This window comes from Vanellus vanellus (assembly GCF_965231255.1).
Source record: "Vanellus vanellus genome assembly, contig: HAP1_SCAFFOLD_59, whole genome shotgun sequence".
NCBI lineage: Eukaryota > Metazoa > Chordata > Aves > Charadriiformes > Charadriidae > Vanellus > Vanellus vanellus.
Genome location: NW_028127359.1, coordinates 64484 through 135691, shown reverse-complemented (window position 1 = coordinate 135691; position 71208 = coordinate 64484). Strand labels below are relative to the sequence as shown.

General features: G+C 51.2%; 1 protein-coding gene across 1 annotated transcript; it reads right to left on the bottom strand.

Moving 5' to 3' along the window:
- Positions 1–21116: 21116 nt before the first annotated feature.
- Positions 21117–25822, bottom strand: LOC309685325 (E3 ubiquitin-protein ligase TRIM36-like; the record flags this gene model as incomplete). Its single annotated transcript, XM_082501106.1, has 6 exons — positions 21117–21418; positions 21704–21997; positions 22539–22663; positions 23315–23568; positions 24501–24596; positions 25676–25822. Coding segments are annotated over 6 exons (1218 nt in total), but the record flags the coding sequence as incomplete, so codon positions are not given.
- Positions 25823–71208: the final 45386 nt, after the last annotated feature.

Below are 71208 nucleotides of genomic sequence, written 5' to 3'. Positions count from 1 at the left end.
GTGTAAAAGTGGAGATTTTTGGAACTAAGGTGTGAGCGCTCCCGTTTTGGGACAAGCACCCATTTCTGTGCATTAATGGCATAAACTTAGAAATACCTCTGCTCTGTGTGTTATTGGCTTGCCCAGCAGGTAAAGAAACCAGATTTGGGAGGACAGTGGGGTGTCCGTAAGGGGTCCTGGGCTGCCCTTATGGGGTCCTGGGAGGGACTCTTGCAGGCCAGAGGGTGTCTGGGGCAGCCCTTCAAGGATCTGGGGGTCCCCTCTGGTGCCTCTGGGGAGGGTTTTGTGTCTGGAGAGGGCCGAGCTGGTTTCAAGAGGTGCTTCCTCCCTTTCTCCAGCCCACCCAGCTCCCCCGACACCCCCACCCCCCAGGTTGGTGGGTGCCAGCAGTGCCAGCCTGTCCCACTGGGTCGGGCACTGAGGGGGGCACAGCCCCAGCCGCGGGATGGGAGGAGGAACCACAGCACCAGGGATAGAGACCAACATTTTATTTCTTTAACATTTCCCATGAGGGGCACCCCAGGGTTGCGCGGCTGCACCACAGCTGGTGCCAGGAGGGACTCCAACATCTCCCCCTGTGGAAAGATTACTGAAAATGATCAATAATACAGCATTGGTCACACGTTAAGGAAAGGGATACAATCAAAAGGCTTCTGTGTGAGCCGATTCGGGCAGGACGCAGGAACGACCACAAGACCACAGAAGACAAAGAACAAATGTGATCTCAATACCTCGCGAATTGGGGGGTCTCCCCAGCAACGCCCGGGCAGAGGGACACACGCAGGGGATGCAGGTGCCACAGGGCGGGAGAAAGTCCTTGTTAGCAGCAGCGTGAGCTCCAACTCGCTGTTCTCGCCTGCTTTTCAAGGGTTCAAGCAGGCGTAGTTGTTACTAGTTTTTACGTAGTTTTTACAGGCCTGTGTCTTTGTAGATACTTGATGTCTTTTATTCCTACTTTATTTAAAAGTAAGAAATTTACAAGCAAACAACCCCCCCACACACACACCCCTTCTACCTGTTTGTCACAGTAATGGAAAAAATTAATTACAAGTGAACACTTGTCTTGACGCCAGATGCTCTCTAGGCTGTATTCTGAAGATACTGAGCCCCTCTTCTATCGTTGAGGCAGTGTGCATGAGTTTGGTTTATTCACATTGCTTTCCTCTGCTTCTGTTTACTGCTGTTCTAAGGGAGTACTGAAGAAACCGCCCCTGCGTATGTTAGCGTGGGATGCTGTCTGAGGGAGAGCTTTTGGCAGCATCCGTGGGATTGAATTAAACAGCACCAGTGAGTATTCCCGTGACCTGGACTTTGATCATCGGTACTGCTAAACCATTGGGAGGTTTAAAGGTGTTCGTTGAAGGGGCAAAATAGTTTTGGCAGAAAATAACCCCCCTTGCGTTCTAACACTCCTCACCGAGGTGGGAGGCGAGGTGCGGCTAGGGTTAAATTCTGAGTGATGCCCCATTCAGCACTATCAGCCCAGGCACCTTTAGGATATTTTAAACTGTTACGGTTCTGAATACACTAACGGCAGACTGTACCTTCAGCCCAGTCATGCTCCTGAACTGGCACGGCCACTCTTTGGTCGCGTTCCATGAGAAACCCAAACGACGAGCTGCCTACACAGTGCAGTTTATTTCAACAACAGAGACACGAGTTCTTTTGGATTGCCGGTGACAGTGACTGCCTGCAAAGCCCGTGCGAATGCTAAAGATGCTAGCAATATAGCTCGGTTACAAAAGCGCTAAGTTATAAAACCACTCCATATAGAGATTTCTAGTTTCCCGGGGAAGCACTTGGCATAACCAAGTGTTCGAATCTTACACACAAGCGTCCTTATGGGGGCAAAGAGAAGCTCAGCCCGTCGACTGATCCCAGAAGTGCACGATGGTGTCTTCCCTCACATCATCCCTTTCCTGGGCCATTTTTATGCTATTTTTTATGTTCAAGGTGGAGTTTGATTGACTCTTGTCATAAATACTTTCATTACGCTTGGCGTAAAATTTTCTCGCCTCACATTTAAAGGTACAGTTTACAAAAGATTCAGGGCGCAGACTCAAGGAGGAGTGGTCACACCTTGAAGGCAGATAGCCTTTGGGATGGAGGTGTGTTTTGGTATTATAATGACATTATAACGAGCAAAGTTCACCAAAGGATAACATTTCATCAAAAAAATGACAGATCGTTGGCTCAGGGTAAGAAGTAGGCAGTTTATCAGTTCTATAAGACCTTCGAGGGCTCCGTTTGGCCCTCAAGTTCCCAGTTTATCACAGGGGTTTAGCTGCAGTGTCTCCACTCTGCTCCATCCTTCGCACTGTTTTTCTTCCCTGGTGCCATCTCTTTCCCATGTTTGCTGGATTATCACAGGGTTTGGCCTTGGAGTCTCCACCCCACTCCACTCCCCGTGTTGCTCTGCAAGCAATATTGTACAGGGAATCGCAGATGTAGCGGATTCTTCACACACCGGCTGCGGCTGCGTTCTACCCTAGAAACCTTTTGATTTTATACCTTTCCTTAATGTGTGACCAGTGCTGTATTAACGATCATTTTTAGTAATCATTCCACAGGCTCCTTTTCCATTCTGCTCTTCCTTTTATGCTTTACTCCTAAGTTCCCAGGTTTTGGTCTAACAGTGCTCTGAAGTGTTCCTCTCCAAGTCAGTGATGTCACTCAGTGTTGTAAATGTGACCCCATGTCCTGGGCATAACAGTATGCCTTACCATTTTCCAGGATTGAAACTTCATTTCCCCCCCAAATATTTTTTGTTCAGGGCAGCCTGGGACCTGAATGGGAACAAAGGTTAGGGACACGAGTGTACGCTGTTCTTGCTGCTTGAGCTGTGGCAGTGGACATCATGGAGGCCCGAGAAAGCAATGAACCCCAGCAGTGTGAACAGGTAACGGCTAACAGTGTACTAACAGGAAGCAGCAAGTTTCTCCATCCAAAGAACAGTAAGAAACACAACGAGCACAAAGATTTTGGTTAAAAAACAGTCAAAGAATGAGGTTTGTCTTAGATTTTTTTCTAAAAGACCTCAGTTCCTGCAGCAAGAAGCTGGGTACGATTTAAGCCCCGCCAAATGGGTTTGTTCCTTTTTACGTTAAGCTGAACGGGAGACTTTTTGAAACTGTCCAATTTTCCGTACTTTACTCTGAAGCAATGGAGATAAAGGAAGATGTTCAAGCTGGACAGGTCCCATAGCACCATCTTGATGATCTCACAAGCTGGAGGAGCGTCTGGCAACCGTGGAACCTTGGAAATGTAACATTCTATACCGGCTGGCAACTGCCATCTTGTTTCAGCAAGCCTGGAGCAGGTACCACCTCCTTCATTTGAGCGTATTTCTGTCCGTTGGAGTTTTGTTTCAAAAAAGAAGCAGAGCTAAGGTTCTGAAGGTATAGTTTTTGAAAGAAAAGTACTGCTTTCAGGATGAGAATACGGTTTGCCTGACTGTTGATAGCTTTAATGTTTTCGTGTATGTTCTGGCAGTATTAAGAGAGTGGAGGAGAAGCACAAAAGGGGAAAATGGCCACAGCTGGGAATGACTGCTATTTCCATTTTTATTCCCGCTATGCACAGGTAAATGCTGTAGATTTTAGAGTGGTTTGTATCCTTGATTTTCTTGACATGTCATGTTGAAGGGGAGGTTTATTGTGTAAAGTTGGAAGTTGATATGTCACTCTGCCTGGGTTATGGCAGCATCTGTAGATCAAACATCTGATCTTTAGAAGTGGTGAGAAGAGCTAATGATCATCTAAACTATGGGCAATTTCTCCTGGGAACTCTGCTCACATACCCAAAGAACACACAAGTTAAAAACCGCACATGAGGATAACTCATCACTTTCTTATTGAACCAACATTATATTGATTCTGAATAAATAGTCCATGTTTGTAATTTCTGCTTATAGCAACTACCTGAATTTCTGCAAAATACGTTATTTAACACAAAGTCCTTCAAAACAGGTTTGTTCTTCAAAGAAACATTTATATTGCACCTGGTGAAAATCCGGGGGTGGGTGTAGGGCTCTCTGTCATTGCATCCATTTCAGCACTGGGGATTTAGGTGTTGATACCTGGGTGATGGCCTTTGGCTCCAGACCCCATCATGTCTCAGGGGATGGCCCAGTCGTACTGACTAGAGACCAAAAGCGGCGTGGTTTTGAGATGCTGCTCCTAGAGCCAGCTGTTAATGTCTGGAACTGGGTGAAACTGACCTTCAAATATTCAAATATTTTCAAATGTGACTTTGTTTTCCTCTAAAATATTACGCAGAAACCCGTTAAGAAATAACCGGCAACTTGGCACTTACAGATGTCAGCTGGGATGTTGTTCATACCCAGGATACAAACCCACGTGTCTATTTGTCACCATAATACTGTTATATCTGGACTACTGAATCACCTCCCCCGTTAATTAAAACCAAGAATTTTTAAAAGAGGACGTTCACATTTCAGGCAACGACTAGAGCATGGGAATCTAGCGTGACTTACCCACAAAGTCGTTTTCCTCATGGGGGTTCCAGGTGCAGATTCTGTCGCTGTGAAAAAACTCTTGGCTGTGTTCACAGCAGCACATCCCGTATTAATCCGTTTAGTCATTTTTTATTGTTGTATTTACAATACCTGAAAACTGTTTTCTCCTGCAGCAGCAGAAAAGCAACATCTCCTGTTTCTGGGAAAGACAACCCTCAGGCTGTCTGAGGATCACTTGTGCATTCCATCATAGCAAACCTCGTTATATAAATGGACTTTTTTTGCCACCTAGCAACAGTGAGTAAAACCATATTCTCAACAATTTGTTCGTGAGAGTAAGTAGATGCAGGAGAATGTCCTCCTAGTGCTTACTTCCTGTGCTTATGTCGTATATGTTAAGGTCAAGATGTGCACCATGGCAAAGAAATCAGGTATGATCTGCTATCCCAGCAAGTTGAAGGCAAAGAAAGGAAATTGGTATTTGAATAGGGTTGCGTATGATTTTTTTTAGCTGTCATTTTAGGGATCTTCCTAAGTGTCAGTGACATGAAAGATGAACTCGCAAACAGCAATTTAGGTTGCCAAGGTCCACAGAGTAAAAGTGTTGCTTTACTTGGGTATTTGCTAGATCAAATCTTTCTAGTAGTAAAAGTGGTGAGTAGGCAGGTGATGATGTAAGAGAAACGAAAAGTAGTGTGTGTGGTGGTGGGAGGAGGTTGGTAGGGCCACGAGTAGCAATATCTGTTGACAGAGCACAACATGTGAGATGGATGAGACCCCCCTCAGACAGATAACATCAGATTACAATGCTGTGTGTGCAGGTGTACTTCCAGTTCATCGTTTCGAATAAATTTTTCAGGCTTGAACACTGGATGCAGGCTATTGAAGTACAGTACTAGTGTACAAGGCAGTATAATATCTGAAAATCAGAGTATTTATGGAAAAAAAGAATTATAAGTTGGGATTTTTCCCTCAGTCCATTCTAAGAAGAGCTCTTGTCTACCAGGAGTCCTAGTAGACAGCCGGAACCTGGAACGGGGTAAGACTCCAGGGCAGGGAACCAAGACAGATGTCAGAAATCGGGGGAAGCCAAAGTGAGAGCAAGTCATCGAACCATAGAATAATATAATAGTTTAGGTTGGAAAGGACCTTAAAGATAATCCTGTTCCAACTCCCCTGCCATGGGCAGGGACACCTCCCACTAGACCAGGTTGCTCAAAGCTCCATGCACCCTGGCCTTGAACACCTCCAGGGATGAGGCATCCACAACTTCTCTGGGCAACCTGGGCCAGTGCTCAGCAACCTCAGAGTGACAAATTTCTTCCTCATGTCTAATCTAAATCTCCCCTCTTCCAGTTTGAAGCCATTACCCCTCATCCTATCACTACATGCCCTTGTAAAAGTCCCTCTCCAGCCTTCTTGTAGGCCCCCTTCAGATGCTGGAAAGCTGCTATAAGGTCTCCCCCGAGCCTTCTCTTCTCCAGGCTGAACACCCCCAACTCTCTCAGCCTGTCCTCCCAGCAGAGGTGCTCTGATCATCTTCGTGGCCCTCCTCTGGACCCGCTCCAACAGGTCCATGTCCTTCTTATGTAGAGGCATCCAGAGCTGGACACAATAGTCCAGGTGGGGTCTCAGAAGAATGGAGTAGAGGGGCAGAATCCCCTCCCTCGCCCTGCTGGCCACGCTTCTTTTGATGCAGCCCAGGATATGGTTGGCCTTCTGGGCTGTGAGCACACGTTGCCGGCTCATGTTGAGCTTCTCGTCAGTCAGCAACCCCAAGTCCTTCTCCTCAGGGCTGCTCTCCATCCATTCTCTGCCCAGCCTGCATTTGTGCTTGGGATTGCCCCGACCCAGGTGCAGGACCCTGCACTTGGCCTTGTTGAACTGCATGAGGTTGGCGTGGGCCCACCTCTCCAGCCTGTCCAGGTTCCTCTGGATGGCATCCCTTCCTTCCAGCGTGTCAACCACTCCAGGGAGCTTGGTGTCAATGAGAAACTTGCTGAAGGTGCACTCAATCCCACTATCCTTGTCACCGACAAAGATTGGTTCCCTTTAATCCTGACTCATAAATTCTCTGTCGGCTCCTCATCTATCCCTAGGTGGAGCTCCATGCACTCATTCCAGGTGGTCATTGGCATAGAGGGCAACACCCCCTGCTTGTTTCCCCTGCCTGTCCTTCCTAAAGGGCCCGTATCCCTCTATTCCAACACTCCAGTCATAGGCGCCATCCCACCACGTCTCTGTGATGCCAATGAGATCATGGACCTGGAGGTGTGCACACGTCTCTAACTCCTCTTGTTTACTCCCCATAGTATGTCCGTTTGCATAGAGGCACTTAAGCTGGGTCCCCGTTGAAGGTGACTTAGTGGCTGGAGTGGCTGCAGTTCCTTTGTGCTGTTCTCCAGGTGGCCTTCCTTTGAGGTGTTTACCTGTGTTTCCCCATTGGCTCCTCTTGCCTCAGGAGCCCCTGGCTCCTCTTCATAAGACTACGAGTGTGCTGCAGTATACCCAGCACATCTTGGAGCAAGAGGCTGAGGGCCCTCGCTCGCACCCCATCCCTCATACCTTGGAGTGTCGTCCCTTGGCCTGTCAAAGCCAAGCCTGATAACACCCCGCGAGTGTCCCTGCACTGGCCCAGCCTTTCCTGCCCCAGAAAAGCTCCAGAAAGGCCCGGTTTGCAGCCAAAAAGGGGTTCCGCTGCGGCCCTGCCTGTACCAGCACTGCTCATTTCAGCGAGTCGGCATGGCGTGTCATAGATGGATGAAGAAGTGGACTAAACCAGAGTTGTTCCTGAGCCTTATCTCCAGAGCTGTGGACAGGTGTCACCAGAGAACTCCAGAGAGACCTCTAGTCAGAAGCAAACACCTTGAGTTCCTGAAATTCCCTCAGGAAAGGGTAGCCTGTCATATCTGGGCATGTTGAGCCTAACTAACCCCATGGCAAGGGGTCGTGTGCTCTTTCTGTGAGTGCCCATACTGCTTCCAGTGCAGTTTCCACTTCCCCCGTGTCGGCGCCAGGCAGCTGGTGCTGCCGTGCCCACCACATAGGCATGACGTTGGGTCTGGTGTGAGTCAGAGACTGTGCCTAAGAGGCACTGCGGACAAGGGCATCCTGTAGAAGAGCAACGTCCAACAATCAGAAAGAGAAAATGGACGCAGGCCTTTTCCTTTTTACTGCAATATGGATGAATTCAAAGTTCGTGTGCTGCACAATAACATTGCAAATACGAAAAGTGCATTGATTCTTTTTAATACTTAGAAATCTTGTTAAACGAATTCAAGTTTGATTTGGCTTACACTACCCAGGGCTAATAATATCCTATTCTGGACACTGACAAAGGCTCTATCAAGGTAAAGTGTTGTATCTTACATTCTCTGGCATGAAATACAACAAATCTGATCTGCAGGAGTGTTATTGAAATGGGTTTGCTAGGATACACATGCTGCTCCTAGGCAAGCAAGAGATGCGGAAGAATAACAGCAAGTGGAATAACAGAAAATGCCCACGCTTCATCTTATTTCTTTGATATTTTTAATATAATGCACAGAATCCTGATTGTATATAGAGCTGTAAATTGGTCAGCTTGAACAACACAAATAGACTTACCATTTTTCATCATTTTTATTTTCAGTCCGTTGCATTTCCTGGCTCTCAGAAAATGCTATCCCTGTACTGGAATGGTTTTGCTGCAAATATTACGGGTAGATATAAATTCCTAAGGAAAAGAATATCTTTTCTGATTTTCTTCTAATTAAGTGCAAATTATTTTTGTGAACTTGATATTCTTTCTCAAAATCTACATTTTGTACTTAGTAAAGAGAATTCTGATTCAGAAAATTGATAGCAAAAGAACGTCTACAAGCCAAAAATTGCTAAATCCTCCAAAACTGATGCCATGAGGAGCGATACAGGCCTGCCTATTATTCAGCATGTTTAACGAGTTTCACAGGTGGGGTCCTGAACTCACTCACTTCAGCCCAGGTATTACTGATTGTGTGTTTCCCTCAGCTGTAAATATCTTAAAAGGTATTGGAAGAAAGAAGGTTTCTGCCTCAAATTAATCTATCCACCAGCTGGAAGAGACAGCCAGCCTTTTTAAAATAGCGTAGAATGGTCAAAGTGTTCCTCTTTTCAAAAGGCCTTATTCAGCACTGCCTCATCTGTCCAGTCAGAGGAGTGAGTGCCTGTGATTCTTCCTACTCTCTGTAGTTGGAAGATGCTCTCGGAAGAGAGCGTCTTTCCTACTTTCTTGTAGTTGGAAGACGTCAACCTCCGCAGAAGATTTTTCCTAAAAGGCACAATCTGTCTATTTAATGATTCCTTCAATATAATGATTTAAAAACTGTACCTGCTGGTCTGAACCTGGACTTGATATTCTAGTTCCCTCCTAATAAAATAATGTTCTTGTCTGCAGATGCCCCATTGCCACAGGGTGTACAAGAAGGGATTCTGCCTCCGGCCCATCATCAAGAATCACTCAGAAATCAAAAGAATATTTTACTACCCGTTCACCCTCCACTGATTATAATCCTCAATGACGAGGAGGATGAAGAGGATGACGAAGAGGAAGAGAACTGTAAAGAGTTTTTTTCTCTCTTTTACAAGGAAGCAGAATGGGTTTTTTGGACTCTTGCAGTGTATACATCGCAACTGATGTATTATAATAACAATTACATTGTTAGAAAAGAGTTGTTGACAAGTTTTGGAAATAGCTTCCAGCTAATCCTCAAAATATCGGAACTGGTAGTCCCCAGATGTGAGTGAGGCAATGTTTTCTAACCCCTGTGAAATGCCTAGCTGTATATTTCAATGGTGGTACAATTCACTTCTTTTTCATTCAATGAAGTTTAAAATGTGATCCACTATTCAGATGATGTGATCCACCATTCAAAAATTCTCAGAATTTGGGGATGAAATCACAAATTCAGGAGGTACTTCTTTCCCGGGAAACAAACTTTGGAACAGGGGCTGTAGACACTCATCACTGAAGGTGAAGTCACAGGTTTGTTTACAAAAGATAGCCGAGTGACTTCAACTTAAATAATTTGTTTGACTGATTTCCTAAACTCTGAAGGCAGTCTCATTTTATTGCAGAAAGTTACTCTCGAGTCTAGCGAAGAGAAACCAGACAAAACTCTTCACTAGATTAACTGCAGTGTCTATATGTATATATTTACATTATTATTTATTCCCTTTTTGTGAACTGTAGTTAAACCGTTGACTGTATCTCACTCAGAGATGAGAGATTCAGAGTGATGGAATGAATTGCACATTCCCAGAGCGTGAGAGAACAACCTACTCTCCTGCGTGCACCCTGGAAATGACGGTGCTAGTTCTCAGGCAGCCCCGAGCCGCCTTTGCTTTTCCCGCTGTCCTTCGGGTGAGCGGGCAGGGCTGCCTGTTAGGGCCTCCAAACTCGGTTTCAGTCTGAGTTGGCCACGTTAACTTCAACAACAGAAAGAGCAGGGCTTTGCTCGTCTTAGTAGCCTGAACTGAGACAGATAAGGAGCGCTCATTTCACCAGCTCTGCTGGCAGGCGTTACAGGACAGTAACTTTGGGCAGAGGTTTTGTGACAAGCGCTCCCTGGGGACATGTTTAGTCACAAGATTTCCTTTTGGGTGTAAATGAAGGACTGTTTTGCAAATAAGTACTGAAGATTTTTTTTCACTCATTTTAAATCAACAAACATTAACTTCTTAATAGGTGTTGTAACTGCAATTCCATTGCACTTGGCAATACCTAATATTACGGAATCATTTTTCTGCCCAGAAGCAGAGGTTGCAGTCAGAAAAGAAACACCCATGACAGAAATTCATTATGGTATTTGATTCTTAAGAATTATTGGAGGCCTTTGTATAGATAACTAGTAATCTTTTAAAAATCTGTCCTATAGATGTTTCTAATTGGGTGCCTAAGACTGCTACAGATATTGAAGAGGAAAGAGCAATAAAGGAAATGTGCTATAAATCTGGTAAGTATGGAATTAGTCACTCCTTCCTAAACAGCAGTGCTGCCAATATAGTAAACTTTGCATTTTTTTTCCCTCTTGGGATATATTTAGCTGAGTATTACAAGATTCCAACAACAAAACAAAATCAACAAAAACCACCAATCAACAAAAACTGTGTCTTCACCTCAGCAAAATGAGCTATTACCCTTGGAAGCGACCGGGCGAGACTTGCAGAAGGCAAGTACTTTCCATCTTCTCAGACAATGTTTACCAGTTTTTAAATTACTGTTAGAGGAAGGAACTATGACATCATTTGCCCATGCTCCCCGCTTTTTGAACTTGGTGATGATGAAAGATAGCATATTACAAAGAGGATAGAAACACTTTTAATTTTCCCCCATATATATAGGGGATCAGGCCTAGTACCAGGGGATCAGGCCTAGTTACCAGGGGGTGAGGCCTAGTCAGCATGGGTTTATGGAAGGCAGGTCCTGCCAAACGAACCTCATCTCCTTCTATGACAAGATAACCAGAATCTTGGACGAGGGAAAGGCTGTTGGTATTGTATACCTGGACTTTCGAAAAGCATTCGATACTGTCCCCCATACAATTCTCGTGGAAAAACTGGCTTCGCGGGGCCTGGATGAGCATACGATCCGCTGGATCAAGCACTGGCTGACTGGAAGGTCCCAAAGAGTGGTGCTCAGTGGATTTAAATCCAGCTGGCGGCCGGTCACAAGTGGTGTGCCTGAGGGCTCAGTGTTGGGACCATTTCTGTTTAACGTCTTTATTGATGATCTCGATAAGGACATAGGGTGTATCATCAGCAAGTTTGCAGATGACACCACGTTAAGCAGGAGTGTTGATTCCCAGGAGGATAGGGAAGCTCTACAGAGAGACTTAGATTGGATCATTGGGCCAACATCAATGGTATGAGTTTCAACAAGGGCAAGTGCCAGGTCCTGCACTTGGGCCACAATAACCCCGTGCAGCGCTACAGGCTTGGGGAGGTGTGGCTGGAAAGCTGCCGGGCAGAAAGAGACCTGGGGGTTCTAATTGACAAGGGGCTGAATATGAGCCGGCAGTGCGCCCAGGTGGCCAGGAAAGCCACCGGCATCCTGGCTGGTCTTAGAAATAGCGTGGCCAGCAGAAGTAGGGAGGTGATTGTGCCCCTGTACTCAGCACTGGTGAGGCCACACCTCGAGTATTGTGTCCAGTTTTGGGCACCTCAATACAAGAGAGATATCGAGGTGCTGGAGGGAGTGCAGAGGAGGGCAACGAAGCTGGTGAAGGGCCTAGCAAACAAATCATACGAAGAGCGGTTGAAGAAGCTGGGACTGTTTAGTTTGAGGCGGAGGAGGCTGAGGGGAGACCTCATCACTCTCTACAACTATTTGAAAGGGCACTGTAGAGAGGTTGGTGCTGGTCTCTTCTCACAGGTAATTAATGACAGAACAAGAGGGAATGGCTTCAAGCTCCAACAGGGTAGAGTTAGACTGAACATTAGGAAAGAATTTTTCACAGAGAGAGTGGTCGGGCATTGGAATAGACTGCCCAGGGAGGCAGTTGAGTCACTATCCCTGGATGTGTTTAAGAGATGTTTAGATGTGGTGTTGGGGGATATGGTGTAGGGGAGAACTTTGTAGAGTAGGGTAGATGGTTGGACTCGATGATCCCAAGGGTTTCTTCCAACCTAGACAATTCTATGATTCTATGATTCAATGATTCTACATATATTGTCACACACGTGGTGACTCCCTGTAACAACTGAGTGTAGATAGAAAAGGTGGAAATGGGCTGTTAACCCTTCGTGTACTTTCCTGAGATATACAACATACGTCTTTCATAGAGTTTTTCTTCATGATCAAGATTTGTGTGGTCTAAGTTTAGCCACCCTAAGGTTAGGAATGTAGTTTAAATTTCTCATGTAGGCTCTCTGTTGGAAATGGAGAGATATAGGCACTCTTTTGGGGCTATTTATTGAATCATAAGACAGTGCCAAAGACAGGTGAGAGGACTCACTTTCCCAGAGGTGCTCCGTGCTCTCTGCTGGCTGTCTTGAGTGTCTACAGGATTAGATGCAGTGATACACCAAACTTTTATATTACTAAATGTAGATTAAATAAATACCCCCTTGAAGTGTCTTGTAAAAGGTAGTAACAAGAGAGTTCCGTTTTGTTTTGAATGTTGGGCTTTATCCAACATAATTAAGGTCAGAGGAAGACAAGCTAATAAATATTTACCTCCCTTAATATGTTTCTCCTTATTCTTGGCCAAGTGGCATGACTGAAGAAAATATAATTAGTTTATTCAATGAATCAGTAACAATATAATTCCACTATAGGAGGGAGAGTTATGTTCTTAACATGACAAGACACCAGAGTAATCAGTAGATTAGGCATGAAGAATTGCCACTGACCTGCCACGTGTAATAAAAAAGATTATTATTGTTTGTTTTGTGTAAATGTGCAGGATAAAATCTTGATAATACTGTGTCGTTGTTGGGACGGACACGACACTGGACATCAAGTTGCAGCAATCCAATTTCTTTACTTAACAAGCAGTGCTTTTTTATAGTCTTTTACCCAGGTGCTTATCTATGCATATATTCAGCATTCTACTTTTGCCCGATACGCTCTCACATCACACACTGTTCATGCTCTGGTCAAAGCCAGGATGTTTGCCAACCTTTATCTTTTTACTTAGCTCTTCTCAGGACTCCCCAGTCTCTTCAAGGGTACATGGATATCTGCTCAAGGTCAACGTTAAACTCGCATTCTGATCCCTCGGACCAGCCAAGGTTTCCCACAGGATGGAATACCCTGTTGGTCAGTTTTGGGTCACCTGTCCTGTCTGCTCCTCCCTCCAGGTGGGACCCCACTATGCTTTTCCGCTTCCGACCCTCCGACGGGGCAAATAACAAAGTTGGTTGGCCTTGGCTGTTATGGCAATAAGTATAAGCAGGAGCCTCTCTGCATCCCATGCCTGGGCATCAGCTATAAACAATTGGTCTGATCTCTCTGAGAGAGTGAACACTGTCTGCACAATATGCAGTTATTTTAGTAGTTAGAAGAGGCCCCGCTAAGAAGCGAAGTTACTGAACAAAATCGGTTCTGTTTTACCTCAAACCAGGACAGTCTCCATCCACAACCTTGGGGGATTCCTCATACACAGGGGTGAAGAGGTGGAGGGTCAGATGTACACATGCGGCACGGGCTGCGTTAACCCCCGCGCCTCCCACTGCAGGAATGACCGCAGGCAGACGCACTGTGAACCAAACATCAAACCTTTAATGAATTAAGAAAGAGAGAGAGATGTGGGAGAGTGGGGCTGGGGCTGGAGTGGGTGGGTGCGGGTCGCATGCGGTGGGGATGCGTGCTCCACGCCTTCTCTATCAGCCCATGAAGAGAGGCTGGGGGAGCGTGGGGCACTTTGCCCCCCAGCATCCCCCAGGGTTCTGGGTCGCGTGGTGGCCATGGTGTTGCCATCTGCCCTCCATTTGTTGCTGCCCATGTGCTGCCTGCTGCTGCCCACTGCGGCACCGTCCCGCTCCGGCGTCCCCTCCCACAGGGGTTTGGAGTGTTTTTCCACCTGGCACACCACCGTCTTCCTCATCTTGGGTGGGATGTTGTCCCACGGGGAGGTCTCTTGCGTCCTGGGGGTGCCGTGTGGCGCGGGGCGCTTGGCCTGCTTGCCACCCGCCTCTCCCGATCTAGGCACAGCCTGGCAGGAGACAACGGCTGGTGGCAGCAGCGAGCGGGTCAAAACCTCCTGGGACTGCCTCCTCAGCAGCTCCTCCAACAGTTGGGCCATGTGGGGTGGCCGATGCTGGGGGACAGCCGGGGGTCTGGCCAGGGTTCTTGGCAGCGGGTGACAGAGGGTTCTCAGCAGGGAACTCTCTGGAGGACTCTTCAGGGGATCCTTCCAGGGACTCTTCACAGGACTGTCCTTTAAAGTCTTCTCTGAACTCTCCATGGAGGGACAGCTTTGCTGGTTTTGCTGCCTCGGCTCGGTGGTGGCCGTTGGAGGGCCCCGTAGGCGGGCTCCTTGAGCAGGCTGACCTCAGAACTCGTTGCCGATAATACGGCTATTACAGACGTTATGAAGGCCGAGGCTTCGTGAGGATGGGAGGACTCGGCCTTCACCGCCTTCAGCACTGTGCGTTCGGTGAGGATTTTCTCCACTACTCCTTCTCTTCCTCCTTCTCCTTCTCTTCCTCCTTCTCTTCCTCTTTCTCCTCCTTCTCCTACTCGTTCTTCTTCTCTTCCTCTTTCTCCTCCTTCTCTTCCTCCTTCTCTTCCTCCTTCTCCTCCTCTTCCTCCTCTATAGGACTGAGGGTTGGCTGCCATCTCTTGGCTCTGCGTCTATGTTTTCTTTTGGGCATTGCTTTGCCCTTGGGTTGGCTGGTCATGGGTTGGTTTGTGTCGGAGGAGACCCTTGGGACCACCAACCGCCGCCTGGAAGGACACAAAGGGAGAGGTCTACCTGAGGACACAATGGGTTTGGGGCTGCTTTCTGCCCCTCCCCATGAGCCACGTGCCTCCTCATGTAGCCAGCAGCAGGTTGGCTGAGGAAACCCCCTGTGCCGGGACCCTCATCTGACACACAGCTGTCCCATTGTCCCTAGACCACGCTGGGGCTCTCCTGAAGAGCTGGAGAAGATCCAGCCCTGTGAAATGGGGGTGTTCCCAGCAGCCACATCCCACCCCTCCAGGTGCTGCCTTCACCACTCTTGGGTGGTGATGACCAAGGAGCGTTCAGGGCTGGGGAACGGGCTCTTGCTGGGTCAGAAAATCATGGAATGGTTTGGGTTGGAAGGGACATTTAGAGGTTCATCTAGTCCAACGCCCCCCGCTGTCATCGGCAGGGCCACCTTCCAGTAGACCAGGTTGGTTCCAGCCCCATCCAACCTGACCTTGAACACCTCCAGTCAGGCTGATGGAATGGTTTGGGTGGGAAGGGACCTTTGAAGGTCCATCTAGTCCAACACCCCTGCCATGAGCAGGGAGGTCTTCAACCAGATCAGGTTGCTCAAAGCCCCATCCAACCTGGCCTGGAATGTCTCCAGGGATGGAGCGTCTCCCACCTCTCCGGGTAAAATGGCCCCGTGTGGCCGCCCACCCTGAGCCTTCAGCCTCACCTGGCCAGAGACCTTGTCCTCTTCTTCTGCAGCTCCAAGATTTCCCCAAACTGCGGTGTTTTGCTTTGAGTCGGGCTCGGAGCAGCAGGAAAGGGAAAACCGGGAAACCCCACTGGAACCAGAAAGAAGACACCTCCTCAGAAGAGCGTCGCTGTGACGCTGCCAGACCACCCAGGGACACGCAGGGAGTGCTCAGGCCTCTTCCCAAAATGTCTGAGGGTTGGACATTCTGCTCCTCTAGCAGCCCCATCGTGTCCTCCCCAACACCAGCACCATTTCCAATGTGGTTTTCCGACTTCATCATCATCATGATGGTCAGGAAGGAGGAGCCGGGTGGTGCCGGGGAGGGGACAGGTGTCATTTCTGAGGGGAAGAGGGGGAGGAGAAGGCCTTGGCCCACCATCCTCCCACTGTACCCTTGGGCACATCCCACCCCGGGGCTCTCTTTTGGTGACACCAACAAATCGTTAGGACAAAAGGCCCTCAGGAGTTGGCCTGAAGCTTTAGGACAAGTCGGAGCCTTTTGGCGCTCAGCGTCGGCCATTTCCCCACAACATGGCAGAAGTTGGTTACCCGTCCCATGGAGAAGAGCTGGGAGCTGCTTTACCTTTCCCACCTTGCTGGAGAGCTGGCAAACTGTCTTTTCTCATCTGCACATCCTCACCAGGGACTTGTCTCGAGGTCTTGAGGAGAGCCCTGGGTGGGTGTTTGGGCACACACTCCATCACAAACCTGGAAAGAAGGAGAAGACACCCATATGACCCATGGCACCACCAGCACTTGCCACTTCCTGCGGCCACTTGCCCGCAGGCAGAGTTTGGCATTGCCATGAAGGCCATTGACTTCCCAAGTCTACCACATCCCATCCCCAAGGACGGGCCTGGGAAATGGAGTCGCCCAGCGAAGAAGTCCAGGCCACCACGGGAAGAAATGTCATCCAAATTCCTCTGTCTTTCCCCTCAGAGCTGCCTTATGGGAGTGACTGCGGCCTGGGGACATCATCAAGAGTCGCCGCCTGGTGTCCCCAGGACACCCGCAGCGGCACAAGGAAGAGATGCTACCTTGGGCGTTGGCATCAAAGAGCGGCTACAGCCGCCAACGTACTCACTTGGGAAAGAGGATGACACGGCCGGAGAAGCTCAGTGAGGCCACGGGTACCACTGGGGACACAATCATGTCCAGCAGATGGGGGACCTGCAATGGAGGAACACAAAGATTCAGGACATCCTCAACGTGGTTGAAGCACTGCACACTGGAGGATGCCAAAGACAGCAGGACATCCTCAATGTGGTTGAGGGTCTCAGTGTTGGAGGAGGCCAAAGATGGCAGGACATCCCTCCACGTGGTTAAAGCACCCCACATTGGAAGAGGCCAAAAACGGTGGGACATCCCCCACATGGCTGAGGCACTCAAGTGTCGGAGGAGCTTGAGGCAGCAAGTGTTGGCAGGACCGTAACTCTCACCTGGACCGAGTGGCTGAACGTGTCCTGAGGGACCCCACACAAGCAGTGCCAGAACACTGCCGTGGGACCGCACGCACCACAGAGAAACCAAAATGCTTACCTTGAAGACAACCTTCTCCAAGTTCTCCTTCCCAGACAGCCTCTCCAGGAAGCTGCGGTAGAATTTCACGTGCACTTTCGTGCCTTCGATGAGGAGCACCCCCACCTCCCTCAGGATGAGGGCCACATTCTCCCCCTTCCCCAGGCAGTGCGAGAGGAGGGTCGTGGTGCCTTGGATGCAGTCCACCACTTTCTGCCGGGACACGGCGGCTGCCACGGCCACCTTGGAGTACTTGAGGGGCTCCAGCTCCTTGTTGCCTGGAAGAACCACAGGAGAAGGATGGAGACGCTCACCCGGTGGCCCGTGTCCTACAGCTTGTGTGTCACAATCATTGCATTGCCCCAAAAAAACTCAAACCCACTCAATTATTGGACTTTGGAGTTGCTTCAGAGAAGATGACCGTGCAGTCAGCCATCTTACCGGGCAGGTAGTCCTTGTTGTCCATCAGGTTGTGGACAACAGCAAGGTTCCTGGCCAGGTGGAACACCGGCTTCTGGATAGTCACGGTTTCATCTCCGACCTGGACGCGTTCGAGGACAGTACCGAAGGAGCCAAGGGTGGGAATTCGGACGCCCTGCAAGTGGACGAGAAGGGTGGGAGGGTGAGGACTGGCTAGAGGGAAGATCTGGAGGTGACCTCCCCCATCCAGGGATGGTGCTTGAGGCTGGATCCTGCCCTCTCCCACCGTTTGGAGGCACGAGCTGGGCGGTGGGGAGAACTTTGGGGAGGAGATGTTGAGTCCTTCCCCTCCTCAGGAGAAAAAACCAGCACTGGAGTTTGGGCAGAACCAGGACGAGGCCATCCCGGGGGGGTCTCCAGCGACCTGGATCAGCCCTACCAGAAGTGACACCAACATTGCACAGGCCCCGTTTGGCCATCAGTGGGGACTTTTGGGGTGAGATTCCTGTTTTCTGAGGAGTTGAAGGGTGAGAGCAGGCCACGCCCCAGGGGGATCCCACCACCCCTCATGGTGCATGAGGAGGACGCGGGTGTTGCACCACCTTGTGGAGCAGGAGTTGGTCTTGAATGTAGCCAGCCACTGCATCCCAGACGGCCGTTCGCTCTGAAAAAACAAAGAAGAACCAGGTCAGGCCCCATCTCCACCAGCTCTCAGGTCCACCCCAAACATCTCCCCCTTGAGCCGCGACGCGGTGGCAGACGCCAAGTGTCAGGGCTGGCTCCGAAATGGTGACAAGCCCTTGAGTCTTGGCTGCCGGAGAGGTGGCTGCGGTTGGCCGTACCTTCAGCGGTGACGCTGGACATAGCGAAGGTGTGCTCCATCCCATCCCAGAAGTCCATCTTGGTCCGCCTCACGCTGGCAGGTCGGTTCTTGGTGGCGACAGCCATGTTGGAGGTCATCTTATGGACGTTCCTCCAAAGTGTGGGACCCACCACCCGGTGGGCCCTTTTATACCCCCTGAGTGGGTGTGCCACGCACCTCTTGTGACATCAGGGTGACATGTTCATCGCTGATTGACTGACCGTGGTGACACGGCAACCGCCAACCTCTGGTGGGGTGGCCATTAGCAGGGAGAGCTTCAAGCAGCTCAGGATGCTCCAAGCCCCGTCCAACCTGACCTCGGACCTTCCAGTCATGGACACACAGATTGGTTTGGCTTGGAGGAGACATTTGAAGGTCCATCTCGTCCAACCTCCCCTGTCTTCGGCAGGGGCATATTCCAGTAGAGCAGGTTACTCAACGCCCCATCCAACCGGACCTTGGATACATCCACTCAGACCCACAGAATGGTTTGCATTGGTTGAGTTGGATTTTTGGGTGGTTTGGGTTCCAACAGACCAGGTTGGTCCCAGCCCTGTCCAATCTGACCTTGAACCCCTCCAATCAGACTCATAGAAGGTTTGGGTTGGTTGAGTTGGATTTTTGGGCTGGAAGGTTTGGGAACCAGTAGAGAAGGTTGGTCCCAGTCTCATCCAGCCTTACGTTGGACACTTCCAGTCATAGACCCACAGAACGGTTTGTGTTGAAGGGGACCTTTGAAGGTCCATCCAGTCCAACCTCCCCATCATCGGCTGGGACACCTTCCAGTAGACCAGGTTGGTCCCAGCCCCATCCAACCTGACCTTGAACACCTCCAACTGGACCCAAAGAACAGTTTGGATTGGATTTCTGGGTGGTTTGGGATCCAGTAGACGGGGTTGGTTGCAGCCCCATCCAACCTGACCTCAGACACTTCCAGTCATGGACCCAAAGACTGGTTTGGGTGGGAGGGGACCTTGGAAGGTCCATCCTGTCAAACCCCCCAATCACTGCAGTGGCCGAGAATAAAAGTAGTGCCACGAGTGGGGCGGGTGCTGCTGCGTTATTGTATCTCATCCTATTGTATTATTTTATCTCTTTCGTTTATTTTGTTTTTTCCTCTTGAGCTGTTGAGCAGAGATGGTTCTCGTGCTCTCTTCCCATCTCGGGGGGGTCGTTGGGCTGCGGCGTGGGGCTGCAGAGCCCGGGAGGAGAGGACAACCCCGAAGAAAAGGTCCCCTTGCCGCCCTCCACCAGCAGCGGTGGGATGGGTGCAGGGACCCTCCTGCCATCGGCTTATCCCGTCCCCTGCGGGAGCCTTTTTCTGCAGCAAACCGACCCAAAACGACAACGGCACGTTGGTGCTTCTTGCTAAATGGGGAGGGGGGAGAAAAACAAATCTATCAGTTTGCTCTGTAAGGATGGAAGCAGCGCATCCCCAAACAGGGCCAAAATCAGGCGGCTTTTACAGGATGGGGTTTTGCAAAGCTGCTGGTGCCAGTGCCCCATGGTGACGGTCAGAGGGGGAAGAAACTGGTTGAGCCCTTAAAAAGAGGAAAAGAAAAAGGCTCAGAGGAAGGGAAAGGTGCAGTGCCGGGGTTTCCTTGCTGCTGTTCCTCCGGGATGCCCGTGCGCATCCCCTCCACGCTGCCCTCCGGGCAGGACCGTGCTCGCTGCTCCGGCTCTGCCTCCCTGGAGGGGAAAGGTCCCGGCGCAGGAGAGTCCCCATCTCTCCCCCCTTCCCAAAAGAAACTTTAATTACCGGAGAGGTACATTATTACGCCGGTGACCCACAGTGGCTGTGGGGCTGGGGGGCTGTGGTACCAGCCCTATTGCTGCCCTACCCTTAAAATGGAATTATACACTTCTAATATAGGACAATTTGGTTTTCTTTTTTCCATTTTGTTTTCCTCCCTGTAAAAGGAGGGAGCGGGGCTGAGCTTCACTCCCTCCTGGCAGGGACCGGGAGAAATGAGAAAATCAGGATCTAATTTCTCATTTTTCAAAAAGTCTCCATCTGACTTTCAGAAGCTTGAGACACTGGCGTTTTTATAATTTCAGTATGTTATACAGCAGAAGGCCAACACTTTTGTTAGATTCATGAAAAAGTTAAGAGCCCCTGGGAGATAGCCTCCCAGCCTGCAGTTCCTAGACACATCCAGGCTTACTACAACTGTAATTGAGAGCTGGAAATCTTTTTGCTGGTTTATCCACTGCACTTTGGCTTGTGCTCAGTAGCACTCCAGTGTCATATGCAAATCTATAGCCTGGGATGAGCCAGTGACTTGGAATCCACCATGACGCAAGCTACAGCAAAGACACACAGATATGCACAGTGAACATTGTACCTCTGAGTGGCTGCCAAACCTAGTATGCTAAGGGAATTAAGGCAGAATCTTACTATTGACAACTAAGCATTGCTTCAATCTTGCAAATGATGCTTTTTTTTCTCTTTTTTAACCTTCTTGCTTTAACTGACATATCTTGATATCTGTAGAAACCCGATTTCTTTCCCAGAAAGAAAGAAAATAGGACTCTGGACAATTAGAACATCTTCCTACTAATAGTAGAGGATGAAGAGGACAACCTGCTTACACTATATCCTTCAAGCCACTTCCCACTGCTTAGGTTCATCTTGTATACTAATTGAGACCAGGCTCGCTCTTAATTTATTTTTTAAAAAGCCATCTCCTTATACAAAACATGTATTAAGCAAGAGTCTGCAATTTACCTTGGGCTGGTCACATCATGGGTATTATGGAACAACTTCTGTATCTTGTTGCTAGAAACAACTCCCACTTTCACCAGGTAGGAATAGGCTTCCACGTGAAAAGCCCAGAAGTGCTTCCCTTTGGCAATCCCGGTGTCGCCAATGATGTAATCCAGGGTTGCGTAGCATCCGACCTGCATGCGCTCAGACCCCAGCAGTAGAGGAAATCCAGCCCTACTTTCCACAGAGGTTCTTCCTGGGTTCAGCAGGAGATGTTCACTGTTGTACCCGCATTTGTCATCAAAAAGAAAACTGAGAACTGAAAAACAGCATCCCAAAAAATTTTCTCTTAGTTAAGTATTTCTGTGCTTATAAACTATATTTTAAGTCATGCTGGCACTAGAATTCCTCGCTTTTAAAGGCTACCAGGAACATTACGCAAGCTAACACAGTCTCAGTATGCTACCTACTTAACCTGTTTGTTAACAGTGCTTTTAAACATTTATACAACCGGTAACAGTGTAGTAGAAGTCTGGGAGCTACTGGAAACCACCTACAGCTCTTAACACCACCAGCAGCTCGTGGACATAAGAAAACCCAATACCTGGGGCTGGAGGCGTACGCAAGATAACTTCTCGGCTCCAAGGGCTAGAGATGGATCCTTTATATCCTCGAACTCTGAAGGCATAGCTGCTGTCGTCATCGAGATCAGATATTACTTTGCTCTTGCTGCAAACTTCGATCTCCTGCCACGTTGTACTCTCCTCTTCTCTATTAAGCTTATGATACTCAAGAACATAGATATCAGCTGAGTCTGTCTTCCCAGGGCATTCCCAACTGATCAGAGCTTTGTTGTACATTTTGCTCTGCTCTTCATTGATTTCTGGTATTTCTAGACCTGGAATGACAGAGATTCAGGAGAAAAAAACCTCAAATGTAGATACATGTTGTTTTAGAATTAAACACAGAAGCCCTTTGTTGAGTGGCTACAGCACTGGGGGGACAGTGGGGGGGGGGAATCTGACTCAGTCAAAGAGTGCAGATGAGGACGGGTCTGTTCATGCACTTAAATCCTTTCTGGTTTTACTTTGAAAGTTGTATTATTTATTTTTGCTGGCAACTAAAAAACCATATAAAAACCTATTCTTTTCTGTCATGCAATCACGACAAAAAGCTGCTAGGAAGACCTAGTATTACTTAACTACAATATTTTGGAAGCCAATGTAAACTGGTTCTGAATGCCATGGCATCTTAGCTTCTTTATCAAAGCTGAAGCTAGCATTGCTGCCAGGTAATGCCTTGAGAATCACAGAGGCAGAAGGGACAATGCAAGTCACAAGATTGAGTTCTGCAACTGCAGCCCTGCACAAGTTTTGCCTCTTTCCAGAGAAGCCCTTAAAGCTATAACTCAAGAAAGACATGATGCTCTCATAATTTACCATTGGAATGGAAGGACAAGTCACCAAGGATCTCTTCTTGCTTGGCTATGTCCATCACAAAGTCCTCGAAAGTAGTTTCAGCTGCTGGCTTGAAGCTCTTCAGAGATTCAGTAGCTTTTTGGATTCTGAAAGCACAGAAGCAGAGGGATGGCAGAAGAGGGAAAAAGGAATTCACATGGGTGTATTCCTTAAAGCAAAACCGCTAGGTTTTGCTTTAAAAAAAGTTCTCTTTTCAGGTACTTACTCACGTGTCCCAGAAACTTGTCTCTCTAGACAGAATTAAAATGCAAAATTTAAAGGCCTTTTGTACATCAGTGTAAAGATAACTAACAGGGAATCTTTTGGTTGGCAGAGCATTTTAACAATTTGGGGCATTACATTCAAAGAACAAAATAGGTGTGAAGCGCTAATGGAGCACAACTATTCAGATCTAAGAGTTTAAAGCCAGAAGAGACCTGTTAGATTAACTTGCAAATACCCGATGCAATCTCTGAGCAAAGGACTGTATCAGTGAGCTGAATGGGTTACCCTTCCACTGCAGTCCTACTGAAGAAGGCTAGGCGTTGTCGCAGGACAGAGCCCCTCCTCTGGGCTGTTTTTTAACGCACGCTGTAATATAGGAATTTCTACTGAATGGTACCGGGACCGCCTCTGAGGCTCTGCAACACAAAGTACTTGCATTCAGTACTTTCCTAGCAGGTGTCCAAAGAATATGACTGACCAGACATCCCTGGAACAGTACCTGTACCTCAAACGGAAGATAATTAATAAGATACCTGACATGAAGTTGTTTTGCTGTTTGAACAAAACAAGATGGATCGGTTTCTTTAAGCAGTTCTTGAGCAAGTCCTACAAGGCCATTATTTTCCAGGAGCCCTTGAGATTCTTCTGCTTGTGTTTGCAATTTTTCCAGCCTTAAATTCTTAGAAGCTTCAATTGCCCTAAGAGCTGCGGATTTCTTCTCTTCCAGGACATGAGATAATTTCTCAAAACTCTGAGATGCTTCTTCTTTAGCTCTTTCACTGTTGCACTAGGAGGGAACAAAAGACATTTTAGACGGATCCCACAGCACTGTGGCTGTGTACAGAAATGTACTTAGGGTTGTTCAAGAGATCAGAGCAAACTAGTCATCTGTTTGACTGACAAGACTAACGAGCTTTGTTATGCTCTTCAACACTGAAAATGCAATCAGCACTGCACCCAAGCTAGTAAGCGTCTCCTACGTTAACACAGAGAGGAAAGAGCAGGAAATTATTCCTCCGATTATGTATTGAGTTACGCACAGCGTTTGTCTAAATAGTTCATGGAAAAGCACTGTAAAAGCAAGTCAGCGTCTGAAGTCTTCATGCCCAAGACCTAGGTGCTCTTCCACCTTCCCCAGTCACCCTGAACTGGGAGTCCAGCCCAGTTTCTCCCCTATGCCCTGTAGTGCCACCTCTGATGAGTGCCCTGGATAAAAGGAACTATGAAGCACAAAGGCCATCTGCAGCAAGATACAGGCAGGGCCAGGAGCTCCTGCCAATTTTTGCCATTGCGTTTTTCAGCTCGTATGTGAGCTCCCAGCTCTGACTCTTCTGCAGGGAGATTTTGCCCTTAATTCTGACTTCACTGCAACATCCTCAAGGTAAACAGACAGCATAAATTGTGCAGCACCACTCATATGCAAGAGCTGTAAGTCTAACCCACCTCTCTTTGGGTAAGGTATCAAATAAGCTTTATGTCAATTAAATTCACAGCAGCACCCAAAACTTAACTTCCCTCTGTAGGTTGCCCAAATTTCCCACACTGTCAGGATTAGGTCTTACCGTCTGTGACTCAGAACCAACACAAACTGTTCAGAAATGGTTTTGCTGGCTAACAAAAAAAAACCCCAAAGGATCTGGAACACTTCACTGTTCCATTTGGAGTCCCTGCTGTGTCCTTGCAAGGTCCATCCCCAGACAACCCACAAGCCACTCTCACCTCTGTTTCTTTCAGCAGCAGATCCAGCTGCGTGATGCGAGCTTTCACCTGGCTCTCCTTACTGATGAGGTACTCGATATCTTTTGAAAGCTTCTCCTGTTAAAATAAAACAGCAAACTGGCAGGCAGAACAAGGGCATCCCACCCAAACTGACAACAAGCACAGGTGGGCCACCCAGCCAGCACTCAGTTTCTGTAGTTACGAGGACAAGAGCCTGCCATCAGTTATGAGCAGCAACCCTGCGGAGAACTGCTCAGTGACCCGCCATGACTGGCCCGGGACATCAGGCCACTGCCATGTGCAGGACTGGTGGCACAGCCTCTGAGGAGAAGAGGTGACAGCCTCAGCTGGCTCATCCTTCCCCAGCCACAGCAGTCACCTTCTCTCTTAGGCTAGGAACACGAGTCTTCAAGACATTACCAGAACTAATAGAAAAGCCTCATAGGTTATTAACTCATCTGTAGTAAGGTTTGCTAGAAAAATGAGTGGTTGGAAACTTGAACTTAGGAGTGTCTCTGCACTTCCTTAGTTGCAAGAGTTAACAGCTGTACAGGAAAAGCCTTGCAAACAGGCGAGGAGGCCAAAGAGCAGAAGGCAGGCTGGGATGGGCTTTTTTTTTTTTTTTCTCTCCTGTGAGCAAGAGAGGAAGCAAAGGAAGAAGAGGAGGCAGCAGCAATCATTCTTTAATAACAAAGCAGTGTTTGCAAGTCTGCCCTGTTGTATGGTGCTTAGGGAATCAACAGCTCTGCAACTTCAAAAACATACAGCGTCCCAGCAGATAACTGCCGATGTAGATTCTTCAGGAGTGCTTCTGAAGTATAAGCTAACCCAAGCCACAAGGACACTTGCCTTAAAAAAGCCAGATTGTAAACCATTAACTTCTTAAACCTTCTGCATTGGTCAGTACTGATGCACAGTTGGCTAACATAAGGTGGAAGCGCTTTTAAGGGGTTCTGTTTGAAGCCTCATAGAAAATATAGTTTAGTTTCTTAGCCGCACACTATGTCACACTAATATATACATTAACAGATGTTGCACAGCAGCATGCCTCATGACTCGTTCAGTGTCCTCCAAACACACGTCCTGGCATCCTGCCAGGGGAAGTTTGCCCTTAAACCCGAGGCTCAGTGCTCTTCCCCCTTCTTAAGGCCAGGTCCAACAATATTTACTTTTACCTTAAAGGTTTTGTAGGCAGTGCTTATGGTTGTTACTCTGTGGTTTGCATGACATCCACCCGGTTTACATAGACGACAAACAGGCCTTCTGCAGGTTTCACAGTACATGTTTACCCTCTCCATTTCATGTTCTGGACACATCAAAATCTGGAAGAAAAAAAAAGAGAGCAGAGAGAATGCAGGTGTCCTTCCAAAAACTGAGGTGCTCAACAAACCACCAAAACGCTCAATTATCCCACAGCAGCGTCTGACTTATCAGTGGGTATTTTTTATATTCTGTTTATCTTCCACCTTTTACATTTGTCCATGCCAGTGAAAGCCAGCAGATGAAAACAAACAGTTTCACCAGGTTTACAGTGAGTGAACCTGTAGCAATGTCTGTGTACACATCACATAGCCTCCATACTGCAATCAACCATTTTGCTAATCCCTGAAGCTGTCTGCACACCTCAAGCTCCCCGCACTCCAGTTCGGAGATGTAAATGCAATACAGAACATGTCCACCCTGTCAAATTTAACCCTGTTCACACCGGCATCTCTTGAAACAGCTATGAACTGTTTCTTAAAGCAAGAGTTGACATAATACTGTAATGACTGAGGTCTAAGCTAGACTCTGACCAGCCACATAGCCATTGCTCTTGGAGCAACAAATGAAACGCAGCCACCACCACCAGTCACAGCCATCTTAAAGACAAAAGGCCCCAGTGTTTCAATTTTTCTGTCTGACTCCAATTACAAGTTGCTCATGCTGAGCGCTAATTCCAGCAACAGCTTAAACAGCACTGTAAAAAACCTGGTGTTCACTAAAACTCATCTTTCAAAAACTGAGTGTGTTGAAATAACTGCTCAAAGAGGGAAAAAGTGCCGCTCAACTCCAAGATCATGCAACAGATAAAGCCATCTAAAAGGCACATAAAGTAGCGTAAACACGGACACTCAAAGCTAAGGTTGCAGACCATCTCCAAAACCAACTCTCAAGCTCCAAATGTTATCTTAGGCTATGGTGAAAAGCCCAAAGACAAAGGAAATGTTCAGGAAAATTAGCTGTGCAGGCAGACATCTCCAAAAACTGCAGTCATGCTGTTAGTCTGTGGAAGCAGTTTTTCCACAGCAGTGCACAGTCACACCTAACGGAAACTGCACACTTTTATTCATCTCCTCGTGTAAGTAAGAATTACAGCCTGCAAGCTAGAGACCGAAGAGGTCAGCAGATTACCTCGTCTAGTTCTCTCAGAATTCAAGAACAATCAGCCCAGTATCTGCTTCTCCCATCCCCACCACACACGTACAAAGTGCTCTCCAGTCTGGTTGTGAATGAAAGCGGGTTTATGAAAGGTGGGTTAACCTTGACCAGCAGCCAGACAACAACCAAGCTGCTCACTCGCTCCCCGTCCTCAAGATGATACGAGGGGAAAGATGATCATGGGTCAAAACAAAGACAGGGAAATCACTTACAAATTATCAGTTCATTGCCAAGTCAAGTAGACTTGGATAGTCAGAAACTATGACTAAATATTTTAGACCATTCCCCCACCCCACTTTTTTTTTTTTTTTCCCTAGGCTCAAATTACTCCTTCATTTGCATTTGCATTTCTTCTTCTCACTCCCGCCTGGAGAGGCACACGAGGGATGGGAAATGGAGGATTACAGTCAGTGCATAACACTCCATCTCTGCTACTCCTTCCTCATTATAAGTTTCCTCTCTTCATCACAGGTCCTCTCCACAGGAGACCAAGGTGTTTGTGGCCAAGGGGATCTGTTCTCATTTCTTTCTGTCTTACTTTTGTCCTCTACACTCACAGAATGGGTGAGGTTGGAAGGCACCTCTGGAGACCGTGTAGTCCAAGCCCCAGCTGAGGCAGGGTCAGCTACAGCAGGTTGCTCAGGACCTTCTCTCGGTGGGTTTTGAATAACTCCGTTATTAGAGACTCCACCACCTCTCTGAGACACCTGTTCCAGTGTTTGTTCACCCTCAAAATTCAAAGCTCACTGGGAACTCCTGAGGGTTTGGAAGATCTCCATTGGTGGAGAGTTAACAACCTCTTTGGGCAGTTGCAGTGTTCCAGTGGTTCCAGGGTTTGACAACCTTCCGAGTCTACTCACTGGGAACTCCTGAGGTACAGTTGGCTCCCCTGCCTTCATTCCCTCCCATCAGGCATTGAGACACCTTAATAAGGTCTCCCTGAGCCATTTTTTCTCCACACTGAACAGCCCCAGATCTCTCAGCCTGAAGAGGACTTCAGGTGTGTAGGGGCCATCGTGTCCACAGGCAGGTCCATGAAACTCTCCACGACAGCGGAGACAGGAGATGTGATGGGACACCGTACCACAGACCTATGGCACATCCTCCGCTTGAACGGCAGGTAACCGTGGCTGAAGAAGACACCAGAGGGGAAGGAAACACTGGAAACTCTTGGGGAGAGTGAAAGAGGGAACAGGGAAGGAGGGCTAAGACAACAGTGACAGGAAAGGAGAAGAGACAAATTGTCCCTTCCCAGGGGCGGGCTCACAGGGGGCGGGCTCACAGGACACAGCCAAGGGGGGTGAAGATGTCCATAAGAGCGTCCCACCCTGTGCCTGAGCTCTGCTTCCAGCAACAATGGCCCAAGGAGCTGCTCAGACATGCAAGTTTATGCATGTACCTTCAGACAGCGCTGAGTAAGAAAGCAAGGCCTGGAGTTACTAGGAACCAATTAAGGAAGCTAATTATGGCCTTCAAGCATGAACTGAAGTCCTCCAACTTCTCCAATAACCAAAGCACCCACTGAACCTTGCTCCCAGACAGAACCGCTGTCCTGAGGATAACAGTTATTGCCCACCATGTCAGGGATGAGGTGGACTCTCCTTCCCAGGCCCAAGGGGGTTAAACCCACACCTTAGACTGAAATAACGACTTTTCAGAGCAGCACTGGCACAGTTGGAAGCCCATCATCACCTGAAGGGCTCTGAGCTCTGCACCAGGCCAGTGCCCCTGGACGCCACGGCCACGGCACGAGGAAGCAGTGACTCGGGGCACTTACAGTCACCGTGAGGTTCTCCCAGGTGATGCCAGACACATTGATCTTGTTGCTCTCCCAGAACTGCAGGGTTTCGTTGCTGGGATGGGTCGGTGCCTCACACTTACAGCTGGGAGGAGAGGAGCCAAGACAGAGGTGAGGGGAAGGCGATGGAGGTGCAGCCCTGAGCTCCTGCCAAGGGGCAGCGGCACTTTAGGAGGAAGAAACCCACTAGGAGATGGTGAGGAAGTCCAGCTTGCTGTGCGTGTGCACAGGGTAGGCCTCTCGCAGGTGACTCAGCTTCTCCAGAGCCTCATAGATGAAGATGATGCAGATGAGGGAGGCGAAGGCTTCTTCGGTGAAGCGGGTGATGTAGCACACCAAAGAGCTAGCGTCAGTGGCCACCAGCACCATGCAGAAGAAGGCGGTCCACAGCCCAATGCACGCCATAGAGAGAGGTAGAAGAGTGCATAGTCCCTGGGAAAGCAAAAGAAAACGCAGGGTGGAAAGGGCAGCAAGAGGCTCCGAGCCGTGCCTTCCTTTGGGGAAAGTCGGCAGCAATTCAGGAGCGTGTCAAGGCTGCGGATGGTAAATGCAGTTTCCACGTCCTACGACAGACAGCCTCGGGGCTGTGGCGCAGGGTGTGGGCCCGCAGGAGGAGAGGCCAATTATTTAATTATCATTCTTTAACAATTACCTTGTGTTAATGCCTCGGAGGCTAATTGAGGTCAGGTCCCTGTTGTGGAAGGTGGTGTTCTCCCACATCACCCCGATGCCCTAACAGCGAAAGCGGCTGGGTTTGCACCCAGTTACCCACTGCCAGCAAGTTGGGGCTTCATAATAAATTTAATTGCAATAAGAGAGGTTAATCTCCCATCACAGTTGCCACAACAAAAAGACTGTCATGGAAAATATCCATTTTGCCTGAAAAGCTCCTGCTTTTTCAAAAATCATCAAAACATTTGACCAGAGAACTGTTTGGATATGTGGGTAAAATATATTTCCACTTCCAGCAAAAAACATGCAAAAAAGTGCCCGAGTTTGTACTGAGAGGAAAGCAAATCTTCCCTCATTCCCAAACCAGAGTCATTTGTCTCATCTTCCCTGTGCAGCCCATCTCGGGCATCCATATCCTTGTGGTTTCTCCTCCTCCTGCTCTTTCACTTTAACTCTAAAAACCCTGAACCACCCATCCATCCTTCAGAGACCGAGGGCTCCTGCACCGTCACATACTAAAGCAGCAGCGCGTGATGTCTGTGACACAGAAGACAACTTAAATCTACCAACTTCCACTAAGAAAAACATCTTTTCTCCATCCCTGCCTTCTTCTGAAGGCGCTCGCAGCACCTGGCCGCAGCAGCCAGCCTTACTTGCGGAATTTGTAGAGGATCTTCTTGAACACGAGGACGGGGCCGGTGCTGCCGAGGATGGCGAGAGGTTGGCCAGCAAAGAGGAAATACACCACGCCGGTCACGGATGCGCCCAGCAGCGACTCCATGGCACTCTGTCCAGGGAAGAGAGGCAGCAGCGAGTAATTAAATCATTAGAGGGAAAACCACAAGTGCAAATTCACTGCAGCAAGGACTTTTGCATGAGTGTTGTCCTCCCTCGTGCCACCCAACAGAGAGAGGTGCTCACTATGTGGCTGTTGGTCGCCTCCCCCAGCAGTCCCCCAAAGGTGATTGATGACGGGGGACTTGCAGGCACAGTAGAGGAAGAGGAAGGACGCCAGACACTGTAGGCTCAGACCATCCCGAAAGTCACTCCAGAACCAGGGGGCTTTTCGCTTCACATCCCGGATCAAACATCTCCAGAGTGGGAGACTCCACAACCTCTCTGGGCAGCCTGTTCCAGTGCTCCACTACCCTCAAACTGAAGAAGTTCCTCCTCATGTTAAGATGGAACTTCCTATGTTCAAGCTTGTGCCCATTACCCCTCGTCCTATCAATGGGCACCACTGAAAAAAGACTCCTCCCATCCCTCTGGCATCCTCCCTTTAAGTATTTGAAAGCATTAATAAGATCCCCCCTCAGTCTTCTTTTCTCTACACTAAAGAGACCCAAGTTCCTCAGCCTTTCCTCATATGAAAGATGTTCTAATCCCCTAATCATCTTCGTAGCCCTTTGCTGGACCCTCTCCAGCAGATCCCTGTCTTTCTTGAACTGGGGAGCCCAGAACTGGACGCAGTACTCCAGATGCGGCCTCACCAGGGCAGAGTAGAGGGGGAGGATGACCTCCCTCCACCTGCTGGCCACACTCTTTTTGATGCACCCCAGGATGCCATTGGCCCTCTTGGCCACCAGGGCACATTGCTGGCTCATGGTCATCCTGTTGTCCACCAGGACTCCCAGGTCCCTTTCCACAGAGCTGCTGTTTTCTTGCAACGGGGCTGATCGTGCCCGATGTCCGCAGGTGGCTGAAGTTTGAGGAGGATGTGGAAGACGGCAGCGAACGCTGGAGCAAGCCCTACGTGGCCATCGATTGGCACCAGTTCAGCCCTAAATATTGGGCTGGCCCCTCTCCCCCAGGTCTGGCCAGGCTTGCACAGAGCCATGGAGAAGGAGAACCATCTGTTCCACCTCTGCATAAGGATGGGCCACTTTCCTTCCCCATATTTCCATTTTTAAAGGCAGGATCCCTCTAAGGAAGACCAGCCTCAATCCATTATGCCTTCAACTGCCTCCCAAATAATGCCACTTTCCCTCAGAAGAACAGCAAACCACACCAATCAGCCACACGGACCTGCTTGCAGAGGACCCCGGCACCCACGCAGCCCCGAGGAGGCTCATGAATGCTGCGGCGGGACTTACAGTGGTAGCCCTGCTCCATCGGGGCACAGTCCTCCCGTTCCTTCTTCCGATGCTTCTGGCGGTGGGGTCGGTGGTGCCGGTGGCTTTGCCTCACCAGCGGCATCCGCATGCCCATGGACAGGGTGTGGTGGCCTGCAAAAAAAGCAGCGTTCTCATCACTCTCGATATTGCGGAGACGGTTGACGCCGCTGCCATGATTAAACCAGCACAGCCATCCCAGGAGGAAACACCAACTTCTCTTCATTTTAGTTTCACTGCATTCCTGAATGTCAGAGACCCGTCCCTTTTTCCAAGCCTGTTTTACTCTAACTTTGCAACAACAGAGCAACAACAAGCGATGGCTCCGGGTCACCTAAAAGTGCCCTGAAAGTATCAACCCTCGTCTCAAATTCCAGCTTCGGCTGGACAACACTCAGACCTGCTCATTAAGCAGCCACAGAAGGTAATTATTTTTAAAATCTTTGTCGGCACAAGGCGACAAGAGGAGATCCAATTAGTCCCGTGATAATGAAGTCTGGAACAAAAAAAAAGAAAATCACAGCCCTGTGTCTGCAGCCATCAAATTATTCTCCTGACCTCTCCAAGCCAAGAGCAGCCTCTGAGAAAACAAGCTGGGAACTGCCCAGCTCCGTGGCCAACACTCACACCACGGATGCCGCGGGGGCTTTTTCCCCTCTGTCTAAAAGCCACAACATTAAAAAAAATGTGAAAATAACTGTGCTTGTTTATTTAGAAGCACGCCACGTTTCGCTGCAGGTGATGCGTACACTGAGCACAGGACGCGGCAGGGACTTTGCGCAACGGGAAAATGCGTGGGGCTGGTGCCACCTCTCCCGACTCACCTTCCAGCTCCTCCTTCTCATAGTGAATATTGGCAACGGTGCTCGTTCTTCCCTGGTCCATCACCGCCTCCTCGGCGTGTCTCTGTTTAGCGAGAAGAAGAAGGTACAAGTTGGGGCCAGGTGAGGAGAGCTCCCTTACGTCCTCCCAGTCATCACCCATCCCCGCGGCCACGCGAGCCAACGAGCATCACACCTCTGCGTGTCTCCTCCTTCAGGCACAGCCCTAAAAACACGGACTTGGAGGAGGTTTTTTTTCCCCTACCCAAATAAAACCACCTGTAATGTCACCTGTATTGTATACACCGTGAGTCTGGAAGGATTTACTAAAAGGGGAGACAATTGAGTGTTTCAAACCAAAACCAAACGTCCTGCTTCATTCTTGTGGTTCCTTTCGAAAAATTAAAATAGGGATTTCCAAACTGGGGGTGGGGTGCGGAGACCCAACCCCACACTTTTGAGCACAGCCAGTTTCATTCTCCAAACGTGATACCTGCAGGACTCACTAGATGGCACTTGGCCACAGGACATGGCCACCACCAACCTCCAAAGGCCCTCAGAACCTACAAGGGTGAAGCTTCGTCTTCAGCCCAACCAGGCTCAGGCTTCTCTTGCTGCAAGCCCGCTTTCCACACAAAACTGCATTTTTCTCCTCAAAAAAAAAAAGCCAAGGGCTGACAGCTAATGCCCTCCTTGGCTGAAATACCACTGCCAGCGCTGCACAAAGAGCATCTGTGCCTTAAAAGCTGAAGGAGAACTACAGGAGTTCTCTTCTCCCCTTGCCCCCGGGGCTGGGGAAGCATCACTGGGATCACCGCGCTCAAAGAAATAAAAAACCAACCACGTCTCACACTCGAGTCGCAACTGCAGCTTTGAAAGGGCCTCCAGGAAACCCTTCTCTTTAGAGAAGAGCAAAATACCGGAAATCTGCTTTTTATCCCCCAAATTCCTGCTTCGACCGAATGGCATCACCTGCCGCCGCGCAGCAGCGACGCTCGGGGAAGCTCACACCTCCCACTCGCCAGCCAATTTAACGAGCAAAAGGAACAAACGTTCCCATCTGGGAATGAGCTTTTTCTGGCCCCCGAGTACTTTGTCCTTCGCCGCCGCTGCCAGGTGCCTGGAAAACATCAAAGCATCGAAACTGGGCTGGGAAAGGGGATGGCGAGCTCACTTTTGAGTTTCGGAGCAGAGAGTGTTGTTCCATCTCAAGAAAACTTCTCCAAATTATTATTTTGCTGCAGCAGTTTTTTTGTCCTAGCAGGAGAGAGAGGGATTTTTGACTGTCCTGCCTCAGTTTACCTGTCTCAGTGCAACTCCTCCAGTTAGAAAGAAAAATCTTTCCCTGGGGAAGCGTTGGTGTAATTGAGGATGAGGAAAAGTACAAAGCAGAGGTTCAGGTCCGGCTTTGAGTCCTCCCGGTGCCGGGGGAGGCCAAAAGCATCGCACGAGCAGGCAAACTTCCCACCTCGGCCCCCTCGGCCCGTCACACGCAAGCTGGACTGGCCACCAGCAGCAGGAGGGAGGATTAATGTAATTAATCTCGAGCAAAGTGTAATTAATAACACTGATCCCAGTGTTATAAGGGGATGAGGGGCCAAACTGGGGGAGCTGCTCTGGTGGCGGAGCAGGAGACCCCCCTCCTTGCCCCTCTCCATCTCCATCCTACCCAGACGAAGCCACCGGTCCTGTGGCTCCCTCCTTTGCTATCGTGGGGGTCAGCACCGTCCCCTGCGGGGACCCCTCTGGCTCCTGAGCCAGGATTTGGGCTGTGACGGGGACTGGACCCGGGAGAGGACACATCTCCAGAGCCCCAAAGTGGGGCTGTGAGGGGGGGACACACGCAGGTCACAGCTGAGCATCACCAGGACGTGACCGTCATCCCTTGCTGGTGGAGACGCAAATTCCTCTCCGTCTTTGCCGTGAGCTGTAATTTCAGGGCAGATTAATTAATTCCCCACCTCTCGTTTGCCCCCGAGAGCAGCTCCTGCAGCCGGGTCCCATGGGTGCAGCGGGGGGGCGGACAGGCCCTCCCCCAGGCTAAGGAAATGCAGAAAGATGGGGGGACCACCCAGCCACCTCCTGCCTGCACCCCAACACCAGGCGCATCCGCACAAGCGCCCGGTGGGACAATAGCTGAGGTGACCGGGTGGCATGGGGCTCTGTGGGGACAGTGGCCTTTGTCCCCCTGCTCTGAAGGGCCACAGCATCACCAGGGGGTCACATCGAGATGCGGAGGAGGGGACAAGGAGGGGGGGTCTGGTGGGGAGACCCCCAACAGGCATCGCCCAGGTGCCTCCCTCCCACACCCACCTTGGGTACCCCTCACCTCCCCCTTTGAGCCCCCACCCCTCCGCCTTGCAGATGCCTTACACCCCCCTTCAGCGGCCTGCTGCCCCCCCTCCTTGCACACCCCCAGCACCCCATTTTAGACACCTACCACCCTCCTTACCCCCTCCAACCTTGCAGATGCCCTTCACTCCCCTTTCCATGGCCCTCACAGCCCCCCCCCTCCCCCCCGTGCAGATGCTTTGCCTCCCCCATTTGCCCCCACGCCCTGCTCCCCCTGCGTTTCCTCCCTGCCATGGGAAATGCCACAGTGAGCAGCCATGGAGCATCCTCCAGCCACACCGGCGGCACGGCCCGCCCGGGGGTACCGGGCATCCCCCTCCCTGCCCCGGTGCCGCTGCCTCCCACCTGACAGCTGAGGACCCCATCGGCCCATTGCTGCTGGCGGGCATGGCAGGGCTGGGGGGAGATAATTGCTTGATAACGATACTCTTAAGACATCCAAACAAAACACCAACAAAAATCACTACGATCACAAAAATGAATAGGTTTCGCAATAGGCTTTGCAGCCGTCAGCTCAGGGCAAACTCAAAGCCATGCAAGATTTTGTTCAACCATCCGACTTCTATTGCCTCTCGTAGATTTCTGCCATCCAAGTAGAAGGCAAATTAATTTTTCTTATTTTCTCTTTTGACTGATTCCCTGTCCAATCAACACACCAAGGAGTAGATCGCATGTAATGCCATTCTCCGTGTTCTGCCGTCTTCCAAACTGAAGGGAACTGCATTCGAGAAAGTGCTCGAAAGCCCAGCAGCTATCACCTCTGTTTTGGACCCGCGCTTCAAGGAGATGCAGTTTCTCAGCCCCAGCCTGAGAAGCGAGCTGCACCAGCCAGTGAGAAACACGCTGTTGTGGGTTTGCAACCACCAGTCCCCATCTGCCACCCAGTCTGGGGTGCCAAACTCGGATTCCAAAGCCACAGGCGCAGATGCCGGCAGCCAGCTGCCTGCTCGCAAGGACCCATGCACCAGCGCCCCATCTCAGAGCACCTATGACATCCTTTTGGGGTAGGACCCGATGGAGAGCATACCCGAGATCCACCAGCAACTGGAAAACTACATCCTGGAGCCCCTCTGCAAGCGCAGCACCAGCTGCTGCGCTGGTGGAAGAAGAATGAGCATCGCTTCCCGGCCATGGGGCGGCTGAGCCAGCAGTACCTCGCCATCCCCACCACCGCCTTCCTGCCAGACCAGGCCTTCGCTGCCGGGGAAAGCACCCTGGAGCATCGGTGCACTGTCCTGGCGCCGGAGAATCTGGTCCAAATTCTGTTCTTGCATCCGCATTCTGATTTTTTAGAATGCACAATTTTTGGGATGGCGACTGAGAAATTAGGTCTTGTGGTTCCCATTGAAACACCCATTAATTCATACAACCAAAACCCAGCCAAATGAAAAGGCGATGTTAAACCTCAGCCCCGAGGGAAAAGAAATGTGCCCGACCAGGTGCTAAAACGCGCTCTGGCAAACCACCCCCCCTCTCCAAACTGCAGTTTGCTCCAGGAAACTGACAAGTTTTCTTCCTCTGCGGCCTTAGCGAGGCTGTAGATTTTTCCACCCTGCAGGGAAAGAAACAATCCTCAAAAGCAGATGTTATTCTGCCTGCAAGGAAAGCTTTAAAATATTTTTCTTTTTTTAAAGGCAGAATGCCTAAATGGAACATCCGAGCTGGTTTCTCCATGAAAATAACACTTTGCACTTGCACAGCAAAGCAACGCTCATTAACCAATCTCGGAAAGCTTCGCAGGCATTAAGAAACACTCCAAGTAACACACCTGCGTGCACCCTGTAAGCACACGTGCAAAGAGGAATCCCCGTTTACACACCCCGGCTATATCAAACCGCACTATTTCCCTGACAAGCCATGATGGAAACGGGCCACGCTCCCATTCCTCGGCTCCAGAGCTCCAGCGATGCCGGGATCATGCCGACCCTCAGCCGCTGCGGGCATCAGCTCTGCTAACACCCCGCTGATGGGTCAGCGACAGGAATCTGGGAGCAGGAAGGGGATTGTACCACCCAGGCTCCCCAAAATCCCCCGCACTTAAGAGGAATGCGAATCTCAGGCTCCCCTAAGCCAACACATTTCTCACCGTGACCACTGCACTAACACCTAGAGCAGTTTTTAAGCAGCACGCACCAGGTTTAACCTCCACGCCTGAGAAAGTCCCTGTCCTAAGGGCTGCCGGTCCCCTCAGCCCAATGCAGGAGGCAGCAGCAAACCCCTCCAGACAGGGCAAGAGGTGCTTGTAAGAGTGACATCCAGCTAATAACCAAAAAGCACTTAAACCAACCCCAAACTTTGGAGACATTTAGTCTTGGGCCAGCAGCAGCATGTTGCTCAGTAAAGCACGCTTCCACGACTCCCCTCAATTAACCGTCACCTCCAGAGCAAGACCTCTGGAGGTGAGAAGTTCCTTTAGGTTGACTCTTGACGTCCCTTTCCCTCCCACAGGCAACGAGACCCCAAGTATTTCCACTTGAGAGTGCAGTTCCCCTTCCACGGGCACCCAGCTCGCTCTGCAGTTTTGGATTATCACTCAGCAGGGAGTGCGGGAGTCGCGGCAGCAGTTGCATCGATAAGCAATCTGTGCAACAGTTCCTAAAACAGGGGCTGCCCACAATCAGAAGTTGACTCTTTGGTACAAACTCCCTCCACACCAGTCATCACACAGGGGGAAAAAAAACAACCAAGCTATTGTAGGGCTCAGTATTACCCATTTCTCCGCAGCTGGGCAGAAATACACACTTTTGCGGCTTTTCCCACACTGGAAAATTCAAAGCATTAGTACTAAGAAAAAGACTTCTTTTTCTAATGCCTCTGTTGGAGGGCTCCGGCACGTGGTCTGCAACGAGCGAATATCCACACAAAAACAAGCCCCAAAAGTCCCACAAAGCTGCTCTACCTCTTACGGTTTATTGCTGGGGTCCCCACCAACACCTAAACCCACGTCCCACCCCCCACACGGTACATCCTTTGCCATTTTGAACTCTGCTGCAAAACATTTTACCATTTTCCACCCCTCTTTCTTGGGAAAAGAAAGAGGGAACGAGACAACTCCAAACCGCTCTCTTTTATTTGATTTGCAGCGATCTGACAACCCCAGCCCTTCCCGCTGCCTTAGGCTTTGGGAAACAATTCAAGGGTCCTCAGCCACCAGTAAGGAACGAGCTGTTATTCATGGGCGAATCAGTAGAAACAGCAGCCCCGATCATTAGGAGAAAGTCTCATTTTTCAGTCATGGATTTTCACGGGTTTTGTTTTCAGGCCACCCAAACAGGGCGCGCTTTTAGAGCCATCAGCAATTAAATTCTCTGTCCCTCCAGAAAAGCCTTTTCCTAAAGGCGCTCTCCTTCCAAGGGCAGACCCACAAAAAGAAGCCCACACTGCTTAATCCATTTCACAGAGAATTTCAAATGCAAACAACAATTAAACAGGACGTCTTTTCCCCGCTTCAGGGAAAGCCACTAATATAGACCTTGGCAACAGATTTAGCAAATCTATCATTGTAATGCCTTTGCATTTCCCATTTCCACCTGGAGAGCAGGCTGAAAGGACTCTCATAAAAAAAACCAAACCAACCACAAAACATATTCCTGTCTAGGGGGTAATTTTATGAAACGATTTGAACACCTTAACGATTTGAACATCTTTTTACAGGTACAAGGCAACAAGAAACAGTCTCGAGGTGAAAAAAAAGAAAACAACACCTATTCACCTCTTTACCCCAAAGATCTTTTCACCACATGGATTCCACCACCAATACACAGCTGCTAAATATCCCCGGCTGCTGACGATCCGTAAGAAACCCTTCAAAATACAAGAGAACGCCGAGCCCGGCATGCTGACGGTGCTGCCAGGGCTGTGAGTCAGAGCTGGACAGAGTTGCAGCCCCTGAGGTTGAAATCAGACCCACGTTTAGGCACAACCCGGGGTTTTAAGCCTCGCTACAAACCAGACCCCCGCTTTTCAAGAAAAACAGGGAGATTCAACTCAAAATAAACCACGTTCTCGACGCCAAAGGGGTCCATGGCCGCCGCCGCCGCCCTTAGGGCCAGTTCCATGGGGCTTCGCTTGACCTGGAGCAGAACTCGTGGGCGTGAGGACAACGAGCCCCTTACACAAAATCTAAAGAAAAGGAAAATTTAAATAAGAGTTGCTGTTACTCACCCACCAAAGCCTAACCACTACAACTGGCCCTTTCACAACCAGGCCTGATCGCAGAAGAAAACTGAAATATCCCAATTCCCGGTTCAAACACAAGGCGTGGAGCTGCCCAGACCCCACGTGTGGGCTGGGCAGACGGGGGGGCTCTTCTTCTCAAATCCCGCAGGAAGAGAAAGGGCAGGAGTGTTCTCCCAGCCCTGGAAGAGGCTGTGGGGAGAAGGTGGGAGGGAGGAAAAGGCTGCCCAGGAGTGGAGTCAGGGGAAGGAGAGGGCTCCATCCATAGGGGAAACGCCATTCCTGGCCACACAGGAGGCTGCGGGACCACCCTGGGGATGGATTTGGGGGCTCTCCCTGAGGGAAACCCCATTCCCGGCCACGCAAGAGGCTGTGGGGACACCCCGGGAATAGGTTTGGAGACTCTCCCTGAAGGAAACCCCATTCCCGGACACACAGGAGGCTGTGGGGCCGCCCGGGGGACAGATCTGGGGGCTCTCCCTGAGGGAAACACTGCTCCCAGCCATGCAGGAGGCTGTAGGGCAACGACAGAGATGGATTCGGGGGCTCTCCCTGAGGGAAACCCCATTCCCAGCCACGAAGGAGGCTGTGGGGACACCCCGGGAACGGGTTTGGAGACTCTCCCTGAAGGAAACCCCATTCCCGGACACACAGGAGGCTGTGGGGCCGCCCGGGGGACAGATTTGGGGGCTCTCCCTGAGGAGAGCCTGTGGGGAGGAGGGAGGCGGGGGCCGCCCCAGGGCCGGGGCCACTCCTGGAAGGGGAGGGGGGGATCTCCAGCCGCCCACGCGGGGCTGCCCGAAGCCTGAGGAGATGAAAAGAAGAGGAGAAAAGCCAAGAGTTCCCTCACCGCCATCGCCTCTCACAGCCCCGGCCCTCCCCGCCGCGCCTCATGGCGGCTGCGTGCGGTGTCACCTGAGCGGGGGGCGGCGGCTGTGGCAGGAAAAGGCGAGAGGGGAGGGGAGGGGAGGGGAAGGGAAGGGAAGGGAAGGGAAGGGAAGGGAAGGGAAGGGAAGGGAAGGGAAGGGAAGGGAAGGGAAGGGAAGGGAAGGGAAGGGAAGGGAAGGGAAGGGAAGGGAAGGGAAGGGAAGGGAAGGGAAGGGAAGGGAAGGGAAGGGAAGGGAAGGGAAGGGAAGGGAAGGGAAGGGAAGGGAAGGGAAGGGAGGGGAAGGGAAGGGAGGGGAAGGGAAGGGAGGGGAAGGGAAGGGAAGGGAAGGGAAGGGAAGGGAAGGGAAGGGAAGGGAAGGGAGGGGAAGGGAAGGGAGGGGAAGGGAGGGGAGGGGAAGGGAGGGGAAGGGAGGGGAAGGGAAGGGAGGGGAAGGGAAGGGAAGGGAGGGGAAGGGAAGGGAGGGGAAGGGAAGGGAGGGGAAGGGAGGGGAAGGGAGGGGAAGGGAGGGGAAGGGAGGGGAAGGGAGGGGAAGGGAGGGGAAGGGCGGCGCCATTTTGAATGGGAGGAGAGGGGAAAGGGGGGGCGAGAGATGGGGGGGGGGGGGTGGGAGCGAGGGTGTGAGGGGAGTAGGTGTTGTGTGAGGGGGGAGTGAGGGGGGAATGGGTTTTCGGGAGAGGGAGGTTTGCAGGGCTGTGAGGTGTCTGTGAGAGAGGAGGCCCCGGAGGGAGGTGAGTGGAAAGGGCTGTGTGTGAAAAGAAAAGCTTTAAGGACAGGCCGGGCTGGGGAAAGGCGGTGGGCCCTGAGGGAGGGCTTGGGGAGCGGGGCCGGAAGCGTGGGTTTGGGGGCAAAACTCTGGGAAAGAAACTGCAGGACAGGGCCAATCTGAGTATACAGTTTAGCGAAGCTTCAAGGAAAAGGTGACCAAACGCGCCTCTTGTCCTTTTGAGAGCTGGTTTTGTCTAAGTTATTCATGTGAGTGGACTTTTGCCACATGGGATGGGAACTTTCGCTTCCCGGGATAGCTGATGCCCCTGGATAACCACTGCCCGCGAAGCACTGCGAAACCCCGTGTTCAAAAAAGAGAACAAAGGCCGGGTTTTGCCTCTCAGAAGGATCTCTAAGCCCCATCTCCAAGCTATTTTCAGTACCTTTCTGGTTGTTTTCTTCCCCCCCATCCCCGTGATGTCCGTCGGGGGGGCTGGCGGAGCTCTGCAGGCGGATGTCCGGCTCATTTTGGGGAGAGCTGGGATGGTTTCGGGGGGTCCCGGCTCTTTTAGGGGAGGGCTGGGACGGTTTCGGCCTCGCATTGCCCGACGCGGAGAGAAGCTGTGGTGCGGGGCTCGTTGTCCTCGGCGCGGCCCCGCCCCCTCGCTCGCGTTTGCCGCGGCGACGCAGGGGGGCGTGGCCCGGGTTTTCGCCTCGGCACATGCGCGGGTGGGCGGACGTGAGGGAAGCACTTCCGGTGTACGGCGGCGGGCGGGAGCTGCGACGGTCGGTACCGGGGGAGACGGGGGGACCGGAGCCGAGGAGGGCGGGAGCGGGCGGGCGGGGTGGCGGCGCGGAGGTGTGCAGGGCCAGTTCGGGGGTTTGTGGGGTGGCGGGACCGGGCTGGGGGGCTCGAGGGGCGGTCTGGGACTGTTTGGGGGGGCAGAGCCGAGTGGGGGGTCCCCGGGGGAAACAGGGCCGATTCAGGCCACCCCCCCCGTCCCCCGCTGCCGCCCCCTCACCCCCCCGCTCGCTCCCCGCAGGTGGCGGCAGCCCCGGCCGCAGCGCAGGGTGCCCGGGGCCGGCCTGGCCGGGCGCTTGGCTCCGCTCTGGGCTCCGCTCTCAGTCCCCCCCCCCCCTGGCAGGTCAGCCCGGCCGTGCCCCCTTCGCCCGCCTCCAGCCCACGGCCGAGTCCCCCCAGGTACCCCCGAGATGGGTCGGGGGGTGTCAGCGCTGGGCCCCCTGAAGCGGGGGTGGGTGGTGGGCACGGGCATTGCTGGGAGCCCGTGGGCAGCCCTGGGACCCCCTTAAAGCCCACGGAGAGCCCCGGGGCCCCCTTGTCTCCCCCAGAGCCGACGGGGAGCCGTAGCTGTGGAGTCAGCTTAAGGAGTCTGCCCTAAGGACTGCTGCTTTTTGGAGCGTTGGGGGAGGGGGAAGGTTGTCGGTGTGGGGAGTGGAGGTGTGTGGGAGGAGTCCCGTGTTTTGAGGGAGGTTTGGGGATGTTGAGCAGATTTGGGGGAGTGGGGGAGGGGTCCCGTCACTTGGAACCCCCTGGTTCTTCTAAACTGTGGGAGGCAGCGGGCGTAGGGGGAAGGCAGTAGAGTGGGTTGCTGTGTTTCAGTCCTTGGTTGAGAGTCAGCGACTCTGCTCCCTTGCTGCTCAGCAGACTATTAGCTCCGTGGGGCTGTTTCTCCAGGCAGGCTACGACTACAGAAACGGACCGACTTCCTCAGAAGAGTTGTTAGCGGTGACGTCTCCTGTGAACGTACTGCCTGACGTTGGATAGACCTGGCACCACGCAGCAGCTCAGAGCCCCACAGCGTATGCTGCCGCTCTCAGTTGGCTCCATCAAATCCTCCGACCTGAGAATGCCAAAGGTACGGAGTTGAAACAGGCCCTTCCTCACCCGCTGAGTCAGATGAACCTTTTTGTGCCCAAGTTGGCTGGGGACTGCTCCTGCCTCGCCGCCTTCAGGCGGAGCATGGCTGTGAGCAGGGGAGCTCAACACACAGTGCTTGCTGATTGCACCTGCTCCCTCGGGGGAGCACCCGCAGCGGTGGGATGGGAGGAGGGAGGACAGCACGAGGGCTAGAGACAAACATTTTATTTCTTTAACGTTTCACATAGTGGGTACCCCAGAGGGGTTCCCGGCCCCACACCCCACAGCAGCTCAGTATTCGGGGCACTGTTGGTCTTCTGGGCCTGGCGCTGTCACCACTTGCAGGGCTGGCAGAAGCAGACACGGCTAGTGGCATCTCCACCAGCCCTTCAGGTAGCCCCACAGCCAGGCGCAGCCCTGCCGTGGGCATCTTCCTGCCCTGCACAGCCCTGGGTCTGCCTGGCCACACTCCCTGCCCGTGGTCTTGCAGGACTCCTCCCTCTTTGCCTTCAAGGCCTGGAAAGCGCAGGTGATCTCCCGCACCCGCTCCACCTTGTCCATGTCCATGGCTGGGGGCCTTCCGGGGGACAGTTGCTCGTCCGTGGGCCTCTGTGTCCTGTCCATCCCCTGCTGGGGAACCCACTCTTTCTCGGTTCCTGCTGGCAGCTCCTGTGGAGGCTCCTGGCTGAGGACCAGCCCCGGTTTCCCCACTGCCCCACCAGCAGCCATGGGAGAGCGGGGTTGTCCTGAGTGTGTGAGCACCACTGGCTCTGTTGCTGCACTGGGCCAGGGCTCCACGAAGTGGTAGAGGGAGCTCTGGGAAGAGGAGCTGCTCCTCAACAGGCTGCTGCAGTCCTCCAAGTTGGCCAGCGAGCACAGGCTGCAGGGGCTCTTGCGGTGGCCCTCAGGGGGCCCAGGAGCCCGGGGGTTGCCTGGACCAGAAGGAGCTGTCCCCACTGATAGGACCTATAGGCGGCAGAGGAGGGCAGGGGGACCTGGGGGCTTGGGGAGGGCAGGGGGTAGAGAGAGGCATCACTGCTCAGATGGTATATGGTTGGCAGGGAGCCCAGTGGGTCCTGCGGGGCCCGGTGCTCCCTCCTCGCTGCCTCCTCGGTTGCCCTGCAGAGGAGGAGAGAGAAGAGACCCGCTGCACCCCGTCTCCTCCGCTGGAGCCCGCGGGCAGCACCCCCTCCTCAGCAGGCGGGCAGGGCTGCCCAGCACAGGCAGGGCAGGGCACGGGCTGAGGGTCTGGGGCAGGATCTGGGGGTCTCCCCCACACTCCCTGCTTCTCCTGCATCGACTTGAGCTCCCATCCTTCATCTGCTAGTCAAGAAGCTGCTGAGGGAGGGGACGGAGTGAGCGGCCGGCAGCCCCCGGCACAGCCCCGGCTCAGGGCTGCCGTGGGGTGTGGGCTGTTTGCATGGTGCTCGGTGCCAGGGCCACTCACCGCTCTGCTCCTCTGGGCGGGCTCTCGTGTCCGTCGTCCCTTGCTTTGGCTTCTTCCAGTCCCTCTGCAGGACCCCGGGAGCTGGGTGAGACGGGAGCAGCTCCCAGCCCTGCGCCACAGCCCCCCACCCCTCCCCACGCTGCGGCACAGTGCGGTGCAGCAGTCGCCTACATGGAGCCGCTTGGTCCGTAGCACAGAAGAGACCGCGCTGAGCCCCATCAAAAGCATCACGAGCGGAGCCAGGTGAGCTGTGGGGGGGACGTTGGAGTCCCCCCTGGCACCAGCTGCGGTGCAGCCGCGCAACCCTGGGGTGCCCCTCATGGGAAATGTTAAAGAAATAAAATGTTGGTCTCTATCCCTGGTGCTGTGGTTCCTCCTCCCATCCCGCGGCTGGGGCTGTGCCCCCCTCAGTGCCCGACCCAGTGGGACAGGCTGGCACTGCTGGCACCCACCAACCTGGGGGGGTGGGGGTGTCGGGGGAGCTGGGTGGGCTGGAGAAAGGGAGGAAGCACCTCTTGAAACCAGCTCGGCCCTCCCCAGCCACAAAACCCTCCCCAGAGGCACCAGAGGGGACCCCCAGATCCTTGAAGGGCTGCCCCAGACTCCCTCTGGCCTGCAAGAGTGCCGCCCAGGACCACATAAGGGCAGCCCAGGACCCCTAACGGACACCCCAGTGGCGTCCCAAATCTGGGTTCTTTACCTGCTGGGCAAGCCAGTAACACACTGTGTGGGAGCAGCCAGCCAAGCCGGTTTCAGAGCACAAGAGGTGAGAGGCAGGGAGCTGCCATCCCACTCAGCTCCATCCCCGCCGTGCCTTGGCTGTGCAGAGAGAACTTGGGGGGAGCTGCAAAACAGCTCAGCCCGGGCTTATCTCAAGATGGCACAGAACAACCAAAACCAAATGGCCCTTAACAAACAAAATGCCCCGAGTCCCATCCCACCACTATTCCCGTGACTTTGAGCGCCGGACATCACAAATTGGCGACAGAGACTTCGCTATGGCACCACCAGAGGGAAATATCCCAGACAGTGTAATCCACTCGGGCATAATCCTGCACCCTCACCGAGTCAGGAAATATAAACCGCAGGGTCTGGGGAGACAAATGGGGAATCCTCCAAGGATACAGCTGGCCCCTCGGAGATCCACCCCCCCCCCCCATCCAGGTCGCTCTACAGGGTAACTTCCCCGGGATGGAGCGACCTCACCTGAGAGAGAGAGGGTAAGTGACTAAGAAACATCCGTACGGTATAGGGCATGCGATTGAGTTTGTGACTGGTGCACTCTTCTAAGGTATTAATATCTAGCGCCCTTGTGGTTTGTGTTGCTACTTGTCGGGGGCATTTGTAGCTCGCAATAGTGGATCCCGCTAATTTCTTTTAAATTGCAATAGTGTAATCGCCATCGCACACACAGAACTTGCAATAGTGACGTATTGGACCCGTGAGCGAAGTCCAAAGAAATTGTTAATTTGAACCTCTCAGTGAAGCCCTTTTTCCCGTTTCGTCACACTCCCCGAGCCACTGGGTAAAGCGACACCTGGCAAAAAAAACACCACCACCACCCCAAAAAAAACCCCACACCACATCCCCCACTCCCCACCCACCCCTTCTCCCCCCACAACAGCCATGGGGCAAACTCCCACCACCACCACCCCAATCTCAGCTCGGCCGTGACCCCCCTGAGACACTGGAACAAAAGCAACGGAGAGCGAGCTCAGGCTCGTGTGAGCTGGAGAGATTTCTCTTTGTTTTTTGATGTTGTTGTCATTGGGTGGGTTTTGGTTGGTTTTTTTCACAGAACACTTTGCAGTGTGGTGTCGCAGCCCCCAGGGCCGGCGCTGGCACCGCCACCTCACCCCCTGGCTCTCGTCCCTTCTCTTGCCCGATGGCTTTCACCACTTTCCTTGCTTGGTTAGTTTTTTTTTTTCCTTTGTACCTTTCTTTTTTTATATTTGGGGGTTTTGTTTCCTTTTCCTTTTTTTTCTCTTCCCCCCCTTTTTCCTCTTCCCTTTTTTCTTTTTCCCCTTTTTTTCTTCCCCCCCTTTTATCTCTTTTTCTGTTTGTTCTTCTTTCCCCTCTTTTTTTTTCTTCCCCCATTGTTTTCTTTTGTTTTTTTTTCCTTTTCTTTTTCTCTTTTCAAACATCTCTCAAGCTTTCTCCGAAGGAACGGCCCCTGGCTCTCAGCCAGCAGAAGGAGACTATGGAAGAGCTCTGGCACCCGTGGGATTGCCTTCCTTCTCCCGACTCGCACTCAGTAGAGAGCGTGTTTTCCAACTCGTTTTTTTTTTATTAAGAAAATAAACAAAAATAATGCTCCAGCTATCAGTTTTACAAGGCATAGAAAATCTCTAAAAGGGAAACAGAAGCGCAATGTGCTGAGGTATGAAAACCTGAGGTAGTTTTTGTGTGTGGATGTGTGTGTGTCATTTGGGGTTGGGGGTTGTGTGTGTTTTATTTTTGAAATTAAAAAAAAAATAATAATTTTGCTAGTGTTTTGGTTTTTTTTTCCCCCTGCCCTGGGCTGACAACCTCTTGGAAATCTGTTTTCCCCCCCTGCCCCTCTTTTCCCACCTTCTCTCCTTGCAACCGGGATCTTTCCCCAAAGCGTTTACGGCCGAGCACGGCCTTTCTTTAACCTCTAGAAAAGCCGGCTTGTGCTAAAAAACAAACATCCCCCTCCCGCCCCCACCCCCTCTGAAATGAAATAAATAAATAAATAAATAAAAACCTTACAAAACTTAAAAATCGCCGTTAGTTTTGTTATCATTACATTAATTCTATAAACTGATGAGCTGCTGCGCTGTGTGCCGCAGCCCAACCTCCCCCCCTCAACGCTGGGCGAGCTCCTCTGGCCATGCCTGGGATGAAAAACCCGTGGCTTTTAGGAAATTAAAAATAAAAAATTAAAAAAGAAAGAATAATAAAACCTCTCTTTCTCTCTCTCTCTGCCTCTGTTAGTCCAACTAAAGGGATAGCGTCGGGAGGCGAGGGAGGAGGAAGGGGGAGGCTGTGGGATGGAGAGAGCCCTCCCCGTGCCCCTCGGCTGTGCATCCTCGCAGCGCCGCGGGGAATGGGGGGCTGTGTTTTTGGGGGGGTCTTTGGTTTGCTCCCCTGACCTGCTGGGGGTGGGGGAGGAGGATTTGGGAGGGGGGGATGTCCGGCGGCGGGGTTACATTCATCGGGCGGTGCTGGGCGGCACGGCGGGAGCCTCCCTTGCTGTGCTGCGAGGCCGGGGCTCCCGGAGCGTGTTTCTGCTCCTGCTGCTTCACCTGCTGGAGCATTTCCCTCATCTCGCGCTGTGCAGTCTTGGGGAGGAGAGGGGAAAAGGAAGAGGTGGGGGTCAGGGCACCGCTTCTCCCCCCACCACCCACCCCCGAGCCCCCACCGAGCATCTCGACACTCCCAACAAGCTGTAATTAATTTCAGGTTTGTTATGGGTTAGTCCCACAAATTGATGCAAGGAGACGGAGCCAATTAAGACTGAAGTATTTATTAGCAAGCGGCAGCAAGCAAAACAGCGCTGGGCGGCCCGGGAGTCTCACTCCGCCGACGGCTCGCACCCGTTTCCCGAAAGTCCCTGGTTTTATACTCTTCTTTTTCCGGTAGAGGGGTACTCTGTGCTGTGGGATCCGTCTAAAATGTCTTTTGTTCCCTCCTAGTGCAACAGTGAAAGAGCGAAAGAAGAAGCATCTCAGAGTTTTGAGAAATTATCTCATGTCCTGGAAGAGAAGAAATCCGCAGCTCTTAGGGCAATTGAAGCTTCTAAGAATTTAAGGCTGGAAAAATTGCACACACAAGCAGAAGAATCTCAAGGGCTCCTGGAAAATAATGGCCTTGTAGGACTTGCTCAAGAACTGCTTAAAGAAACTGATCCATCTTGTTTTGTTCAAACAGCAAAACAACTTCATGTCAGGTATCTTAGTATCTTCCGTTCGAGGTACAGGTACTGTTCCAGGGATGTCTGGTCAGTCATATTCTTTGGACACCTGCTAGGAAAGTACTGAATGCAAGTACTTTGTGTTGCAGAGCCTCAGAGGCGGTCCCGGTACCATTCAGTAGAAATTCCTATATTACAGCGTGCGTTAAAAAACAGCCCAGAGGAGGGGCTCTGTCCTGCGCCAACGCCTAGCCTTCTTCAGTAGGACTGCAGTGGAAGGGTAACCCATTCAGCTCACTGATACAGTCCTTTGCTCAGAGATTGCATCGGGTATTTGCAAGTTAATCTAACAGGTCTCTTCTGGCTTTAAACTCTTTGATCTGAATAGTTGTGCTCCATTAGCGCTTCACACCTATTTTGTTCTTTGAATGTAATGCCCCAAATTGTTAAAATGCTCTGCCAACCAAAAGATTCCCTGTTAGTTATCTTTACACTGATGTACAAAAGGCCTTTACATTTTGCATTTTAATTCTGTCTAGAGAGACAAGTTTCTGGGACACATGAGTAAGTACCTGAAAAGAGAACTTTTTTTAAAGCAAAACCTAGCGGTTTTGCTCTAAGGAATGCACCCATGTGAATTCCTTTTTCCCTCTTCTGCCATCCCTCTGCTTCTGTGCTTTCAGAATCCAAAAAGCTACTGAATCTCTGAAGAGCTTCAAGCCAGCAGCTGAAACTACTTTCGAGGACTTTGTGATGGACATAGCCAAGCAAGAAGAGATCCTTGGTGACTTGTCCTTCCATTCCAATGGTAAATTATGAGAGCATCACGTCTTTCTTGAGTTATAGCTTTAAGGGCTTCTCTGGAAAGAGGCAAAACTTGTGCAGGGCTGCAGTTGCAGAACTCAATCTTGTGACTTGCATTGTCCCTTCTGCCTCTGTGATTCACAAGGCGTTACCTGGCAGCAATGCTAGCTTCAGCTTTGATAAAGAAGCTAAGATGCCATGGCATTCAGAACCAGTTTACATTGGCTTCCAAAATATTGTAGTTAAGTAATACTAGGTCTTCCTAGCAGCTTTTTGTCGTGATTGCACGACAGAAAAGAATAGGTTTTTATATGGTTTTTTAGTTGCCAGCAAAAATAAATAATACAACTTTCAAAGTAAAACCAGAAAGGATTTAAGTGCATGAACAGACCCGTCCTCATCTGCACTCTTTGACTGAGTCAGATTCCCCCCCCCCACTGTCCCCCCAGTGCTGTAGCCACTCAACAAAGGGCTTCTGTGTTTAATTCTAAAACAACATGTATCTACATTTGAGGTTTTTTTCTCCTGAATCTCTGTCATTCCAGGTCTAGAAATACCAGAAATCAATGAAGAGCAGAGCAAAATGTACAACAAAGCTCTGATCAGTTGGGAATGCCCTGGGAAGACAGACTCAGCTGATATCTATGTTCTTGAGTATCATAAGCTTAATAGAGAAGAGGAGAGTACAACGTGGCAGGAGATCGAAGTTTGCAGCAAGAGCAAAGTAATATCTGATCTCGATGACGACAGCAGCTATGCCTTCAGAGTTCGAGGATATAAAGGATCCATCTCTAGCCCTTGGAGCCGAGAAGTTATCTTGCGTACGCCTCCAGCCCCAGGTATTGGGTTTTCTTATGTCCACGAGCTGCTGGTGGTGTTAAGAGCTGTAGGTGGTTTCCAGTAGCTCCCAGACTTCTACTACACTGTTACCGGTTGTATACATGTTTAAAAGCACTGTTAACAAACAGGTTAAGTAGGTAGCATACTGAGACTGTGTTAGCTTGCGTAATGTTCCTGGTAGCCTTTAAAAGCGAGGAATTCTAGTGCCAGCATGACTTAAAATATAGTTTATAAGCACAGAAATACTTAACTAAGAGAAAATTTTTTGGGATGCTGTTTTTCAGTTCTCAGTTTTCTTTTTGATGACAAATGCGGGTACAACAGTGAACATCTCCTGCTGAACCCAGGAAGAACCTCTGTGGAAAGTAGGGCTGGATTTCCTCTACTGCTGGGGTCTGAGCGCATGCAGGTCGGATGCTACACAACCCTGGATTACATCATTGGCGACACTGGGATTGCCAAAGGGAAGCACTTCTGGGCTTTTCACGTGGAAGCCTATTCCTACCTGGTGAAAGTGGGAGTTGTTTCTAGCAACAAGATACAGAAGTTGTTCCATAATACCCATGATGTGACCAGCCCAAGGTAAATTGCAGACTCTTGCTTAATACATGTTTTGTATAAGGAGATGGCTTTTTAAAAAATAAATTAAGAGCGAGCCTGGTCTCAATTAGTATACAAGATGAACCTAAGCAGTGGGAAGTGGCTTGAAGGATATAGTGTAAGCAGGTTGTCCTCTTCATCCTCTACTATTAGTAGGAAGATGTTCTAATTGTCCAGAGTCCTATTTTCTTTCTTTCTGGGAAAGAAATCGGGTTTCTACAGATATCAAGATATGTCAGTTAAAGCAAGAAGGTTAAAAAAGAGGAAAAAAAAGCATCATTTGCAAGATTGAAGCAATGCTTAGTTGTCAATAGTAAGATTCTGCCTTAATTCCCTTAGCATACTAGGTTTGGCAGCCACTCAGAGGTACAATGTTCACTGTGCATATCTGTGTGTCTTTGCTGTAGCTTGCGTCATGGTGGATTCCAAGTCACTGGCTCATCCCAGGCTATAGATTTGCATGTGACACTGGAGTGCTACTGAGCACAAGCCAAAGTGCAGTGGACAAACCAGCAAAAAGATTTCCAGCTCTCAATTACAGTTGTAGTAAGCCTGGATGTGTCTAGGAACTGCAGGCTGGGAGGCTATCTCCCAGGGGCTCTTAACTTTTTCATGAATCTAACAAAAGTGTTGGCCTTCTGCTGTATAACATACTGAAATTATTAAAACGCCAGTGTCTCAAGCTTCTGAAAGTCAGATGGAGACTTTTTGAAAAATGAGAAATTAGATCCTGATTTTCTCATTTCTCCCGGTCCCTGCCAGGAGGGAGCGAAGCTCAGCCCCGCTCCCTCCTTTTACAGGGAGGAAAACAAAATGGAAAAAAGAAAACCAAATTGTCCTATATTAGAAGTGTATAATTCCATTTTAAGGGTAGGGCAGCAATAGGGCTGGTACCACAGCCCCCCAGCCCCACAGCCACTGTGGGTCACCGGTGTAATAATGTACCTCTCCGGTAATTAAAGTTTCTTTTGGGAAGGGGGGAGAGATGGGGACTCTCCTGCGCCGGGACCTTTCCCCTCCAGGGAGGCAGAGGCGGAGCAGCGAGCACGGTCCTGCCCGGAGGGCAGCGTGGAGGGGACGCGCACGGGCATCCCGGAGGAACAGCAGCAAGGAAACCCCGGCACTGCACCTTTCCCTTCCTCCGAGCCTTTTTCTTTTCCTCTTTTTAAGGGCTCAACCAGTTTCTTCCCCCTCTGACCGTCACCATGGGGTACTGGCACCAGCAGCTTTGCAAAACCCCATCCTGTAAAAGCCGCCTGATTTTGGCCCTGTTTGGGGATGCGCTGCTTCCATCCTTACAGAGCAAACTGATAGATTTGTTTTTCTCCCCCCTCCCCATTTAGCAAGAAGCACCAACGTGCCGTTGTCGTTTTGGGTCGGTTTGCTGCAGAAAAAGGCTCCCGCAGGGGACGGGATAAGCCGATGGCAGGAGGGTCCCTGCACCCATCCCACCGCTGCTGGTGGAGGGCGGCAAGGGGACCTTTTCTTCGGGGTTGTCCTCTCCTCCCGGGCTCTGCAGCCCCACGCCGCAGCCCAACGACCCCCCCGAGATGGGAAGAGAGCACGAGAACCATCTCTGCTCAACAGCTCAAGAGGAAAAAACAAAATAAACGAAAGAGATAAAATAATACAATAGGATGAGATACAATAACGCTGGAGCACCCGCCCCACTCGTGGCACTACTTTTATTCTCGGCCACTGCAGTGATTGGGGGGTTTGACAGGATGGACCTTCCAAGGTCCCCTCCCACCCAAACCAGTCTTTGGGTCCATGACTGGAAGTGTCTGAGGTCAGGTTGGATGGGGCTGCAACCCACCCCGTCTACTGGATCCCAAACCACCCAGAAATCCAATCCAAACTGTTCTTTGGGTCCGGTTGGAGGTGTTCAAGGTCAGGTTGGATGGGGCTGGGACCAACCTGGTCTACTGGAAGGTGTCCCAGCCGATGATGGGGAGGTTGGACTGGATGGACCTTCAAAGGTCCCCTTCAACACAAACCGTTCTGTGGGTCTATGACTGGAAGTGTCCAACGTAAGGCTGGATGAGACTGGGACCAACCTTCTCTACTGGTTCCCAAACCTTCCAGCCCAAAAATCCAACTCAACCAACCCAAACCTTCTATGAGTCTGATTGGAGGGGTTCAAGGTCAGATTGGACAGGGCTGGGACCAACCTGGTCTGTTGGAACCCAAACCACCCAAAAATCCAACTCAACCAATGCAAACCATTCTGTGGGTCTGAGTGGATGTATCCAAGGTCCGGTTGGATGGGGCGTTGAGTAACCTGCTCTACTGGAATATGCCCCTGCCGAAGACAGGGGAGGTTGGACGAGATGGACCTTCAAATGTCTCCTCCAAGCCAAACCAATCTGTGTGTCCATGACTGGAAGGTCCGAGGTCAGGTTGGACGGGGCTTGGAGTATCCTGAGCTGCTTGAAGTTCTCCCTGCTAATGGCCACCCCACCAGAGGTTGGCGGTTGCCGTGTCACCACGGTCAGTCAATCAGCGATGAACATGTCACCCTGATGTCACAAGAGGTGCGTGGCACACCCACTCAGGGGGTATAAAAGGGCCCACCGGGTGGTGGGTCCCACACTTTGGAGGAACGTCCATAAGATGACCTCTAACATGGCTGTCGCCACCAAGAACCGACCCGCCAGCGTGAGGCGGACCAAGATGGACTTCTGGGATGGGATGGAGCACACCTTCGCTATGTCCAGCGTCACCGCTGAAGGTACGGCCAACCGCAGCCACCTCTCCGGCAGCCAAGACTCAAGGGCTTGTCACCATTTCGGAGCCAGCCCTGACACTTGGCGTCTGCCACCGCATCGCGGCTCAAGGGGGAGATGTTTGGGGTGGACCTGAGAGCTGGTGGAGATGGGGCCTGACCTGGTTCTTCTTTGTTTTTTCAGAGCGAACGGCCGTCTGGGATGCAGTGGCTGGCTACATTCAAGACCAACTCCTGCTCCACAAGGTGGTGCAACACCCGCGTCCTCCTCATGCACCATGAGGGGTGGTGGGATCCCCCTGGGGCGTGGCCTGCTCTCACCCTTCAACTCCTCAGAAAACAGGAATCTCACCCCAAAAGTCCCCACTGACGGCCAAACGGGGCCTGTGCAATGTTGGTGTCACTTCTGGTAGGGCTGATCCAGGTCGCTGGAGACCCCCCCGGGATGGCCTCGTCCTGGTTCTGCCCAAACTCCAGTGCTGGTTTTTTCTCCTGAGGAGGGGAAGGACTCAACATCTCCTCCCCAAAGTTCTCCCCACCGCCCAGCTCGTGCCTCCAAACGGTGGGAGAGGGCAGGATCCAGCCTGAAGCACCATCCCTGGATGGGGGAGGTCACCTCCAGATCTTCCCTCTAGCCAGTCCTCACCCTCCCACCCTTCTCGTCCACTTGCAGGGCGTCCGAATTCCCACCCTTGGCTCCTTCGGTACTGTCCTCGAACGCGTCCAGGTCGGAGATGAAACCGTGACTATCCAGAAGCCGGTGTTCCACCTGGCCAGGAACCTTGCTGTTGTCCACAACCTGATGGACAACAAGGACTACCTGCCCGGTAAGATGGCTGACTGCACGGTCATCTTCTCTGAAGCAACTCCAAAGTCCAATAATTGAGTGGTTTTGAGTTTTTTTGGGGCAATGCAATGATTGTGACACACAAGCTGTAGGACACGGGCCACCGGGTGAGCGTCTCCATCCTTCTCCTGTGGTTCTTCCAGGCAACAAGGAGATGGAGCCCCTCAAGTACTCCAAGGTGGCCGTGGCAGCCGCCGTGTCCCGGCAGAAAGTGGTGGACTGCATCCAAGGCACCACGACCCTCCTCTCGCACTGCCTGGGGAAGGGGGAGAATGTGGCCCTCATCCTGAGGGAGGTGGGGGTGCTCCTCATCGAAGGCACGAAAGTGCACGTGAAATTCTACCGCAGCTTCCTGGAGAGGCTGTCTGGGAAGGAGAACTTGGAGAAGGTTGTCTTCAAGGTAAGCATTTTGGTTTCTCTGTGGTGCGTGCGGTCCCACGGCAGTGTTCTGGCACTGCTTGTGTGGGGTCCCTCAGGACACGTTCAGCCACTCGGTCCAGGTGAGAGTTACGGTCCTGCCAACACTTGCTGCCTCAAGCTCCTCCGACACTTGAGTGCCTCAGCCATGTGGGGGATGTCCCACCGTTTTTGGCCTCTTCCAATGTGGGGTGCTTTAACCACGTGGAGGGATGTCCTGCCATCTTTGGCCTCCTCCAACACTGAGACCCTCAACCACATTGAGGATGTCCTGCTGTCTTTGGCATCCTCCAGTGTGCAGTGCTTCAACCACGTTGAGGATGTCCTGAATCTTTGTGTTCCTCCATTGCAGGTCCCCCATCTGCTGGACATGATTGTGTCCCCAGTGGTACCCGTGGCCTCACTGAGCTTCTCCGGCCGTGTCATCCTCTTTCCCAAGTGAGTACGTTGGCGGCTGTAGCCGCTCTTTGATGCCAACGCCCAAGGTAGCATCTCTTCCTTGTGCCGCTGCGGGTGTCCTGGGGACACCAGGCGGCGACTCTTGATGATGTCCCCAGGCCGCAGTCACTCCCATAAGGCAGCTCTGAGGGGAAAGACAGAGGAATTTGGATGACATTTCTTCCCGTGGTGGCCTGGACTTCTTTGCTGGGCGACTCCATTTCCCAGGCCCGTCCTTGGGGATGGGATGTGGTAGACTTGGGAAGTCAATGGCCTTCATGGCAATGCCAAACTCTGCCTGCGGGCAAGTGGCCGCAGGAAGTGGCAAGTGCTGGTGGTGCCATGGGTCATATGGGTGTCTTCTCCTTCTTTCCAGGTTTGTGATGGAGTGTGTGCCCAAACACCCACCCAGGGCTCTCCTCAAGACCTCGAGACAAGTCCCTGGTGAGGATGTGCAGATGAGAAAAGACAGTTTGCCAGCTCTCCAGCAAGGTGGGAAAGGTAAAGCAGCTCCCAGCTCTTCTCCATGGGACGGGTAACCAACTTCTGCCATGTTGTGGGGAAATGGCCGACGCTGAGCGCCAAAAGGCTCCGACTTGTCCTAAAGCTTCAGGCCAACTCCTGAGGGCCTTTTGTCCTAACGATTTGTTGGTGTCACCAAAAGAGAGCCCCGGGGTGGGATGTGCCCAAGGGTACAGTGGGAGGATGGTGGGCCAAGGCCTTCTCCTCCCCCTCTTCCCCTCAGAAATGACACCTGTCCCCTCCCTGGCACCACCCGGCTCCTCCTTCCTGACCATCATGATGATGATGAAGTCGGAAAACCACATTGGAAATGGTGCTGGTGTTGGGGAGGACACGATGGGGCTGCTAGAGGAGCAGAATGTCCAACCCTCAGACATTTTGGGAAGAGGCCTGAGCACTCCCTGCGTGTCCCTGGGTGGTCTGGCAGCGTCACAGCGACGCTCTTCTGAGGAGGTGTCTTCTTTCTGGTTCCAGTGGGGTTTCCCGGTTTTCCCTTTCCTGCTGCTCCGAGCCCGACTCAAAGCAAAACACCGCAGTTTGGGGAAATCTTGGAGCTGCAGAAGAAGAGGACAAGGTCTCTGGCCAGGTGAGGCTGAAGGCTCAGGGTGGGCGGCCACACGGGGCCATTTTACCCGGAGAGGTGGGAGACGCTCCATCCCTGGAGACATTCCAGGCCAGGTTGGATGGGGCTTTGAGCAACCTGATCTGGTTGAAGACCTCCCTGCTCATGGCAGGGGTGTTGGACTAGATGGACCTTCAAAGGTCCCTTCCCACCCAAACCATTCCATCAGCCTGACTGGAGGTGTTCAAGGTCAGGTTGGATGGGGCTGGAACCAACCTGGTCTACTGGAAGGTGGCCCTGCCGATGACAGCGGGGGGCGTTGGACTAGATGAACCTCTAAATGTCCCTTCCAACCCAAACCATTCCATGATTTTCTGACCCAGCAAGAGCCCGTTCCCCAGCCCTGAACGCTCCTTGGTCATCACCACCCAAGAGTGGTGAAGGCAGCACCTGGAGGGGTGGGATGTGGCTGCCGGGAACACCCCCATTTCACAGGGCTGGATCTTCTCCAGCTCTTCAGGAGAGCCCCAGCGTGGTCTAGGGACAATGGGACAGCTGTGTGTCAGATGAGGGTCCCGGCACAGGGGGTTTCCTCAGCCAACCTGCTGCTGGCTACATGAGGAGGCACGTGGCTCATGGGGAGGGGCAGAAAGCAGCCCCAAACCCATTGTGTCCTCAGGTAGACCTCTCCCTTTGTGTCCTTCCAGGCGGCGGTTGGTGGTCCCAAGGGTCTCCTCCGACACAAACCAACCCATGACCAGCCAACCCAAGGGCAAAGCAATGCCCAAAAGAAAACATAGACGCAGAGCCAAGAGATGGCAGCCAACCCTCAGTCCTATAGAGGAGGAAGAGGAGGAGAAGGAGGAAGAGAAGGAGGAAGAGAAGGAGGAGAAAGAGGAAGAGAAGAAGAACGAGTAGGAGAAGGAGGAGAAAGAGGAAGAGAAGGAGGAAGAGAAGGAGAAGGAGGAAGAGAAGGAGTAGTGGAGAAAATCCTCACCGAACGCACAGTGCTGAAGGCGGTGAAGGCCGAGTCCTCCCATCCTCACGAAGCCTCGGCCTTCATAACGTCTGTAATAGCCGTATTATCGGCAACGAGTTCTGAGGTCAGCCTGCTCAAGGAGCCCGCCTACGGGGCCCTCCAACGGCCACCACCGAGCCGAGGCAGCAAAACCAGCAAAGCTGTCGCTCCATGGAGAGTTCAGAGAAGACTTTAAAGGACAGTCCTGTGAAGAGTCCCTGGAAGGATCCCCTGAAGAGTCCTCCAGAGAGTTCCCTGCTGAGAACCCTCTGTCACCCGCTGCCAAGAACCCTGGCCAGAGCCCCGGCTGTCCCCCAGCATCGGCCACCCCGCATGGCCCAACTGTTGGAGGAGCTGCTGAGGAGGCAGTCCCAGGAGGTTTTGACCCGCTCGCTGCTGCCACCAGCCGTTGTCTCCTGCCAGGCTGTGCCTAGATCGGGAGAGGCGGGTGGCAAGCAGGCCAAGCGCCCCGCGCCACACGGCACCCCCAGGACGCAAGAGACCTCCCCGTGGGACAACATCCCACCCAAGAAGAGGAAGATGGTGGTGTGCCAGGTGGAAAAACACTCCAAAACCCTGTGGGAGGGAACGCCGGAGCGGGACGATGCCGCAGTGGGCAGCAGCAGGCAGCACACGGGCAGCAACAAATGGAGGGCAGATGGCAACACCATGGCCACCAAGCGACCCAGAACCCTGGGGGATGCTGGGGGCCAAAGTGCCCCACGCTCCCCCAGCCTCTCTTCATGGGCTGATAGAGAAGGCGTGGAGCACGCATCCCCACCGCATGCGACCTGCACCCACCCACTCCAGCCCCAGCCCCACTCTCCCACATCTCTCTCTCTTTCTTAATTCATTAAAGGTTTGATGTTTGGTTCACAGTGCGTCTGCCTGCGGTCATTCCTGCAGTGGGAGGCGCCGGGGTTAACGCAGCCCGTGCCGCATGTGTACATCTGACCCTCCACCTCTTCACCCCTGTATATGAGGAATCCCCCAAGGTTGTGGATGGAGACTGTCCTGGTTTGAGATAAAACAGAACCAATTTCGTTCAGTAACTTCGCTGTTTAGCGGGGCCTCTTCTAACTACTAAAATAACTGCATATTGTGCAGACAGTGTTCACTCTCTCAGAGAGATCAGACCAATTGTTTATAGCTGATGCCCAGGCATGGGATGCAGAGAGGCTCCTGCTTATACTTATTGCCATAACAGACAAGGCCAACCAACTTTGTTATTTGCCCCGTCGGAGGGTCGGAAGCGGAAAAGCATAGTGGGGTCCCACCTGGAGGGAGGAGCAGACAGGACAGGTGACCCAAAACTGACCAACAGGGTATTCCATCCTGTGGGAAACCTTGGCTGGTCCGAGGGATCAGAATGCGAGTTTAACGTTGACCTTGAGCAGATATCCGTGTACCCTTGAAGAGACTGGGGAGTCCTGAGAAGAGCTAAGTAAAAAGATAAAGGTTGGCAAACATCCTGGCTTTGACCAGAGCATGAACAGTGTGTGATGTGAGAGCGTATCGGGCAAAAGTAGAATGCTGAATATATGCATAGATAAGCACCTGGGTAAAAGAATATAAAAAAGCACTGCTTGTTAAGTAAAGAAATTGGATTGCTGCAACTTGATGTCCAGTGTCGTGTCCGTCCCAACAACGACACAGTATTATCAAGATTTTATCCCGCACATTTACACAAAACAAACAATAATAATCTTTTTTATTACACGTGGCAGGTCAGTGGCAATTCTTCATGCCTAATCTACTGATTACTCTGGTGTCTTGTCATGTTAAGAACATAACTCTCCCTCCTATAGTGGAATTATATTGTTACTGATTCATTGAATAAACTAATTATATTTTCTTCAGTCATGCCACTTGGCCAAGAATAAGGAGAAACATATTAAGGGAGGTAAATATTTATTAGCTTGTCTTCCTCTGACCTTAATTATGTTGGATAAAGCCCAACATTCAAAACAAAACGGAACTCTCTTGTTACTACCTTTTACAAGACACTTCAAGGGGGTATTTATTTAATCTACATTTAGTAATATAAAAGTTTGGTGTATCACTGCATCTAATCCTGTAGACACTCAAGACAGCCAGCAGAGAGCACGGAGCACCTCTGGGAAAGTGAGTCCTCTCACCTGTCTTTGGCACTGTCTTATGATTCAATAAATAGCCCCAAAAGAGTGCCTATATCTCTCCATTTCTAACAGAGAGCCTACACGAGAAATTTAAACTACATTCCTAACCTTAGGGTGGCTAAACTTAGACCACACAAATCTTGATCATGAAGAAAAGCTCTATGAAAGACGTATGTTGTATATCTCAGGAAAGTACACGAAGGGTTAACAGCCCATTTCCACCTTTTCTATCTACACTCAGTTGTTACAGGGAGTCACCACGTGTGTGACAATATATGTAGAATCATTGAATCATAGAATCATAGAATTGTCTAGGTTGGAAGAAACCCTTGGGATCATCGAGTCCAACCATCTACCCTACTCTACAAAGTTCTCCCCTACACCATATCCCCCAACACCACATCTAAACGTCTCTTAAACACATCCAGGGATAGTGACTCAACTGCCTCCCTGGGCAGTCTATTCCAATGCCCGACCACTCTCTCTGTGAAAAATTCTTTCCTAATGTTCAGTCTAACTCTACCCTGTTGGAGCTTGAAGCCATTCCCTCTTGTTCTGTCATTAATTACCTGTGAGAAGAGACCAGCACCAACCTCTCTACAGTGCCCTTTCAAATAGTTGTAGAGAGTGATGAGGTCTCCCCTCAGCCTCCTCCGCCTCAAACTAAACAGTCCCAGCTTCTTCAACCGCTCTTCGTATGATTTGTTTGCTAGGCCCTTCACCAGCTTCGTTGCCCTCCTCTGCACTCCCTCCAGCACCTCGATATCTCTCTTGTATTGAGGTGCCCAAAACTGGACACAATACTCGAGGTGTGGCCTCACCAGTGCTGAGTACAGGGGCACAATCACCTCCCTACTTCTGCTGGCCACGCTATTTCTAAGACCAGCCAGGATGCCGGTGGCTTTCCTGGCCACCTGGGCGCACTGCCGGCTCATATTCAGCCGCTTGTCAATTAGAACCCCCAGGTCTCTTTCTGCCCGGCAGCTTTCCAGCCACACCTCCCCAAGCCTGTAGCGCTGCACGGGGTTATTGTGGCCCAAGTGCAGGACCTGGCACTTGCCCTTGTTGAAACTCATACCATTGATGTTGGCCCAATGATCCAATCTAAGTCTCTCTGTAGAGCTTCCCTATCCTCCTGGGAATCAACACTCCTGCTTAACGTGGTGTCATCTGCAAACTTGTTGATGATACACCCTATGTCCTTATCGAGATCATCAATAAAGACGTTAAACAGAAATGGTCCCAACACTGAGCCCTGAGGCACACCACTTGTGACCGGCCGCCAGCTGGATTTAAATCCATTGAGCACCACTCTTTGGGACCTTCCAGTCAGCCAGTGCTTGATCCAGCGGATCGTATGCTCATCCAGGCCCTGCGAAGCCAGTTTTTCCACGAGAATTGTATGGGGGACAGTATCGAATGCTTTTCGAAAGTCCAGGTATACAATATCAACAGCCTTTCCCTCGTCCAAGATTCTGGTTATCTTGTCATAGAAGGAGATGAGGTTCGTTTGGCAGGACCTGCCTTCCATAAACCCATGCTGACTAGGCCTCGCCCCCTGGTAACTAGGCCTGATCCCCTGGTACTAGGCCTGATCCCCTATATATATGGGGGAAAATTAAAAGTATTTCTATCCTCTTTGTAATATGCTATCTTTCATCATCACCAAGTTCAAAAAGCGGGGAGGATGGGCAAATGATGTCATAGTTCCTTCCTCTAACAGTAATTTAAAAACTGGTAAACATTGTCTGAGAAGATGGAAAGTACTTGCCTTTCTGCAAGTCTCGCCCGGTCGCTTCCAAGGGTAATAGCTCGTTTTCCTGAGGTGAAGACACAGGTTTTGTTGATTGGTGTTCGTGAGGGTACGGAATCTTGTAATACTCAGCTAAATATATCCCAAGAGGGAAAAAAAATGCAAAGTTTACTATATTGGCAGCACTGCTGTTTAGGAAGGAGTGACTAATTCCATACTTACCAGATTTATAGCACATTTCCTTTATTGCTCTTTCCTCTTCAATATCTGCAGCAGTCTTAGGCACCCAATTAGAAACATCTATAGGACAGATTTTTAAAAGATTACTAGTTATCTATACAAAGGCCTTCAATAATTCTTAAGAATCAAATACCATAATGAATTTCATTTCTGTCATGGGTGTTTCTTTTCTGACTGCAACCTCTGCTTCTGGGCAGAAAAATGATTCCGTAATATTAGGTATTGCCAAGTGCAATGGAATTGCAGTTACAACACCTATTAAGAAGTTAATGTTTGTTGATTTAAAATGAGTGAAAAAAAATCTTCAGTACTTATTTGCAAAACAGTCCTTCATTTACACCCAAAAGGAAATCTTGTGACTAAACATGTCCCCAGGGAGCGCTTGTCACAAAACCTCTGCCCAAAGTTACTGTCCTGTAACGCCTGCCAGCAGAGCTGGTGAAATGAGCGCTCCTTATCTGTCTCAGTTCAGGCTACTAAGACGAGCAAAGCCCTGCTCTTTCTGTTGTTGAAGTTAACGTGGCCAACTCAGACTGAAACTGAGTTTGGAGGCCCTAACAGGCAGCCCTGCCCGCTCACCCGAAGGACAGCGGGAAAAGCAAAGGCGGCTCGGGGCTGCCTGAGAACTAGCACCGTCATTTGCAGGGTGCACGCAGGAGAGTAGGTTGTTCTCTCACGCTCTGGGAATGTGCAATTCATTCCATCACTCTGAATCTCTCATCTCTGAGTGAGATACAGTCAACGGTTTAACTACAGTTCACAAAAAGGGAATAAATAATAATGTGAATATATACATATAGACACTGCAGTAATTCTAGTGAAGAGTTTTGTCTGGTTTCTCTTCGCTAGACTCGAGAGTAACTTTCTGCAATAAAATGAGACTGCCTTCAGAGTTTAGGAAATCAGTCAAACAAATTATTTAAGTTGAAGTCACTCGGCTATCTTTTGTAAACAAACCTGTGACTTCACCTTCAGTGATGAGTGTCTACACCCCCTGTTCCAAAGTTTGTTTCCCGGGAAAGAAGTACCTCCTGAATTTGTGATTTCATCCCCAAATTCTGAGAATTTTTGAATGGTGGATCACATCATCTGAATAGTGGATCACATTTTAAACTTCATTGAACGAAAAAGAAGTGAATTGTACCACCATTGAAATATACAGCTAGGCATTTCACAGGGGTTAGAAAACATTGCCTCACTCACATCTGGGGACTACCAAATATTTTGAGGATTAGCTGGAAGCTATTTCCAAAACTTGTCAACAACTCTTTTCTAACAATGTAATTGTTATTATAATACATCAGTTGTGATGTATACACTGCAGGAGTCCAAAAAACCCATTCTGCTTCCTTGTAAAAGAGAGAAAAAAACTCTTTACAGTTCTCCTCCTCTTCGTCATCCTCTTCATCCTCCTCGTCGTTGAGGTTTATAATCAGTGGAGGGTGAACGGGTAGTAAAATATTCTTTTGATTTCTGAGTGATTCTTGATGATGGGCCGGAGGCAGAATCCCTTCTTGTACACCCTGTGGCAATGGGGCATCTGCAGACAAGAACATTATATTTATTTTATTTGGAGGGAACTAGAATATCAAGTCCAGGTTCAGACCAGCAGGTACAGTTTTTAAATCATTATATTGAAAGAATCATTAAATAGATAGATTGTGCCTTTTAGGAAAAATCTTCTGCGGAGGTTGACGTCTTCCAACTACAAGAAAGTAGGAAAGACGCTCTCTTCCGAGAGCATCTTCCAACTACAGAGAGTAGGAAGAATCACAGGCACTCACTCCTCTGACTGGACAGATGAGGCAGTGCTGAATAAGGCCTTTTGAAAAGAGGAACACTTTGACCATTCTACGCTATTTTAAAAAGGCTGGCTGTCTCTTCCAGCTGGTGGATAGATTAATTTGAGGCAGAAACCTTCTTTCTTCCAATACCTTTTAAGATATTTACAGCTGAGGGAAACACACAATCAGTAATACCTGGGCTGAAGTGAGTGAGTTCAGGACCCCACCTGTGAAACTCGTTAAACATGCTGAATAATAGGCAGGCCTGTATCGCTCCTCATGGCATCAGTTTTGGAGGATTTAGCAATGCTAAGATTACCTTTTTTTGGCTTGTAGACGTTCTTTTGCTATCAATTTCCTGAATCAGAATTCTCTTTACTAAGTACAAAATGTAGATTTTGAGAAAGAATATCAAGTTCACAAAAATAATTTCCACTTAATTAGAAGAAAATCAGAAAAGATATTCTTTTCCTTAGGAATTTATATCTACCCATAATATTTGCAGCAAAACCATTCCAGTACAGGGATAGCATTTTCTGAGCCAGGAAATGCAATGGACTTAAAATAAAAATGATGAAAAATGGTAAGTCTATTTGTACTGTTCAAGCTGACCAATTTGCAGCTCTATATACAATCAGGATTCTGTGCATTATATTAAAAATATCAAAGAAATAAGATGAAGCGTGGGCATTTTCTGTTATTCCACTTGCTGTTATTCTTCCGCATCTCTTGCTTGCCTAGGAGCAGCATGCGTATCCTAGCAAACCCATTTTAATAACACTCCTGCAGATCAGATTTGTTGTATTTCATGCCAGAGAAAGTAAGATACAACACTTTACCTTGATAGAGCCTTTGTCAGTGTCCAGAATAGGATATTATTAGCCCTGGGTAGTGTAAGCCAAATCAAACTTGAATTCGTTTAATCACAAAGCGGGAATGTGCCTTTGAAAAACTGTTCTATGGGATTCTAATAAAAGAAGCAGCAACTTGGAACTTGGTGTTATTTTAATCAGTCTTTAATCAGTCTTACCCCGGCAGAAAACACTCATTCCCTCCAAGAAGCAGCAGAGGTTTCTAGTATGAGCCGGGCCTCTGCTTCCCAGCAGGAAAAGGTCAAGATTGGTGAAGATACGGCGGCCTTGTGGAAGGAAAGGGAAAGGTACTGGAAGCAGAGGAGCCGCAGCAAGGCAGCGGGGCTGCGTCTGGGGGCCTCTTCCCGCTCTTGCCCTCGGCATCCCGTCGGGGCGGGAAGAGGCGGACGCCTCCAGCGGCGCCTGTGCTGTCGGCACCGGTGACTCGGGGCCCGATGCTCCTGGCTGCCGCCGTCAGTGCCACCGGCCCCGAGCTCGCTGGCGGGAGCAGTCGGGGCGGGAAAAGGCTTCTGCGTTGCTCCTCTTGCGCAGACGTGGCTGTGCTACTTACCCGCCCCGACGGGGGCTCCCCCGGCCGGGGGCTGCCCCTCCTGCCGCCGCCTGTGCCGCTGCGCTGCGCTGCGCTGCGGGGGCTGCTCTGGGCGGCCCCTCGGGCTCCTTTCGCTCCGCATCGGGCAACCTGCGGCGCTCGGTGACTCCCGGGCGCAGCCCCGCAGGGCTCTGCCCGCCCCGCGGTGGCCCCACCGCCCTCCCAGCGGGGGAGAGGGCGGGTACGGACGGGACGGTGTGTGCGGCACAGAGCCCGTGCGGCGGGGCCCGGGGCAGGCAGGAGGGTCCGGCCGTGCCCCCCGCCGGCTGCCCCGCCAAAGGGGGATGGCCGCCGGGACGGAGCGGCCCCAGCCCAGCCCCGGGGCTGCCCCGACGCCCGGACAGCGGGGACCCGAGGGACACCGAGCGGCTGCCCCGGACCGGCCGGGACCTCGGGGCAGCGCAGGAGGGGAGCGCCCCGCGGCCGCCTCCCGGGGCGGCTCGGCCCCTCCGCCCGCCGCTCCTCTGCCCGCCCTGCGCCAGCCCGGCCCCGCCGCCGCGCTCGGGGACGGCCCTGACCGGCCGAGAGGGGCCGCGAGATGACGAGCCGATCCGAGCGGGGCCGAGTGTTGCCGAGCGGGGCCGAGCGGCAGCCGGTACCTCTCGCCACAGCCGCTGGCGAGACCTGGGCGTTGCCCGGGCAACGGCGGGAGGCTCAAACGCGCCGCAGCGGAGGGAGCGGCCGGTGGCCGAGGGAGCCGCTCCGGGGCCGGCCCGCTCCGCGGCGGAGAGCAGCGCAGCGTGAGGGGGGAGCAGGGGGACGGTGCGCTCGGCCTGGCGGCAGAGCCGCGGGAGGATGGAGAAAGGCTGAGGAGCAGCCGGGAGCGTGAGCGAGAGAGAGAGGGGCCGCTGGAGCCGCGCTCTGCCCTCCCGGAGACGGGGACGGGAACGGAGGACCGGATCTGCCGGTGACATGCGGAAACGAAACTCCAGAGACTCCACAACCGGGAAGGTTGTAAAGTGGGTATATTTATTCAGCGCTGGGCAGCACGGGGGGGTCGCCCCACCACAATCGTGCGTGCCCAATGCAGCGGCCTTCTCAAATATATATAGTTCTTAATTACATAATCATAAGATTTCCCAATACGCCTATACATATGCATAACCTGTCCCCACTTCGTATTAAAATTAGCTCTAAGAAGTCATTTCCATAAACTCCTCCCAACTGCGCTTGCGCAATGCCTCCTGGTGGTGGTCGCTGAGGGTCGTGACCACGAAGGCTGATGATTCCTCTTCATCACCGCAAGTAACTCTTCGTCCTTGCGCAGACTCAGTTCTTCTTTGGTCTTTGTCCAGACCGCAGGGTTGGTTTCAGCCGCTTTTCAAGGCATACTCTTATTCGTTATCAGGAGCTGTCCTTGGCAATCTCAAGACTTCTTGCTTTTTATCAGGCCTGTCCTTTAGGTTATGAATCACTGCTAGTCAATCAGTGCACAATGTGTTATTGTCTCTATCACATACCCCTGACTCACCGGGCAGACCCTCCTCTTGGGGAAGTCTGCTGCCCCCCTGGGCCCGGGTTAAGGACGTCACTAGGAAACTTCCCGGCCTGGTACGGCCCTCGGACTATTGCCCAGCGCTGCTCTTCCCTGTGGGTGGCCACGAAGCCACAATGCATAGTCCGAGGGCGATCCGGAGAGACTTCAGGGCCTTGGGATGGGTGGTAAGGGAATCTGGAGCGCCGGCTATTTTTCCTCTCTCCTTCCAGTTATGTGCAGCGACACTGGAAGGAACAGGCGGACCTGGTCTCTTAATACATGGCTCCGTGGCTGCTGTCACCACCACAATTTTCGTTTTTTTGCACAAATAGGGTGGCCTCCATGGTGCCAGGCCTGCTGGGGTCAGATGGGATTGAGCTTTCTGAAAGGGGGAAGAGGGTCTTTGCTCAGGAGCCAGTGGGGTTCATTGGCAGAGCTTTAAACTAGACTTGAAGGGGTCAGGGATAGGATCAGGCTTGCCCGTGACAAGCTGCGGGAACATGCTAAGGTCAGGGGGACGGGGCGCCAGCGAGGACCCTCAGCCTGTTGGTCTGAGACGTGCTGGGTGCAGCAGACTCGCAGTCTTATGGAGATGAGCCAGGGGCTTCTGACGGAACAGAAGCCAACAGGGAAACATCAGTGAAATCACAGTATCATAGAATCATTTGGGTTGGAAGGGACCTTTAGAGGTTGTTGAGTCCAACCCCCTGCAATAAGCAGGGATGGGGCATCTGGGAAGATTATGTTTTTTGATGATGAGGGTGGGGAGACACTGGCCCAGGTTGCCCAAAGAGGTGGGAGATGGCCCATACCTGGAAACATTCCAGGTCAGGTTGGATGGGGCTCTGAGCAACCAGATCCAATTGAAGACGACCCAGACCGTTCTATGATTAACTACCGCTTGGAAAAAACATACAAAGGAAAACTGAGTTAGAAGCAGGTTAGGCTGATTCACACAGAGACTGGAGACGCAAAGAGTAAGGAAGACCCTCCCATTGAGTCACGAGGTTCAGAGTGGATCCCCTTGCCTTCTAAACTCCTTAAGGAGCCCCGGTCTCACACTTGGAGAACAGCTTATGTCTAACGGAATTATCTATACAATGTTTGCAATAATATTGAGTAGCTGCATGGATTAGTAATGTCTCATTAGTACTAATTCAGCACGCTCTCAGTCACTTACTGAGGATCTGCCGCAGCTAAGGCATCTCTCCGCCGTGGGTGAGGAAGGCTCTCAGTCTCAGGTAAGGAATCTCTAACCTTGAGAGTCGCCCCTGCCCACGGGGAGAGTCGCCTGGCGTGCAGTGCAGCTGCCATTCAGGGAGAGGTCAAATTGGGCTCCTCCTGACGGTGATATTTATCGAGGGGAGTAGTTGGCTGCTAGGCGATAGCACAGACCAGAGAGATGTCTTTTGTTTAGCTCGGGTATCTCCTTCTGTACTTTGGTTACCTTGCATTTTTAGGGTTTGAAACCACCTTTAGTTCTTAAAGCAAGCAAACAAATAAACTTCTCCTGTACAACAGAATTTTACATTGTGTAACAGAAAGGAGTGTCCTTTTCTATATCCAGTTCACCAATGCCACTTATCACACTCTGCAGCGTGGACCGATAGGATTCCCCAGCTCCTGTGTTGTTTATAAACAGGATTGGACTAGGTGTCACATCAGGGCTTCCTTTCCCATTTGTCCCTGCTGTGACTTCAGCATCTGGAGCAACAGAATCACCATCTTCCAGCTTGTGGATCTCCTCATTTGTCACTTCTAAGGTTTCATCAGATAGAGAGGCAACCTGGATGACCAACTGGGCAAAAGTAGTCACTTTCAGTCTTTTAAACAGCTCATCCTTTTTATACCTGTAATTTCTTTTGATCTCTTCCAACCTCTCGGTGTATTTTGTCAAACTGTTTCCAGTATCAAGGCGGGTTTTTATATGTTGGTATCTGGGATTCTGAGGGATGTGTCTGGTTAAATACTCCGGGTCCCCGACACTCCTCCTGCTCGACATCTTAACACCGCAAACCCCCAACCGCGCCGCTATTCTCCCTCACTCCTGCTGGTGAGTTACTGTTACAGCCCCTTAGCGTGGGCTGTAGCCAAGTGAGATTCTGTAAGTAAAGAATTCCTGGATTGTTTCATTCAATTCGGTCATATTAGACTGCTTGCCCTCACTATCCCTCGGCAGCACTTTCACAGCCCGACCAACACTGGGGCTCTGCGCTTTCCTTGCACCGTAACGCTCCCAACACTCTCTCCCACACTCGCCAGAGCCCCGCTCCAAAATGGAAAACATCCAGCGACTGCTCCTACACAAAAGGAGCAAGGATGGAAAGCTGTTCCTGCCTTCACCATCCCGTAGCAGCGCTTTGACAGGCAGCTAATGGCAGCGTGGGCTGAGGCTGAGGTCCCCAGCAGCACGGGTGGCCCAGAGGAGAGAGGTGTCTGTTGCGGATGGAGTGATGCACTTCACTCGTAGAGAGAAGCAGCGACACGTTTATTGATACAAAACAGGGATTTAACAAAGTTTGAGAGTAAATGCGACAGTGCTGTAGCAGGATTCGATGGCAAGGTACACTTGGTTATTTCCTGCATGGAGGACAGGGTCAGGCAGAACTGCCAGGGAGACCCTCCTGTTGGGCTGAGGTTCGGAAAGGAGCCCCTTGCTTTCTAACCTCCTTCTCAGAGAGGAGTCTGGGTGCGGCTGGATCCAATCCTGGTCCCAGACTGGGTCAACGGTTTATGTCTAAGGGATTATATATGTGCAATCGATCCTTTCTATCACTTAGCTAAGATTTCACAGTTTCGCGTGCTATTAGTCACTGACCGAGGATCTGTTGCGGCAAAGAATCTGTGAAGCTCGAGGAGTAACCTTGAGAGGCGTCCCCGCTCATGGGGAGATCCTGGCGTGCAGGGGAGCTCAAAGGGCTCTTGGGCTGTTCACTATTGATGTGGGTGAGATGATTGACCTATAGTCATATCTGCATATTGGCCACAGTACCAGCACTGCTCAAGTTAGCCCTTGGCTACTGTGGTGTTATGTGTTTCCCCGAAACCACATCGAGCCGGGGGCAGCCATCACATGTACACGTGCCCATTGTGACCACCACAGGTGTTAGTGCTTGGGCAGGGTCACGGGAGATAAAGGTCAGGTTGGAAGGCGGGGAGGGGGAGCACACCATCACAGTGTCAAGGAAGCGATGTTGGTGCAATACCGTTCCCTCCTCAACATATCTTTTCCAGCCAGGTGTCCCTGGAGCTGTGGGATTCTCATACAGAACTCACACCCTAACCTAACGCTAATGGGAGGGTTGGATGGATCCAGGAACAGAGACCTATTGGCAAAACAGAAGGAAGCTTCCTTGGAGGAGTCTTGGTAGCTACCTGTGATATCAGGTCCCTCAACTAGAGTTCAAAAGTCTGTGGGAGATCCCTGGGAGGAGTCATGGGTTTGTCGCAGGGTAAAAAGCTTTGCCTAAAAGAGAAAAAACATTTCCCAATGAGAAAAAACCATCACAGTTATCTCCCTTCGGAGAGTCTGGAGGTCCTACCAGGGATCTGAGGACCCTAAAATACATGACAAAAGACAACACCAGAAGCCTGGAAGGAGCCTCGGGTGAAACCCAGAGGATGGAACATTGTCCAATGAGAAAAATCATCTCAGGTATCTTCCCTGCAGGAGTCTGGGATTGGTACCCAGGATTACAGAGTCATAAACCAAAGGATAAACTGTGTGGGAGATGCCTAGGAGGAGTGTAAGGTGCATCCCGCAAGATGGACAATATTCCAAGGAGAAAAATCATCTCGGGTACCGTCCCTGGAGGAGTCTGGGGTTGCTACCTGGGATCACAGGGCCCTAAACCCCAGGAAGAAAACACTCAGGAACAGAGCTGGGAGGAGTCTCGGGTGCATCCCGCAGGATGGAGCATTGCCCAAGGACGAAAATCATCTTGGGTATCTTCCCTGGAGGAGTCTGGGGTTGCTACCAGGGATTACAGGGCCCCAAACCACAGGAAAAATGTCTCAGGGAGACGCCTGGGAAGAATCTCAGATACATCCCAGAGGAAGGAGCATTGCCCAAGGAGAAAAATCATCTCGACTATTTTCCCTGGAGGAGTCTGGGGTTGCTACCTGGGATAACAGGGCCCCAAACCAATGGAGAAAAGTCTGCGGGAGATGCCTGGGAAGAATCTCGGATGCATCCCAGAGGATGGAACATTTTCTAAAGAGAAAATTCATCTCGGGTATCTTCCCTGGAGGAGTCTGGGCTTGCTACCCGGGATCACAGGGCCCTAAAGCATTGGAGAAACCTCTGCGGGAGATGCCTGGGAAGAGTTCTGGGTAGATCCCGCAGGATGGACCACTGTCAAGAGAGAAATATCATCTTGGGTATCTTCCCTGGAGGAGTCTGGGGTTGCTACCCGGGATGACAGGACCCTAAACCACCGGAAAAAGGACTCAGGGACATACCTAAGAGGAGTCTCCGGTGAATCCCAGACGATGCAGCATTGTCCAAGCAGAAAAATCACCTCGGGTATCTTCCCTGGAGGAGTCTGGGGTTGCTACCCGAGATGAGAGGACCCTAAATCACTGGAATAAAGAATCAGGGACAAAGCTGGGATAAGTCTCGGATGCATCCCAGAGGATGGAGCATTTTCTAAAGAGCATAATCATCTCGGGTATCTTCCCTGGAGGAGTCTGGGGTTGCTACCTGGGATTTCAGATACCTAAACCACTAGAGAAAAGTCTGCGGGAGACACCTGGGAGGAGTCAGGGGTACATCCCAGAGGATGGAGCATATTCTAAAGAGAAAAATCATCTCAGGTATCTTCCCTGGAGGAGTCTGGGGTTGTTACCTGGGATAACAGGGCCCCAAACCACTGGAGAAATGTCTGCGGGAAACGCCTGGGAAGAATCTCAGATGCATCCCAGAGGATGGAACATTTTCTAAGGAGAAAATTCATCTCGGGTATCTTCCCTGGAGGAGTCTGGGCTTGCTACCCGGGATCACAGGGCCCTAAAGCATTGGAGAAACCTCTGGGGGAGACTCCTGGGAAGAGTTCTGGGTAGATCCCGCAGGATGAACCACTGTCAAGAGAGAAATATCATCTTGGGTATCTTCCCTGGAGGAGTCTGAGGTTGCTACCCAGGATGACAGGACCCTAAATCACCGGAATAAAGACTCAGGGACATAGCTGGGATAAGTCTCGGATGCATCCCAGAGGATGGAGCATTTTCTAAAGAGAAAAATCATCTCGGGTATCTTCACTGGAGGAGTCTGGGGTTGCTATCCGGTATGACAGGACCCTAAACCACCGGAAATAAGACTCGGTGACATACCTGCGAGCAGTCTCGGGTGCATCCCGCAGGATGGAGCATTGTCAAAGGAGAAAAATCATCTTGGGTATCTTCCCTGGAGAAGTCCGGGGTTGCTACCTGGGATCACATGGCCCTAAACCCCAGGAAGAAAACACTCAGAAACAGAGCTGGGAGGAGTCTCGGGTGCATCCAGCAGGATGGAGAATTGTCCAAGGAGAAAAATCATCTCGGATATCTTCCCTGGAGAAGTCTGGTCTTGCTATCCAGGATTATAGGGCCCCAAACCACAGGAAAAATGTCTGCGGGAGACGACTGGGAGGAATCTCAGGTGCATCCCAGAGGATGGAGCACTGCCAAAGGAGGAAAATCATCTCGGGTATCTTCCCTGGAGGAGTCTGGGGTTGCTACCCAGGATTACAGTGCCCCAAACCACAGGAAAAATATCTGCGGGAGATGCCTGGGAGAAATCTCAGGTGCATCCCAGAGGATGGAGCATTGTCCAAGGAGAAAAATCATCTCGGGTATCTTCCCTGGAGGAGTCTGGGGTTGCTACCCAGGATTACAGGGCCCCAAACCACTGGAGAAAAGTCTGCGGGAGATGCCTGGGAAGAATCTCAGGTGCATCCC